Raw genomic sequence first — 71,609 nt, 5'->3', positions numbered from 1 at the left:
TTTTTGGTATTTCCCTATCTTAGTAAAAACTTTTTGTTGTCTGGATCGCTTATCCTGTGGGTTTTTGGATATTCCAAGTCACCTACTTCATGTTGTTGCACTACAATCTTGAGAGAGTGATCGTGATTATCATAAAAGATATCAGAAAAGCAACTTTTGACAAAGCGAGGGGTCAGAGTCAGCAAAGTAGAAAAACCAGTGATGTGCAGATGGATGCCGGTTTGTTCTTGGTTATGTATTGAATATGATATAAATTCATGCAAAAACTGGTTTAGGAGTCCCTATAACAATAATAAGTTTCGGCAATAACCTTTTTGTCATATGCCTCAGCAAGAACAATTTCATCAAACAAGCTGAGGCAACTTCCAAAAGGACTGATGAAGCGAGTTTGTTACAAATTTGTGTACCATAAGAAATTCTTGTGGGGCATTAGAACATGTACATTCAATACCACATCATGTCTGGGGTAAATGTTTTATCCATATTTAAGCCTAAGTTTGCTTGCTTTGTCACATCTCATGCTATTTATAGAGAATTCTATATTGACAAGTTCTTCAGGTTAGGAGCTTCTATGGTTTTTTTTTTATTACCCTTTTACTTTTCCACATATTATGATTCTTTCATCCATCTCTCAAGAAACACAACTTTGGTTTTGAAACACAAGGTTTTTTATTCAGTTTCATGTCTTGTGTTAGAAGGCATTCTTGTGGCATGGAACAGGAAACGAGTGGCTGTAAATTGACAAATTTTAGCTAGCTTTCTCTGGTAAAATATAAAGTGTTGTTTATGTTGATGTTTAGATTTTCAACCATGGCTATTGCAATCAGCAAAATTTACAGCCTATTATTTTGTAGATCGGAGAGTTAGTTATTCAGGACTTGATTTTTTTTTTGTGCCTTTTCCTTTGAGCTATTACCTGCCTATGAACAAATGGTTGAAGTTGCAGAGTTCATCTCTCTTTCTACCCCTTGCAATCCTGTCAACGAGGAACTATGTGATTTGCTTGCAGTTTGATTTCTGAAATATAGGCCTAATGTTAATTTTTATGGCTTGCAGAAACACAAAAATCCCATGAGAACGTGAGATTTACTTCGTCGTGAATTCCGTACATACTATGTTAGTCTCTCATGCGTGATGCATATTTTTTGCATCAGCTATTTATGAACTTTGTAAATAAGGATTTTCCATCCTCTGAAATCAGTTGTTCCAATAAAACCTCCCCCACTCTCTCTCTCTCTCTCTATCACCACATACACATGCATGCAGTCAAACATGCAGGCAAAACCTTTTTTCTTCTTTAAAAAGTACAGAAAGCAGGCCTCTATTGGATTGTTACTTGTGGAGGAGTGGTGGTCTTTCATGGTTTGCATGGGTGGCGCACAGTTGAAGGTCTCTTTGGAAAATGAAGGAGACTGTAGTGAAGGCCAAACCCGCTCTAGAATCTCGAAGGAAGAATTTGTGAATGTAAATACATCTCTCTCTCTCTCTCTCCATATTTTGCAGTTGGCATTGAGCCTCTTATCTCAAGGCATATCTTGCAGTTGGTACTGAGCCACTTATCTCGAGGCATGTAAGTTAAGCAGTCGTGTACTAAACCCATTTAAAATGGCATGGACATTTGCGAACACAAATGAAAGCTACTGCTTTTTTCAGTGCCCAGAAGTTGCCAGTTCGACTTGAAACTGCCTGAGTCAAATTGGAACGGCTACACACCTGGTCCGACCCTCCCTGAACTGGGACTCAGGACCCAGGGTATATAAACATCATAAATTATTGTAATAAAAATAATATTTTTAGGGCTTGAGGTTTAAACCTTGTTTATACACTTGAACTCTTGTTATTTTTTTATTTGATTTATTTGTTAGATTTTGTTTGGTTGAATAGACCAAGCCAATTTGCCGACTTGGTTTGTTAACGTGGGTGGCCTGTTCAACCCATTAATCAGAGTTTATAAACAATGGACTTTTAAGTATGGGTAAACTTTTCATGGACATTCAGTTATCTCAAGTGTTAATTTGTGACTGAGTGTATTGGTCTTTACAAAATTTAAAAGAATTTAGAATCTTGTAATGAGGTAGGCCTTAAAGATATGCTCCTTGGCTAAGCAGTTTTCTACTGCATTTCTGTGTAAACATCATAGAATAATATTACTAAACTTATGGGGATGTCTTTGACTAGTAGGTGTTAAACCCATTGCCCAAACTTCGTCTTGTGCATTATTTTAACTAGTAATTTTTTATTCACCTGGTGCCCAATTTCTCCCAAAAAAAAAAAAAAAAAAGAAAGAAATAAAAGAACACTAATTCTGATTCTTAAAACCAGTCTTTTAAAAAATTTATCTGCCGATCCAAAAAAATTATAAAGTAAAAGCAAAAAAAAAAAAACAGTATTTAAACTGAGAAATATTGAAATCAATTTTATTTTTTTAGTTCAAAAACAGATTTAGATGTGCTTAAATTTTAAACGATAGTTTATCTGATAAATTATATTCAAAATCGATTATTTATATTCAAATTTTAACACGGGCAGTCCCTTAATAGAAACGCCTGGTTCTTTGATAAAGTATTATATCAGGATGATTTTGAAAATCAGGCCATATGATATATATCAGGCTGATAGAATCGGCTTGCTTACCTATTGCTCCGATTTCAACGGCGGATTCCATAGATCCAAATTGGTGATTTTTCAAAAAAAAAAAACTTTAAAATTTTAGATATAGATATTGTTCGATTGACGGTAGAGTGGCTATAGATTGGTATTTTATCTCAATTTCTTTTGAGAATGACATGGGCGTTGATGAACATGATTTGAGAACTTTAGTGTTCGAAACAGTTCCCTATGGTTCGTCAATGTGTAATTGTGTATAGAAAACATGGACAATAAAATTTTTGCTATAATTATATTTCAATGCGGTGTTTATATTTCAGTAGTGTGTATTACGGGGTATGTTCCAACAAACTAAGTTTTTGTGTGCCGGTGATGCAATTCCATGGAAAAAGTTTATACAAGGATGCTACCTTATAATATATAACTACGGATGCCCGCCAAAAATCTATTCGAAAAGGTAGGTCATCTCAACATCGAGATGTATATGAAAAGATTTTAAGTCTCAGAAATAGTGCATTTTACAACATATTATCTACGCCGTCTATTGTCACGATTTTCATATGTTTATAGATCTATTTGATTTTAACCATTATTTATTAACAATAGTGGACAATGACATATTCCGTGGGTGACATCGCCCTCAAGATGCATTAATTCTTTTATAACTACTAGTAAAATGTCACTATTTTTTTTTATAAAAATATCCATTATACTCTTTTAAATGACCAAAAATGCCTCTAGACACAAAGTTACTACACTATAGGATAAGTGTATCCAAGTGTCAAAAAATGTTGACGACTGTAAAGATATGCACCATCCGGCCTAAAAAAACTATATAAATATAAATATATAATATAATATAAAATATTTATATATAATATAATAAAAAAGTATTTATAATATAATAATATAAATATTTTATATATTATATTATAATATATATTAAAAATTAAATATTTATATTTATTTTATAATTTATTTGATATTATATAGCATATATTAGTTATATATTACATGTAATATATAATATTACTATATATTTATATTATATATAATATTATGTTATAGTAAAATTAGATTATATTATATCATATTAATAATATTCTTATTATTTATTTATATTATGCATAGTAAATAGTGGTCAACAAAAAAGTTATGAAAGATTAAATTCCTACCCGCTAAGAATTTATTCTTTCACTTTTTAACAAATGAATGAAAACTTTTGTTTAAAAATTAGTTTCTGAACTTTAGATATAAAATGTGAAACAAATGTGGAACTTTTTAAAAATCTGAAAAAATATTTTCTAAAAAAATACTATCAGAAAAACAAACACGTCCTTAGGGAAGTAGAGATTGAGAGAGATATTAAATATAGATGGATGAGTGGGTGGGAAAGAAATAAGAGAGATTACATGAGAGATTTAATATAAAGAGGTGAACTAGAGAAGAGATTTAAAGAGCTAGAAACAGTTGACTTTGTAACTTTTTGAAAAGAGATAAAGGTTGAGTAAAAATGGATTTTTATAAAGATAGATAGAGTAGACTTTGAAAAGAGATATACTTTGTTATCTATCTATCTATAATATAGTAAGCGAGAAGAACACTCATCTTATTATCCCGCCACATGTCTTTTTCATTCAATTCTTATCCATTTCTTTTTCCCACGAGAGTAACACCCCTCTTATTATCGCGCCATGTGTTCTTTTTAATTCAATTCTTATCCCTCTCTCTCCCACATTTTTACACATGAGAGTAACACCCCTCTTATTATCGTACGATGTGTTCTTTTTAATTCAATTCTTATCCCTCTCTCCCACATTTTTACACACACTTTCTTTTATTTTTTTTAATTTATTCTTTTCCCGTTTCTCCATTATCTATCTCTCTACATCCTACACATACAAATATTAAAAATAGGTAACTCTTGTGTGATGGCAACTCATCTTCTCTCTATCTCTCCCACGTTTCTATATTAGCTCTCTCTCTTCGTCCTACATGAAACTACATACAGATAGGTAATTCTTTTGTGTAATGACACTTCATATTCTCTCTCTCAATTAAAAAAATTTTAATTTACTTATCTTTTCATCTCTCCCAGTTTCTATGTTCTCATTCTCTCTTTCTCCCTACATGTATCCAAAGGCAAAAAAATAAGTAACTCTTTTTTACGATGACACCTCATTTTCTAGGTAACTCTTTTTTCTTTTAATGTGGTGACCTTGTATCTTCATTTTTTCCCAATTTAAATAAATTCCTTTATCCCCCCAATTTAAATAAATTCATCTCTATCTCTTCATGATTTCTCTCACCCCCTCCCACATTTATCGTCCCTTCCCACATTTCTTTCTCCTTTATTTCTCTTCCAGTCCCACCTATCTCTCTCCCACATATCTCTCTCATTTTTCTCCTTCCTACTTTTTATCTCCCCCTCTCACAATTATCTTTACCCACGTTATTTTCTTACAATTCTCTCTCTCTCTCAACTTTTTAACCTGTGCTTCACACACAACACTTGTGACTATGCTAATACTCTCCAGGGCAATCATATATTTTTTTCTCTACACAGTTATGTTGATTTTCATTTTCTTTTGATATTATATATTTTCTTGATTTCTGTTTTTTTTTTTGGGTTTTCTTTTCCAAGAACCCTGAAGCCCATCTGCACGCAATGGAAGAAGCAAGAAAGATGAATATAAGAACCTTGGCTACTTTAAGAGAGAACCTTGACGAGTATTCAACTGGTTGCTCATTGTATATTAGAGTTCTTCAGCATTACTTTTGCTTAGAAGTGTGTCTAGTGTTTAATATAAGAACTAAATAGTTTTAATTGTTATCGGTTGTACTTCTATATGTTCAATGAAATTATGTAAGGCACTCATATATTTTTTTCTCTACATTATGTTGATTTCTATTTTCTTTTGATATTGTATATTGTCTGTACTTCTTGTTCTTTTCTTTTTTTCTTTTTAGGAACCCATAGATGAAGCCCACCTACGCTCCATAGAAAAAACAAAAAAGATGTATCTAGCCGCCTTAACTACTTTGAGAGAGAACCTAGATCAGCCTTGGCTGCCCATTGGATATTAGAGTTGTTTGATATTATTTTTGCTTAGAATTAATATAAAAACTAAAACATTTTAATTGGTTATCAGTTGTACTTTTATATATGTGCAATGAAATTATGCTCATAGATGATAAAATACACCCATATAAAATGTATTAGTTGTCATGCTTGGACCTATGCAACATTTTCATGAAGATGAGTGAATGATTTATCATCATCTTTGTTTCATTTTTTATGTGATACTCATTGTTTAATGGGTGTGGTTTCTATAAGGTTGCAACCTTAAACAATCTAATTAAGGTGCACCTCTAAATTTTATCATAATATTGTAATATGTAATGTTTGTGTAAAAAATAATTAAGATTGTCTTAAAATCCATTTTCATATATAATATAAAATTTTAAACTAAAAAATGATTAAAATCAAGTAGATCTATAAACCTATGAAAATCTTGAAAATGGATGGTCTAAATAATGTGCTGCAAGATGCACTATTTTTGGACTCAAATTAGAGGTTAACTGCCACACCCCGAGATGTGACAGATAAAACATATATACATCTATTGATAGGACAAATTTACAGTGGCGAGGTCTTATAAAGTAACAAAAGAAAGTTTAAGCAAAACTACAATATCTTCCCAAAGTTGATCTTGACGAGGACACAAATGAAACCGCAGTTATCCTGAAAAATGTTTACCATAGTTTGATGAGTTTCGCCACTCAGTAAGTGATCATCATAATCCTAAAAATAATCATGGTTGAAGGATATCAATATTTTCCAAAAAGAAGATTTATTAACAGAAATGCATCAACAGTTTCACTTTCAATAAATGCATAATTAAGTATAATCCGAATAATTGAAATGCGCATAACACTTTAACGCGTCAATGCATAATTCAAAGGATTTCACAAAATACCCTACTGGCGTCCCAAGTAGGTCACCTATATACCCCATCAGCGTCCTGATAGGTCCACTTAATCCCTATCGGCGTCCCAGATAGGTCCACTTAATCCCTGCAGGTCCACTTATACCTCACCGGCGAACCGGATGAGTCCACTTAATCCCTACCGACGTCCCGGATAGGTCCACTTATACCTCACTGGCGAACCGGATGAGTCCACTTGCATACTTAAATTATTTCAAAATCTCTTTAAACATTCGAAAGCAGCAAATATCATGTACTCAACATATCACTGAAATCACTAATATGAATTTCACTAAAACCATTAATAACAGTCACTTTCAATAACATTTCAACCAATCAAACATTTTGGGCTCAAATTTAGAAAGATAGCAATTCGTAAAGACATTCTAGCATAATTGCCAATCTAATATGTATAGGAAAACTCTTATAGAAATTCAAGAATACGGAATTATCACAATTTATGGGATGTTAATTTGCAAATAAACATTTTACAACAATACTATAATCAATTACAAAAATGTCAATTTTTAAATAATAAGGCAGTCATTTGCACATGAATTTTACAATATCTAAATATTCAAAAGCAGTAGAAGGAAATATCACTATTTATTAAAAACAGACTATTTTTCAGGAAGATGATGTCACTTACCCACAAATACTTGAGAAGGAGCTTCCGATAAAAATTCGGCTAGAGAGAGGAGTTCATTGTGTTTCGACCAGAGAGAAAAATCTCATAAGTTTTCTAAGGTAGGAGTCCTCATCTCTCTGAATTTAAATTCTACTAATATATTATTTTATTCTTTTATTACGTTACAGGTGTGAGCGTTAGCTTACGCTTTAAACGACTAAAGCCCACCACGTCCTTTAGTGGACGTGGCAAGAGCAAAGAAGCAACAAAGCTTTTAAACGAAAAGCTTTGAAAAGTAGAGATGGTCCCTAAGGACCATCATGTTCAAACGAATCATCATGTATTAAAAGTTTATTTTCTTCTTCTTTTTTTTCTTTTTTTTTATCAAAAGTTTAGGATTGTTACATTCTTCCCCCCTTAAAGAAATTTAGTCCTCTAAATTTGTGTACCTGATTATTGAAAAATATTTTTAAATTTCCTAAAAATCTTAAACTTATTGCTCTGATACCAATAATTGTCACACCCCGAGATGTGACAGACAAAACATATATACATCTATTGATAGGACAAATTTACAGTGGCGAGGTCTTACAAAGTAACAAAAGAAAGTTTAAGCAAAACTACAATATCTTCCCAAAGTTGATCTTGACGAGGACACAAATGAAACCGCAGTTATCCTGAAAAATGTTTACCATAGTTTGATGAGTTTCGCCACTCAGTAAGTGATCATCATAATCTTAAAAATAATCATGGTTGAAAGATATCAATATTTTCCAAAAAGAAGATCTATTAACAGAAATGCATCAACAGTTTCACTTTCAATACATACATAATTAAGTATAATCCGAATAATTGAAATGCACATAACACTTTAACGCGTCAATGCATAATTCAAAGGATTTCACAAAATACCCTACTGGCGTCCCAAGTAGGTCACCTATATACCCCATCAGCGTCCTGATAGGTCCACTTAATCCCTATCGGCGTCCCAGATAGGTCCACTTAATCCTTGCAGGTCCACTTATACCTCACCGGCGAACCGGATGAGTCCACTTAATCCCTACCGGCGTCCCGGATAGGTCCACTTATACCTCACCGGCGAACCGGATGAGTCCACTTGCATACTTAAATTATTTCAAAATCTCTTTAAACATTCGAAAGCAGCAAATATCATGTACTCAACATATCACTGAAATCACTAATATGAATTTCACTAAAACCATTAATAACAGTCACTTTCAATAACATTTCAGCCAATCAAACATTTTGGGCTCAAATTTAGAAAGGTAGCAATTCGTAAAGACATTCTAGCATAATTGCCATTCTAATATGTATAGGAAAACTCTTATAGAAATTCAAGAATACGGAATTATCACAATTTATGGGATGTTAATTTGTAAATAAACATTTCACAACAATACTTTAATCAATTACAAAAAATGTCAATTTTTAAATAATAAGGCAGTCATTTGCACATGAATTTGACAATATCTAAATATTCAAAAGCAGTAGAAGGAAATATCACTATTTATTAAAAACAGACTATTTTTCAGGAAGATGATGTCACTTACCCACAAATACTTGAGAAGGAGCTTCCGATAAAAATACGGCTAGAGAGAGGTGTTCACTGTGTTTCGACCAGAGAGAAAAATCTCATAAGTTTTCTAAGGTAGGAGTCCTCATCTCTCTGAATTTAAATTCTACTAATATATTATTTTATTCTTTTATTACGTTACAGGTGTGAGCGTTAGCTTACGCTTTAAACGACTAAAGCCCACGTCCTTTAGTGGACGTGGCAAGAGCAAAGAAGCAACAAAGCTTTTAAACGAAAAGCTTTGAAAAGTAGAGATGGTCCCTAAGGACCATCATGTTCAAACGAATCATCATGTATTAAAAGTTTATTTTCTTCTTCTTTTGTTTTTTTTTTTTTTTTTCAAAAGTTTAGGATTGTTACATTCTTTCCCCCTTAAAGAAATTTAGTCCTCTAAATTTGTGTACCTGATTATTGAAAAATATTTTTAAATTTCCTAAAAATCTTAAACCTATTGCTCTGATACCAATAATTGTCACACCCCGAGATGTGACAGACAAAACATATATACATCTATTGATAGGACAAATTTATAGTGGCGAGGTCTTACAAAGTAACAAAAGAAAGTTTAAGCAAAACTACAATACATTCTCAAAGTTGATCTTGACGAGGACACAAATGAAACCGTAGTTATCCTGAAAAATGTTTACCATAGTTTGATGAGTTTGGCCACTCAGTAAGTGATCATCATAATCCTAAAAATAATCATGGTTGAAGGATATCAATATTTTCCAAAACGAAGATCTATTAACAGAAATGCATCAACAGTTTCACTTTCAATAAATGCATAATTAAGTATAATTCGAATAATTGAAATGTACATAACACTTTAACGCGTCAATGCATAATTCAAAGGATTTCACAAAATACCCTACTGGCGTCCCAAGTAGGTCACCTATATACCCCATCAGCGTCCTGATAGGTCCACTTAATCCCTATCGGCGTCCCAGATAGGTCCACTTAATCCCTGCAGGTCCACTTATACCTCACCGACGAACCGGATGAGTCCACTTAATCCCTACCGGCGTCCCGGATAGATTCACTTATACCTCACCGGCGAACCGGATGAGTCCACTTGCATACTTAAATTATTTCAAAATCTCTTTAAACATTCGAAAGTAGTAAATATCATGTACTCAACATATCACTGAAATCACTAATATGAATTTCACTAAAACCATTAATAGCAGTCACTTTCAATAACATTTCAGCCAATCAAACATTTTGGGCTCAAATTTAGAAAAGTAGCAATTCGTAAAGACATTCTAGCATAATTGCCAATCTAATATGTATAGGAAAACTCTTATAGAAATTTAAGAATACGGAATTATCACAATTTATGGGATGTTAATTGCAAATAAACATTTCACAACAATACTATAATCAATTACAAAAATGTCAATTTTTAAATAATAAGGCAGTCATTTGCACATGAATTTTACAATATCTAAATATTCAAAAGCAGTAGAATGAAATATCACTATTTATTAAAAACAGACTATTTTTCAGGAAGATGATGTCACTTACCCACAAATACTTGAGAAGGAGCTTCCGATAAAAATTCGGCTAGAGAGAGGAGTTCACTGTGTTTCGACCAGAGAAAAAAATCTCATAAGTTTTCTAAGGTAGGAGTCCTCATCTCTCTGAATTTAAATTCTACTAATATATTATTTTATTCTTTTATTACGTTCCAGGTGTGAGCGTTAGCTTACGCTTTAAACGATTAAAGCCCACGTCCTTTAGTGGACGTGGCAAAAGCAAAGAAGCAACAAAGCTTTTAAACGAAAAGCTTTGAAAAGTAGAGATGGTCCCGAAGGACCATCATGTTCAAACGAATCATTATGTATTAAAAGTTTATTTTCTTCTTCTTTTTTTTTTTTTTTTTTTTCAAAAGTTTAGGATTGTTACATTAACATTAAAACAACATTTTCTGATTGATTTTTGAGGTGCAAATGTAATTCTACATTTTCAGGTTGCAACCTCATATAAACTTTTTCCTTGTTTAATTGCAGCAAATTTTTTTTTTGATATATGAATCATACAAGTATAGTATATTTTTAGGAAAATAATAATCTCACGGTAGTAAATATATTTAATACTACAAATTGTAACTATTTGGTTATAAATACTGATAGTAACACAAATAAATTAGTTTTATTATAATTTTCAATAATGATTATTGAATTAGTATAAAATATATACTAATATAATACTACAATTGTCCCACGTTTCTCTCTCTATTCTCTCTCTTCACCGATATTCTTATGTACCTACTCTCACTCCTAATAAATCAACTTTCCTAAAATTTCTCTCTTAATAAATCTCTGTACCCTTACTATTTTCTTTATTTTCTCTATCCTTATTAATATTCTCACGTACCCCATTCTCTCTTTTTTCTAATAAATCAACTTTACACACTCTCTCTCTTTCTTAATAAATAAATTTTTCTAAAATTTATTTACCTCTCTCCCCCCATGTTTCAAAACTTTTCTATGTTATAACTTCCAATTACCTATATTATACCTTATTTTCTTTCATATTTCAATAAAAAAAAATTATGTTTAGTGAGCATTTGAATATATACTTTATTTTCTTTCATATTTCAATAAAAAAAAATTATGTTTAGTGAGCATTTGAATATATGATATAAAATGTAGCTTTCTATTTCATGTAAATTTCTTTCATATATTGGAAATCATTAATGTTATTGTTTTCAATTTTAAATAAATTTTTTATATTTTGTGTAAAAATTATTTAATTTATGTCAAGAATGATATAAATGTAAATGCAAAAAATAGAAAAAATATAATTATAGTTAATCATGAATACAAATTATAGAGGTACTAACATAAATGAAATTATTTTGTAGAAATAACTATCTTAAAATCAAATCACATCAGTAAATAAAAAATTAGAAAATTAAGGTATCATTATGATTAGTAATTACAAAAAAGAAAGAAAAACAACAACTCTTCCAATTTGCTTTCTTCATTTCTTTTTTTCTTCTTCTATTTCTTTCATTCTCTATCTTCATTTTTTTTTATAATTTTTCAAATTCAAAATAAAATAAAATAAAAGAAGAAAATTGTTACTATCATAAAAGGAAGAAAAATAAACAATACCAACACTATGATTAGTTTTATTGCAATAGATACCGGTTTATTATAATTTTATTGCATCATGTGACATATTTTTGTACTTTCATGTTTTCTAATTTTTTTAATTATTTTTACTTATAAGTGAATAATATATGTACTTTTGTAATTAAAAATAAAATTAATTATATTAAAAATAATATAACCGAAAATATAAAAATCGAAAAATAATTACTAGCAATACAAATTATATAAGTTAAAATAGTAAAACTTATTGCTAAATGAAAAAAAGAAAAAGATAGTTTTTTTATTGTTTTTCTTTTTTTGTATTTTTAGTTTTGTTAATTTATCAAAATAATACTAACTTATAAATAAATAATATATATTAATATAAGTAAAACTAATTTAGTGAATGATATAATTAAAATTTAAAAAACATAATAAGGAAATTTTTGGGCTTTGTTTGACCTATAAATATGCAGAATGCATTAAATTAGAATAAAAGAAAAATATTTTCTTATTTTTGTATTCACTGTATTGTTTTTCAATTATTTTTATCTAAAGCCAGTAAGGTAGGTCTATCTTCTATCTCTATAATTATATAATTATGTGAAGATGGATCTATTAGAAGCTCTTTTTATATAATCCAAAGTCCTTTCAAAACATTATTTTAAACTAAAAATATATTTTTATAATTAAATTAATTTTACGTAAAACACACATGCATATATCCAGTTAAAATAATGTGGGCATAATCGAAAGTTCTTTTAAAATATTATTTTAAACTAAAAATAAATTTTCATAATTAAATTAATTTCACGTAAAATGCACGTACATATCCCTAGTTAAAATAATGCGGGTATAGACACTCACTCTCATAGTATACAATCCCGAAAATCGTCATCCAAAGTTCCCCTCAAGGCTCACATTTGACCCTGTGAATGCTACTCCAAAGGATTATATGGAAACCACAAACCTTAGTCTGATCACCATCCATTTCAACAATGCAGAGTTCCAGGAGACCCAATTAGCTTGACCACCGTCCATCTTATTTTAACAATGAACGATTCCAAGGGACCCAGAGTTTTGTATCGTGGGTCTCCCTCTCTATCCATCATCATCTGTCCCATCAACAACGGTGATGACCTTAGGACTACCCTACACTCTTTCCATACTCCTCCGTACTATGATTGAGTATACTTCACCGCTATAACCGACTGTATCAGGTGGTGGTTTTTATATTATCTATCTGGCACGCAGTCATGGCCACCTCTCTATTCTATGATTTAATAAATGTGGATTCATAGAACCAAGCGCCATGAAATGGGGCTCGTGCTCGAGCTCTCTAGTTGGGGTTTCGCTTTCTTTAACACCAGGCTTTTGGGTCGATTCTCTATTCAAATCCATGTTTCTTTTGTCTCTAAACACGACCAGACACTTCTTCAACTGGATTTTGCAGTACCGCCAAATACAGCAGAGGTACCATCAAATACAATTATGGTTTCAATCTATGGCCAAAACCACCCTATGTGACGAGCTTTCAGTATCTACTTTTTTGGGGCCATGGGCCTGCATGATAACTTTGTTCAGAGTTGGGTGAACTGAAAAATATAGCGGAAATTGCTTGATTTAGAGGTAACTGTGGAAACTCTTACTGAATTAACATATTGGGTTTTGCATTTTCCCTTCTCTTTGTTGATTGGTTCGATTTGGAAGTCCACTAAATTTAGTGGAAACCTCCCAATATTGCAATAAAGAGGAGGAAAATTTGCCAAAACCGATGAAGAAGCTTTGTTTCGGTTTCTGATGGGTTGGTTATTTTGGGCATGTTTTATTTGGGTTTTGCTTCCAAAAATTACTTTAAAGGAGGCTGTACGGAATAAACGCTTTCAAGGAAGTTAAAGGCCCAATTTTCCAGGCAGTATGGTGTAGTTACAGAGAGGTAAGTGATGATCCAGACACGAATAATAAAAAAAAGTGATATCACCCAGACACGAATGAGAATAAAAAAAAAATGGTATCCTTTTTTAATGGATCCTGTAATTAATGTTTCTTGAAGTTGATGTATTTTATTACATTTGGGATGTGTGGTTCTTTTCTTAATAGAACTGTGTTTGAGAGCTTGGAGACAGAGGAGTCCTAATATTTAAGATTTTCAGATAGTGGGTAGTTCTTCAGATGAATCATCTGTAGTATCAGTCAAGGGGAGCTGGAGAGGAGAAAAAGGAGACTTAAAGGTATGAAGAATGTTCCTTTCTTACTATTTTCAGAAACAATGTCCTTGTTAAGAGAAGAAACATATTGAAGGAAAGTTCATTCGGGGTATTTGCTTCTTGCCAATTTGAGTTATCTATATTTTCCCAGTGCTGAAAACATAGCCTGGCTGGAAGCAATTGGGGTGTAAGGTTTGTGTATCCTATTTATTAGAGCTCTTCTTACGGTATCAGTGCTGGAAAATAGAGTGGACTCAGAAGTTACTCTTGTGTCTAAAAGGTTATGGTCTTCTGACCATTTATTTTATCACTGGTTCATCTTTGATAACGACAAGTATTTTCGAGCATTTACCTGCTGTTTCCTGTGGAAGATAATTCCTGTTGCCTAAAACTTGCGTGGGAGAAATTGGGTTTGGTTTTGTGGCCTTCTTGTTATCTACTCTGGTAAAAAATGTCTACTACTAGGCCCACCCAATCTTCAAGCAGTTCTAGCAGGTCCAAGCAAAGTGAAAGAATTATTGCACAAACCACTGTAGATGCAAAGCTTCATGCTGAATATGAGGAGTCAGGTAGCTCCTTTGATTACTCCCGATCAGTGGTAGTGAGCAAGGATGCAGCAGTGGATTGTCCTGGTTCTGAGAAGGTAATGGCTTACCTTAAACACATACAAAAGGGTAAGCTGATCCAGCCATTTGGGTGCCTTCTGGCTTTAGATGAGAATACTTTCAGGGTCATAGCATATAGCCAAAATGCACCCGAGATGCTCACTATGGTTAGCCATGCAGTTCCTAGTGTTGGGGAACAACCCACTTTAGGCATCGGCACTGATGCTCGGACCATTTTCACAGCACCAAGTGCTGCTGCACTTCAAAAAGCAGTTGGTTTCGGAGAAATCAGCCTTTTAAACCCCATATTGGTCCACTGTAAAAGCTCAGGTAAACCCTTCTATGCCATTGTTCATAGAGTAACTGCTGGTTTAATCATAGATTTCGAGCCTGTTAGGCCCTCTGAAGTTCCCATGACAGCGGCTGGGGCTTTACAGTCTTATAAGCTTGCAGCCAAGGCCATTTCTAGGCTTCAATCTCTACCAAGTGGCAACATAGATAGGTTATGTCATACTGTGGTCCAAGAGGTTCATGAATTGACTGGTTATGACCGAACCATGGCTTACAAATTTCATGAAGACGATCATGGTGAGGTTATTTCAGAGATTACGAAAGAGGGTCTTGAGCCTTATTTAGGTCTTCATTATCCAGCCACTGATATACCCCAAGCTGCCAGGTTTCTATTCATGAAGAACGGGGTTAGGATGATTTGTGATTGTCGAGCTCGACATGTTAGGGTTTTCCAAGATGAGAAATTGGCATCTGACTTGACCTTATGTGGCTCGACTTTGCGAGCCCCACACAGTTGCCATTTGCAGTATATGGAGAACATGGATTCAATAGCTTCATTGGTCATGGCGGTCGTTGTGAATGAAGATGAAGAAGAGAACATTGCAGATGGTCCCAAGAGAAAGAGGCTCTGGGGCTTAGTGGTTTGCCATAACACTAGCCCAAGGTTTGTTCCTTTTCCTCTTCGATATGCCTGTGAGTTTCTTATGCAAGTTTTCGCTATCCATGTGAACAAGGAGGTGGAATTGGAAGCTCTAGTGAGGGAGAAGAACATCTTACGCACTCAAACCATGCTATGTGACATGCTTCTAAGAGATGCTCCTCTTGGGATTGTGACAAAAAACCCAAATGTCATGGATCTTGTTAAGTGTGATGGAGCTACTCTTCTATATGAGAACAAGCTATGGAGATTGGGTGTAACTCCAAGCGAGGTTCATATACGTGATTTAGCTCGGTGGCTCTCTGAGTATCACACTGATTCCACTGGCCTAAGTACTGATAGTCTTGTTGAGGCTGGTTATCCTGATGGTGTCTCTCTAGGGGACTTAGTTTGTGGAATGGCAGCTGTAAAAATAACTGAGACAGACATGCTTTTTTGGTTTAGGTCTCACACTGCGAGTGAAATTAGGTGGGGTGGTGCAAAACATGACCCAAATGATAAAGATGATAAAAGGAGAATGCATCCAAGGTCTTCGTTTAAGGCTTTCTTGGAAGTTGTCAAGACCAGGAGTTTTCCGTGGAAGGATTATGAGATGGATGCAATCCATTCTTTACAATTGATACTTAGAGGATCATCTAAGGATATGGCAAATTGCAAGAATACACAAACCGTGATTGATGCGAAGCTGAATGATCTTAAACTTGAAGGTATAAATGAGTTGAATGCGGTAACGAGTGAGATGGTGCGACTGATAGAAACAGCTAATGTGCCAATTTTTGCAGTGGATTCTGATGGCCATATTAATGGTTGGAACACAAAAATTGCTGAATCAACGGGATTTTCTGTGGAGACTGTCCTTGGGAAGAATTTACTCACACTTGTTGAAGATGATGCGGTGGACACTGTTACGGAAATGCTTCGCAAGGCCTTGCTGGGTAAAGTTTCAATCCATAACTGTCTTTTTGTTTCTCCTTATGGATATGTAGTTTATTAGTTTATTCAGTTTTCAACCCATTGCTGGCATATGACCTTTTACCTCCTTAATGGATTTGGTTATTAATGGTTTTAGACCGTGTATTACTTGGGAAAAAGGGACCGTTGTTTATGCACTTACAATTCTTCCAATTTTTGATCTCTATTATGACTGATATTATAGATACTTATGTTCAAAAGACCAAAATGAGATCATAACTACAATGTTTCTTCTTGATACCTCCCTCTCTCTCTCTCTCTCTCTCTCTCTCTCTCTCTCTCACACACACACACACACACACACACACACACACACATACACACACAAACTCACACACACACACACAGTGCACAACATGAACAACTTCCACTCTCTCTTGGATTAAAAATAAATTCTGGAACCTCTTCATGTTTATGCGATGCACTTGTCATCCTCTGCTTTTAAATTTTACCATATGTTGCAATGGATTGAACAGGCGAGGAAGAGCAGGGTGTGGAGTTTCAGATGAAATCCAACACTTCCCATAAAGACAATGGTTCCCTTGTCTTGATCGCAAATGCTTGCTCAAGTCGTGACTTCCAAGACAACATTGTGGGTGTGTGTTTCATTGCTCAAGACATAACGGGACACAAGATGGTTATGGACAAGTTTACTCGAATTCAAGGGGATTACAAAGCAATAGTTCAAAATCTAAATCCTCTTATCCCCCCAATATTTGGCACCGATGAATTTGGTTGGTGCTCAGAGTGGAACCAGGCCATGACCAAGCTCTCTGGTTGGGAACGGGAGGAAGTTATGGACAAGATGTTACTGGGTGAAGTCTTTGGAGTCCATGGTGCTTCTTGTCGAATAAAGAACCAAGATGCCTATACAACCCTTGGAATAGTGTTAAATAATGCATTCTCAGGCCAAGATACTGAGAAGGTTTCTTTTGGTTTCTTTGCCCGTAATGGGAAATTTGTAGATTGCTTGCTATCAGTGAGCAAGAAACTTAATGGTGAGGGGAATGTGACGGGGGTTTTCTGCTTTTTGCAAATTGCGAGTCCTGAACTCCAACAAGCATTGCATGTTCAGAGATTATCAGAACAAACAGCTGCAAGAAGGCTAACAGCATTGGCTTATATAAGGCAGGAGATAAGAAATCCCCTTAGTGGTATTATGTATGCTAAAAAATTGTTGAAGGAGACTGACCTTAATGATGAACAGAAACAATTCATCTATAACAGCCAACTCTGCCAACGCCAGATTTCTCTTATTCTTGGTGACTTGGATCTCCAAAGCATTATTGATGGGTATGTGTGTGTGTGTGTGTACGCCCGTGAGAGAGAGAGAGAGAGAGAGAGAGAGAGAGAGAGAGAGAGAGTAGTCTTCTGTGTGTGGGGTAAAAGCCTTACTTTTTTTGTTCTATATGTTTCTTCCAACATGTCTATTCCATGTAAAAAGTGTTATTAGTATCACAACATCATCGTCATCCAAGCCTTATTGCAACTATTTGGAGATGGCAACAGGAATCCTGCTATCAGCATCACATATTAATGGTAAAAAATAACAGAAATGAATGGCTTTCATTTTCCCAAAGCATAAAAAACCATAAAAGGGGGTACTGATACATGAGCACTGGGTATATAGCTGATAAGTATTCTGATTGAAACTTCTAAACGAGCAATTTAGCCTCTTTTTATTTAACTGATGGCCAATAACCATGTTATATTTTAATTTCGGTCCCTTTGTTTTTTTTGGAAGTAATAACCAGGGTTAACTCGAGTCCCAAAAATTAACCAATAAAAAATGTTACTATCAAAAGAATATATGCACACCAAGTCTGTTTTCGAAAATTTCATTCTTTGTGAGTAATGGTTGGGATTCCAATGAAATATGGTTTAATTTTTGTGGGAGTAGTTAACTGGTGTTTAAATTTATTGCGATGCAGATATGCGGAGCTGGATACTGTGGAATTCACCTTTGGAGAGGTGCTAATTGTGGCCATGAGCCAAGTCATGATAGCAAGCAGAGAGAAGGGGATTCAGATAGTAAACAGTTCTCCAGAAAAAATGATGTCCGAATGCCTTTATGGAGATAATCTGAGGCTTCAACAAATAGTTAGCAATTATCTACATAACGCTGTAAGGTTCACACCATCACGAGGCGTCATTGAGGTTACCTCGAGTCTAACCAAAAGTCCTTTAGGAGAAAGTGTTCATCTCGTGAATCTTGAGATCAGGTGAGGCTAATGATTTGATTATATCTGAGCATGTGCTTTTCGTTCTATTTTTCTTTTCTAAATATGGATTGATTATTGTGTGATTACTTAGTTGCATAGCCTTACTGCTTGTTTTGCATGTAACTGAATATTTCATGGGTTCGATATGGAATGATATCCTAACTTAGGGTTGAAGCTAATATTGTGATCCTTCCATGTCATGTCAAATGGTTTCATCCATTTACGGACATATATATGCATGCGTCAATACATACATCTACAAACACATAATATACATGTACATGTATACTGATTAATTGTGTAGATTTTTCATGTCATGATTGTTGAATTGAAATTAACATTGAACGATTAGCAAGGCCTAATCCTGTTGTTTGGTGTTAGTCACAAAAGTTATTTTCTTGAGTATGGTGCTAAATGAATAGTTTCTTGTGGATAGGATTGAATTGTGGAGATGTCTGATTAGTGTAATCTTCTGATTGTGACTCTGATTATCTATTGTGTGTTTGTTTGAGACATTTCTTGTTTTTCCCCATCAATCTACAATATTGTACACAAACATATACTTTGAACTGTTCTTTAGAAGATGAACCACTCAAAGGATGAAAAAGGGTACATAAATTCCTTCATTTGGATCACGGTCGTCCATTGAAAAGATGGAGAGTGAACCTACGAGAACATGACAAGACTTGTAATGTTATCTCCCAAAATCTCATTGGATGGTGATGGCTCCTATGAACTATGCAAAAATATACTATGCTGAATCACTATGATATATCACATGCATAATATTAACACTTACTTTTTTTTGTTTCTCTCTTATATTATGATAAAAAAGGATAACTCATACTGGTCATGGGATACCGGAGGAATTGCTGAGGCAAATGTTTGAGATCGAGCAAGAGACAGGGGAGGAGGGTGTTGGTTTACTTGTTTGTCGCAAGCTCCTTAAGCTTATGAACGGCAACGTTCGCTATCTTCGAGAGGCTGGGAGGTCATCATTTATCCTGTCAGTTGAGCTCGCATCGGCACAGAAGTCACCCCAAGCTGTGCAGTTCATGTGAGTAGTTCAAAAAAATTTCAGGAGGTCTCCCAGAGAGAGGATTTGGGGGCTTTTGTGCTTGGGTCAATAGGTAAGTTTACCACGTCTTTTAGTCTTTTTCTGTTTCTTTTTGTCTCTGCAAATTTGGAATTTAAGTGGTTGTGTATGGATGTGGTGTGCACTCTTTTGAGATGGTTGTCAAAAGTTTGAAGTTTTATGGCATAAGGTGATGCAGTTGCTGATTATCTCTAGCGTGTATGCTCCTGGCATGGGCATTGCATCGTACATTGTTTCTTTTATTTTGAAAAATGAATGTGTGAGAGAGTTCTCTTTTATTCTGAAAAATGAATGAGAGAGAGAGAGATTATCCCTTTTATCCATGCATGCACAGGCAACATTAGGAGGGCTGGCAACTGGCCGAGCCAGTCCAAGCTCTAGACCGGCCAGAGAGCAGAAGAGATAATAAAAAATAAGGGCCCGGCCAAGCCTGTCTTGGCCTGACTCTTGGGCCACATTTTTCTAGGCCAAGCCCTAGTTTTTTAGGGTCTAGTCTTTGATGCTAATCGGTAAATATGTGACATTTTATTTTACCGGTATGATGTTGCCTCCAGTAACTTGGCGTCTACTGGCCGCTCTCGTAATTTGGTGAGTATCGGCAATTGCATGACATGTTTTAGGACCCGAAAAGGCACGTAAAATTGTCACTGTTGGTTATCGAGTTGCATATCGATTGCAATTGATAAACCGTTTTGAAGGTTAATAATTAAGGCTCGAATGGTTATTAATCTTCATCCATCCAACAAGTACATTGAACATTCGCATTGGGTGAAACTGAAAAGGCATTTTTCTCTATAAATTAGAATTGGTTCTTTTTTTAGTACGAAGTTTTCTACCGTGCTAAAGTGTTTTTGAGAATTTTATCTCTAGAAAAAAAAAAAAAAAAAGAAAGGGCAACTCCACGGTGCAGATCTTGCACTACTCGTGCTCTTGTATTGGTGAGTATGCACAATCTTATGTTATCTTGTTTCTGGAGGATAGATTTGTTCGGAGAATTTAGTTGTATGTCGATTCATGTAAGTAAGGGACAAATATTGTCATGTGTTGATAGCAATTTGTTGGAGCCTAAAAACATAATGAGTAACAAAAGCTCATTTCTTTTACCCCAATTGCCCCACCAATTTCCAGCAGTCATAACTATAATGTGATGAACAGGTTTAAGTAGAGGGATGCCAAGTGGGGTGGGCCCAGGCCACTGGGCTTAGCTTCGGGCTGGGTTTGGGCCATATTTTAAGACTAGTGGTGAGGATTTGGGCCTAGGCATGCCATTGGTCGAAGATTTTACGATGCCATATTAGAAGGGGAATCGCAACGATTGCATATTAATTTTTAAATTTTAATTGTTAATTTTTAATTTTTTTTAGTGCCTTGACGACTTGAAATTTGGGTTGTTTACTCATCTCAATTGGTTGAACCTAAAAGAAAACAAGAATCGGGTAAAAATACAAAAAATTTAGTGGAAATATACTTACATTTATCAAAAGTTTAGAAATATCCCACTTTTTTAGTATTTTATGCATATACCGTTTTCCGTGAAATTTTACTTTTTCACAATATCCTCTAATTGAAACTAGGATTATTTTTCTTGCCCAAATAATAGTTTAGAACCGATAGTTTTGTGCTTATATCTCTAACTTGACTAGTTCGGATTTGGTAATCGACAAGCACCAGCTTAGAATTAGTTGTGCTTAGTGTTTACAAAATTGAACCGGAACGGTTAACGGAACATGAGTCTGGAAGCGGTTTAATCAGTTTAACCGGTGAACTGATTGATTCGACTGCTATAACCGGACAAGTCTTGGGCAGTTAAAAAAGTATTAAAAAAATAAAAAAGATACAAAAAAATTACTAAAATATGAAAAGCATATAAAGAATGATTAAAACAAAACATATTCAAATGAAGTTGAAAGTGAATGAAAAAAATAGATTTTAACCTATTTTATATTTCTCAATAACTATTTTTAAAAAAATTTAAAAAAATATGGGAAAATATAAAAGTGAGTATTAATGATCAAAATAATTTTTAATTTTTACCATAATGTAAAAAATATTTAAAAATGCATTACAAATCAAATTCCCTATTTTTGAGAATTTATATACATTTTTTTGATTTTTTTTTTTAAATACCAGTTGATCACCTAACCGTCCAAAGCAGAAATCGATCTAACCGAGTGGTTAGCGGTTAGATCAAGCGATTTTACGAACAATGGTTTTGCTTCACTGCAAACCGGTTTATAGTTACAAACCGTATTCGATTTTCAAACACAAAATAGTTTTCAACATCTAGATATCCTCATCGGCAAGGACTTCAGTAGGGTTCTGGAAATTACTGTAGGAGAACAAACTTTAGATGGTGTTTGAAAATCAAGCATAACCGGAACTAAAAACCGAACTGCTTTGTAACGCCCTTTCCGAGAGGCGAACATGGCTGCTGATTGCCCGGCAAAAAGTGCTGCAACTATGGCTCAAGCTATAGTTGCCTTATCCCGCAAATTTGGTAATTATTTTCATTTTGTAACGTTGTGAATGCCCCTCTCGAAAGGGTCGTGTAGTGCTTGTATTAATAAAAAGTAAAAAAAAGTAGAAGCTCGTCATCCCCACTGATTTATCCAAAAAAAAAAACGTGTGCGGTACAATTAGGGATAAAGCTATCTCGAAATGGTCAGTACTGAACTGCTATTTAGCTAAAAAAAAGGAATCCCCAATTCGAACTTAGGATATTTCGGAAAATAAAAATTCCATGAAAAACACATGTAAAATAAAAAATTGTGGGATATTTTTATAATTCTTATAAATATAAGGCATATTAGGGTTAGAATCTCAAAACTTTATTATAAATATATCTGAAGCCTTTACCCTTTTGAGTTATAAACTTATAGGGTTGTATATCATGAGACCATTTATTTTTGGTGCAAGATCACAATTAATTTTAGCTGTCAAATATAAGTCTAACAATTTAAGTTATATCACAAAGTTTTTTTTTTAAAAAAAAAATCGAGTTTTTAATAATTGTCAATGACATATCTCCAACCACCTGATTTCACGTCCAGCAATAAAAAATAATTGTGACCCTTGTATAAAAAATAAAAAATGTTGATGTAAAATTTTCCCTAAATTTACAATAACATCACCTTATCCTTCTTTCTTTTTTACGTGGGTCCCGTACTCATGGTAATCACCAAATTTTACATCCAACAATAGAAAGTAAATTGTGACCATATTGTACCAAAAATAAATATATTGTTGTAAGTTTTTTAAAAATTTATACCCTTTCGTTTTTGTGGGTAATTTAGTGAGGAAAGTATTCTCACCTATTAAAAATGATTTGTTCCACCTGCATCGTGTCTTACCTTTACTCCACCGGGTAAAACCCGCTTGCGTGAATAGGCTACGCGGAATTGACCGCATATGTTGACCATTCCCAATTAAATCCTTTTCTCTCTATTTTTGCCTATAGCCAAAAGATTTTCCCTTGTGGGAGTATACTATCTATCCCTTTCTTTGGTAAAATTTATATTAGTAATATTCTCTAGATCCCCAATTTTCGGGTATGATATGTAGAGTCAAGCCATCGATCTCAAAAAAAAAAAAAAAAAAAAGCTCATTTTTTATAATGCCCGAAAGAAATAACATCTCAAGATTGCACAAAAACCCTCAGATTTTTTGGAAAAAAAGTCTATATATTCAAAAAAAAAAAACTGAAAGAATAATTTTATTGAGTATGCTCCATATTTGGGGCTTCTCGCTCTCTCCTCTCTTTTTCTAAAGGGCAATAAGGCATCAATCTTAAACAATCAAAAGGTGTACCTTTAGATTATTATGAAAGATGTAGTTTTATCGCTGAATAGCCATATAATAACATGAAAATCTACTGTAGAATTTAACTTTTAAAAGATGGTTAAGAATAAGTAGATCTATAAACAACTAAAATCTTGAAAATAAACAATCCTCTATGTATAATATTTTTAAAATTTTAAATTCTTATTTATTAATAGTTATATTTATCGATGTTAAAACAATATATTAAAAAAATTTCTAGCGTCGAAATAAATTTTTGAGATACACCTCACGTATTACTCTTTTAAAGAATATGAATGATGCCTAGCATAAACCTTTTTTTTTCCCTTATGGAAATCCTCAAATGCTCTCTCTAAAATTTTGCTTAAATAAACTTTTTCCCTCTCTAAAAATCCTCTCTCTCTCTACCCTTGTTCCACTCTCTCTCTCTCTCTCTCTCTCTCTCTCTCTCTCGCTGGCTTCCTCGGATGTATTATAATGAATCAGGGCATTTGAGTCATTTGGCTTGGATCCTCTCTTTTCCGCGTCTGCTCCACCAAAGTCCATTTTTTCCTTCCAAATATAAACTCTGATTTCGCAGAGAAGAAGGAGAAGCAATGGAGATGATTTCTCTACAGTACTCTTCTGATAACCCCCCTCTCTCTGTTTTAGTCGCCGCTTCAATTTCAGGTGTCCCTCTCTCTCCTGATCCTTGCCTTCCTGCTGGTTCCTCTCCTGTATTCGCCTTTGAATCCGGGTAAGTAGTTTGAATCTGTAAGTTTTGAATTGATTTTATGGTTTTTTTTAATCGATTTTACGGTTTCTCCAATGTTTTTTTTCTTTGTTTGGGTTCACTGTGTTGAGTTGTGGAACACTAGAAGTTTCTTAAATCTGGTTAACGTTTGATTTAGGTCATGTTTTAGAACAAATTTTATAGTTTTAGTTTCAGGTTGGAGTTATATATTTGCTTGCTTGAAGGATTCAGTGATACTGGGCTATTTTTTGTAAATGTATTTGTGCATTACTTCTCATGCATCTATAGGTGAGAAACAATTTGTGAAAAAAAAGTGTGAAAAAACAGGTGTGAAACATATTATAAAGTTCTTTTCCCTGATGATTAATGATGACATTGAGAGTTTTTGTTTTAAAGAGTTAACTGTTAATGATGAAATTGAGAGTTATTTTCATGTCAGTTTGACGATCTCACTGTTGTTCTATGTTTTAACCATAACAAATTTATAACACCTTCCTTTATGTAGAATCAATAATTGAATTGCTCTCTTTCTCTCTCCCCGTTTCTCTCTCTTTCTCCCTTTTCTTTTCTTTTGGAATTTTTTTGCTTCTTGCTGGAATTTGTGGAAATTGATTGGATGAATTACTTACAAACAAAAATGAAACGAAATTTTTAAATTATATCGATTTAAAGAGTGTAGTGCAAAACAAATTACTGAGTGAGTGCCTAGGAAGAAAAAACTGATAAAGGAAAAAATATGGTTTCATCTCCGACGACAGCTGGAATGTAATATCTGGAATCAGTGCTGGACTCTAAGATTTCACCCCAACTCTGGCTCCATGTCTCGGCACAAGTAAAAGAGCCTTTCAAATTGACTAGCAGAAGAACCATTATTGGACATGTTCACTTTTTACTTTTGTAGTTGATGAAATAGTATAAGCCCAATGGCTCAGATTCAATCCGGCCGATCTGATGGTCCGGACTATATTTCGGTAATATAATTTTAATATTTTTATATAAATCCAAATAATATGAAATTTGGAGAATCAATTCTTCTCATCAAGGTGCACTTAATAAAAATATTTTAAAAAAAAATTGTATAAAATAAATTGATCAAAATACTCCTAAAACTTTTCAAGGGTATTTTGATCAATTTATTTTATGTGAGTTATTTTTTTGATATTTTTATTAGATTCCATTATTTTTGAAGAATATACACTCCAAATTTCAAGAGATATAGATTTGTAGAAAAAAAAATTAAAATTCAATTACGACATACAACCGTGATCATTGGATCGACCCAGATTCAATATAAGCTATTGGGCTTACACTGTTCTGTCAGCCCTTGGGCTGACGGCCTTAGCTAGCCTACAAAACTCAAAGAATATATGGTATAGATGCTAAGGCTCATCCAAGTTACAACTTAAAACGGAGTTGGCATCTTGCACCAAGCTATGACACTCTCACAACCACCCAATTTCAAATTTGACAGACAATAGTAGTGTGACCTATTTGTACAAAAAGTAAATGGTCTCTTTCTATACTTTTCCTTTATATATTTTCTATGTTTTATTATGGGTAGTTCTGAACTTCTATATTCTTTTTTCTAATATATTTTGGCCTGCATTTTTCTTATTTGTATGCTATCATAGAGAATACTTTAGTTGTTGGAGACATCCAACATAACTAAATTTTTGTATTGTGCTGATTATTTCACCAGATTGAAATTGCATGGGACCGCTGTGCTTTTGCGTTTTGTTGGGCGAGCAGGGAGCCTTCCCAAATTTTATGAACGTGATGCATTTGAATCTGGACAGGTGCTTCTTCACATCTTGTACTTTTCTTTGATTTTTTTAAGGTTAATCTCTAAGTTCTATTTTGATGCGTGCATCTTTACAGCTGGGTCTACTCTGTTTCATTTTAGTGTTTTTGAAGAATTAATGCATTTAACTGAAATGCTCAAGGAGACCAAGTACTAACAGGTTTTAATTATAAAAGTTGGCATTCAGATTGATGAATGGCTCGAATATGCACCTACCCTTTCGTCTGGGGCTGAATTTGAGGTAGCATCTAGCTACATCGATGTGTTCCTCTCCCTCCGTACATTCTTGGTGGGTCACATTCTATCCATCGCCGACATTGCAATCTGGTCTGGCCTTGCAGGTAACTCTGGACTATTTTAGACATTCTTTTTGGGTGAGTAACTATTTTAGACATTTATGCATGTAATATTGCATATGTTTTCATTGAAATGGTTATCATATTTTACTGTTTCTGACATATTCAGGTTTTATTTTTCTAAGTTAAGTTTAGGTAGACGTATCAGGATATCATCCTTGTCAACTTCTGGAATGAATTGGTGAAATGCTTCTAATTTTCTTAGCAGCAGCCACCTTTTTATCTAGTTTTGCAGTGTACTTTGTGCTCTTCTAATTGCAAATCTCACTTTTGCAGGCACTGGACAAAGATGGGAAAGTTTGAGGAAATCAAATAAATATCCAAATCTCGTAAGGTGGTTTAATTCGTTAGCGATGGAATACCCTGCACTTCTAAACGAGGTTACAGAGAAATTTGTGGGTAAAAGAGGAGTAGGCAAGCCTCGAGCTATGAAACCAAAGGAAAGAGATGAGAGCTTGTCAAAAGGAGAGAGTAATGAGAAGGAAAAGGCTAGTGGTACAACGTTTGAAGTTGACCTGCCTCATGCCGAAGTAGGAAAAGTATGCCTTCGGTTCGCTCCAGAGCCAAGTGGGTACCTTCATATCGGGCATGCCAAGGCTGCACTTTTGAACAGGTATTTTGCCGAGCGATACAAAGGCAGGTTAATTGTGCGTTTTGATGATACAAATCCTTCAAAAGAAAGTAATGAGTTTGTAGAGAATTTATTGATTGATATAGCAAGTTTGGGTATCAAATGGGACGCTATCACTTACACATCTAGCTACTTTGATGAATTAATGGGGATGGCTAAAAAATTGATTGAAGAGGGGAAAGCCTATGTTGATGATACCCCACGAGAGCAAATGCAGAAAGAGAGAATGGATGGAATTGAATCAAAGTGTAGAAATAATAGTGTTGAACAGAATCTGGCATTATGGAAAGACATGATTGGTGGAACTGAGAGGGGCCTTCAATGTTGTGTTCGTGGAAAACTTGATATGCAAGCCTTGAATAAGACTCTTAGGGATCCTGTTTACTATCGATGCAACCCGGTCGCCCATCATCGTGTTGGTTCAAACTATAAGGTCTACCCAACTTATGACTTTGCATGCCCATATGTCGATAGCATTGAGGGGATAACAAATGCTCTTCGAGCAAGCGAGTATCATGATAGGAATGAGCAGTACCATAGGATTTTGGATGATATGAATTTGCGACAGGTGCACATATACGAATTCAGCCGGTTGAATCTTGTGTACACTCTCTTGAGCAAGCGTAAACTTAAATGGTTTGTAGAGAGTGGGAAAGTCGAGGGATGGGATGATCCTCGTTTCCCAACTGTGCAGGGAATAATACGTAGAGGGCTGATGGTGGATGCATTAGTGCAGTTTATTCTCTCACAGGTAAGAGCTGTTATGAAATATAAGCTCACTCACTCACTGAAAGTGCTGACTTTTCTATGTTCGTTTTTGAATTTTTTTTATTATACCCTTAATGTGAATTTCTCCTCTCTATTATTTTGTTCTTTTTCAACGATACATTGAATGAGTTAGTCCATATTCCAAGTCAGCAAATCATTATGGATTCTGTTATCTCACAAATGCAGGATTCAATGCTTGATGTAGGAAGTTGGCTAGTGGAGCCTTCCTTGTGTCTGTTTATATTTGAATTGTTTCCATGGATGGCTAGTCCAGATCACAATGGCAGCTCCCCATAAACAAGTTTTGTAACATCTCCGATTTATAGAATGGTTTGCTTTGTTTTTTCTATCGGTTTCAGTTATTGTAGTCTTTTTGCCTTTTTGTGACAAACCATTCAATATGATCCCATTTTATGTGAGGCAACAAAAATTCAACACACATGCACACATTTCCATAAAGAGTTATGTTTGATTGCCTTTGTTTTTACTTTGTTGTTTCAGGGGGCATCTAAGAATCTCAATCTCATGGAATGGGACAAGCTGTGGACCATCAACAAGAAAATCATTGACCCAGTATGCCCAAGGCATACCGCTGTCCTTGAGGAAGGACGAGTAACACTGGTTCTCTCTGATGGGCCAAGGACCCCGTTTGTGCAAATCGTACCTAGGCATAAGAAATATGATGGTGCAGGGAAAAAAGCCACCACTTACATGAAGAGGATTTTGATTGATGGTGCTGATGCATCTGCTATTTCAGAAGGGGAGGAGGTAACATTAATGGATTGGGGAAATGCCATAATCAAAGAAATTCAGAAGGATGAAAATGGGAATATTACACTTTTAACTGGAGTTCTTCACCTAGAAGGGTCTGTTAAAACAACAAAATTGAAGCTCACATGGTTGCCTGAAACACCTGAGTTGGTCAGTCTTTCGTTAGTTGAGCTGGACTACCTCATCACGAAAAAGAAGGTATGCACTAAATACCTTATTAAGGCCCAAAGTCTTTCACTTCTGGTTGTTTTTCTTTAAATTATGTATGCCCTGGTTTGGAACCTTGTATTAATTGTTTTATCCCTAGTTTAAAAGTAATGATGATTCTGGTCGAAATATTGGTTTGGACCCTTTCTGTCACAAAGATGCATGTTGGGGCTAACACATATGTATCGCCAGTTATGCTCATAGGTTTGGTTCAGTTCAAATGGAGTTTGGTAGGGCAGTGTGTGGGTTCCTTTCGTGTAAATCTGCTCATCTGAGTTCCAATTATGGGACATTATGTTTATTACTAAGAGATAATAGCAGCTGCTTTTTTGTGGATTTAGAACATTTTTCTTTCTTTAATAAGATTGATGGCACAGAATTCAAGCTGAAAGTGAAAGTTTTGCTTTTCATTTTCGACAAAATTGTGGTAAAACCAGTGATGGGTCATAAATTTTTGTCACTTACGAGTCGGTCATAAAGCAGAATTGTGCCCATTTCTGTAGCAACTGTCAAGTGATTTAATGAATTTTATCTAAAAACTGTCAAGTGATGCAATAATTTCTTCTGTTGTATTTTGTTAATCTGATTGAAATCTTCTTTTGGCATGGCACAGCTTGATGAAGATGAAGATTTTCTCGACGCTCTTAACCCTTGCACGAAGTGGGAGTTACCAGCCCTTGGTGATTCAAACATGCGCAACCTTAAACGTGGTGAGATATTGCAGCTGGAAAGGAAAGGTTATTACAGGTGTGATGTCCCTTTCCTTAAACCCTCAAAGCCCATGGTTCTAATTGCAATACCTGATGGTAGGCAGCAACCAGTACCAAGGCGGCCCTGCTAAATTTCTCACTTTTGTTTAGGGTTTCTCTTCTTTTCTTCAACATGTTCCATTAAAAGTTCGAAAACATTTGACCCGGGAATGTCTATATGATGGTTAAATTGAGGGGCATCTTTTTTTATTGTGGTTAGTTTTATAGTGGTGAGCTTGTAACAAGATATGTTGTTTGGTTATTTTGAGGAATTGGTGGTCTCGCTTTCACCGCAGAGCACTTGTTTTTGTTGAATGAGAGGTTCTTGGAGGTCACACACGACTTGATGATAACATTGGGTTGATTTTTTTTGTTTTATTTTTGCAAAACCCTATGTTTCATTGGGGCAGTTTTAATGGCAATGGAATAACAAGGGATGTTGAAGTATAAGATTATTTGATGTCTGAATTGAAGTGGCCCCGAATTTGATTTGGTTGGAGTGAAATATTGGAGGCCATGTCTTTCCTGGTGTTTCCTTCTCCAAAAGAATGCATGGTTAAACTTTATCAGATTTGTTCTTAAGGGATGTATTTTAACAAGTTTCCAAATCTTGATTAGTTTCGAAGGAAAATGGGGAAAAGAAAAACAAACCGAAGAATTGGAAATACCTAGCATATTTCGAGGTCTTTGATTATTCTAAGAAAAAGGAGAATTGACATTCGCAAATTCCTGACTCATATTTTTTTTTTTTGGTAGTTTAGTGGTAGGAGTCGAACTTGAGATGCAGTGTTGCTAATCACTAATCCGATTCCTAGTCTCTGGCTCGTTATTGATCGACAGTGTAGACTTTGGGGCGTATTTAAATCTCTCTTCCCCCCTCCCCTCCTCCTCCTCCTCCTCCTCCTCCTCGAGTCTTGGCACTGATGCAATGAAACACACAGTGTGCCAGATTGCATCCCAACCATATGTTGTCGACACCGAGTAAGATGGACCTTTTTCCCTTAAGTACTGTCAATACTACTTAAGCCGAGAAACGGTCCCTCTTAGCTCTTGGTTGTACTCTCTCTCTCAAGGTATTTAGTTTTTTTGTGTTTTTAGGCTGTTTAATTAAGTACAAATATTTTAATTTTCTGGTTGGGCAGTTTGGAGTTGGGTTCCGACAATGGAGGCAATATGGGAATAAAAGTAAAAAACCCGATAGTGTAGAACATCACCATCCCAAAATATGGGCCCTTTTAAATCTGAAAATTGTTTTAGGCCCATCTATAAATTTCCCTTTTATTCAAATTGGAACCATTGTTGGTTTTTTTTTTACTATTTATTAGGATTGTCAAGGCATAAATGGCTTTGATTTTATAATGGGAGAAGTTTATATAGGGCCGAGCCGAGGCTTTAAACAATAAAATTAGAACCCACTTCAAAATTTTCACTAGAAGAGATTGTTTTAATGTCCAAATATCATCAAATTGATCATCTCGGCATCAAGATGTATGGACATGAGAAGAAAATCGATTTGAAGTTTTGGAAATAATGCATCTTGTAATGCATTTTGAACCGTAAATTTTTAAATTTTTCAAGTTTTCATAGAAATGCTCGATCTACACTATTTTAAAAGTTAATTTTATAATTAAAGATAAAAATATATTTTAAGACGATCACAAAGATTTCCAATATTGAAACCACATTTCTTGACACTATTTTGAAAGTGAACTCCAATTTGATTGTTAAGAGCCTCGGCTCTATAGAAACTATACCTTTTTATAATAGATATAGTCAGATTCGTTTTTGAAAAAGGAAAAAGTTGAAAATGTTTATACAAGGTTGCAACTTTAAAATGTAGAATTAAAGATGCACCTCAAAAATCCACCGTTTGAATGTTGAACAACCCTTTAATTAATCATCTTGATATCCAGATGTATTAATATGAAAAGAGAAAAATATTTTTAGTCTGCAAAATAGTGTATCTTGCAACACATTATCTGGATTGTTCATTTTCAAGATTTTCATGTGGATATAGATCTACTCGATTTGAACTATTTTTAGAGTTTAAAATTTTATGATTAGAGATGAAAATAGATTCTCAAGCCATCTTAAAAAAAATTTATATCAAAATTACATTTATGATAAAAATTTAGAGGTGCGCTTTAATTGATTTGTCAAAGGTTGCAACATTACACAAATCACACCCGAAAAGAAAATTAGTGTGGCAAGGTTTTAAACCCCATTTTTCACAAGTATAAAATATGTGAGAAGTGATATAAACCCTCAAATTACTGATATTTAACCATATGTGAACCCATTTAACCTTTAAATTCCAATAAAAACACTTCAAAGTTTTCTTAAATTAATTGAACAAATCATCATAAAACGGTCACATTATCATTTGTGCTGCCATCAAATTACTTATCTTTTTATTAGAAACGAAGAATCAAACTAATGGAAGAAGTAGAACGGAATCAAAATATACACCTGGGGTATTTGATTTCTATTGGAAATAGCGTCTTCCAATAGTGTAGCACTTCCCTATTTGATAATGGGGGAAGTGCTATACCAAGTGTATACTTCGATATAAGGTTAAAAAGTGGATAACTCAAGTTTTTTAGATGACTATAGAACTCACGATATCCACTTTTTTGAAAGACACGGTTTTCAAAACCGTTTGTTCTACAGATCAAGCATGCCCTAAGGAGACCATCATATGCAAGTAATGAGTTCCCCATTGTCAATCACCTAAGATATATCCTTTTTTCACTCTTCAAACTTCACAAATATCTTGAGCCATACCTCCAGGAATGAGCTTGAAAAGCCTTGGAAAACATAAAAATATAGACAGGAAAATACCCCATATAACTACAACCTCCAAAGTTGAAGCTCAACTAGCAAAACAAGAGGATTATCCATGACTAGTAAATTGAATATTAGTAAGGCTGTGAAGATCTGCACCACAACTTTCATATAAAATACCGAGTGCTAAATCAGTTTTTGAGCAAGGGGAAATTTCATCATTTGCCAAGAGAAAAAGAAAAACAAGGAAAGCATAGCCATGTATTGGGCTAACACCATATTGGGCCTTCACAACAAATGCTTGTATTCCCTATACAAGTACCCCTTGATTGATAGGTAATATTGGTTAATATTGAACAATGAAAGTACCATGCCTAAACAATGACTTGCAACAGAGGGCTTGTACAGATTAGCTCCAACAATTCCACAAGAGCTTAACAAAAATAAGTTTGAAGCACCTACAAACACCAACCAATGGTGTCATCTCCCAAACCTCTCAAGCCGCCTTTGCCTCAACTCTTCAAGAGAAGGTTCCCTATTCCGACGTACTGGGCCTTGCCCTGTACTCACCTGTCCACCATCTCTCAGCATGTCACACATTGCGCACCTATTCAAAACGCTCGAGTTGTCAAAAGTACAAACTGAGCACCTCCAAACTTGCCCAGTTCTTGAACCTGACCCCTGCTCTCCTCCACCAACTCTTCCCCTACCAAAAGTTTGCCCCTGACGTCTACGAAAATAATCTCGAACATGCTTCACAGGCCAACCCAATATGTCAATTACCCTACGCAACATTATTGACATAGGGTCCCTTCTAGTGCCTGAACCCCTTAATCTAAGGTACAAAATCCCCGCTAGTATTCCCCCCAAATGTCCTAGAAATGAGACACCAGGCACAAAGAGTTGGATGAGAACGAGTTCAACCCACGCTGCATGGCGAGCAGGGACTACAAGGCCATGGACATAGGCAAAATCTTCTGATCGTGCATTTAAGACCACTTTCATGGCGAACAGGACACCAGAGAAGCCAACTGCATATTCATTGTAGTAAGAGGTTTCATAGTCAAAGAAGACGTCGAGGAGTTTTGCAAGGAGGAGTGTGATGCCTTGTGACATTCCCAAGAGGGAGGCAATCATGACTGCAAAATCAGTGCTCCCCATGGCCAGCTCAAGCTGAACCCCCTTCCATAAGAGAGACATCATGTTGTATACGAGGTGGGATTCACCCATGTGATAGAAGGCAGAGAGGACGAAACGCTTGATGTCTCGGTTCTGTGACAAATAAAAGATGGCCATGTGGGTTTTAAAGAATTTATGAGGTGAATCTATAGAGATAGTAATAAAAACAAGAACTCTGAAATAAAAATCGGACATTTTGTATTCATATTTTTATTGTCGTGCATAATCTGTAGGACATGTTATATAATAAGAAACTTTAGGCACCTCTCTCTCTCTCTAGCACACACACATGCGCATGTCGTGTGAAAAAACACACACTAAAATGCACGCACGCACACACAAGTATTCACTGTAGTATGCGCAAGGATATGGAGTTCTTCCACCAGCATAGGGATACAATGCTCCCATTTTCCCCCAAGCTATTATGCCTTATCCAATAAAAGAACTGGCTTCAAGATATCAATTCCTTGACTCGGTCTCGGGACTTGACCCCTTGCTGAGCCAAGTAGCTCCGGTGTATCTGTGTCAACTTGCCTGAGCCGAAAAAGAGGGTGAAAAACAATCTGAAAAATAGAAAAATACTAAAAATTCAACAAAAAAAATAAATCAGAAAATGTTATAAAAAACAAGGAATAAGAAAAGCCTTTGATGTTATTGGCTTGACAAAAAAAAAAAAAATCAGAAAAAAGAAAAATTAGAAAAAGCGAAATAAATCATAAAATTAAAAAGTACATACAAATGAGTTATAAATCAACAATAAATGATTCAGTAAAAAAAAATCAATTTTATTAAATTTCAAGTCCGATCCCCCCATCATTGTGCATGGTGCATCAATGGCTCAAATCCTTCTCAAAGCTTCCTCACAAAACCCCAACCGAAACTCCCAAAGTAGTTTTGAGTTTCACGTTCAGATTAAGGAGATCTGAGCTCTTGAAAAAATTGGTGAAAATTTTCAAATTCTGATTTTTTTTGTGTTTTTGTTTAAAACAAGCCTATGGTTAGATAAAGAATACAAAAATAGGCTGAGGAATCAATTCCATTGAAGAATGACCATTGAGTGCAGACATAAAAACTTGGCCGGATTTTTCAATCTAAAAGATCTATCAAATCACTTGCTTTTTCTTAAATCTAATGTTTATAATAGATAGATGAGGCTAAAATCATACCAAGGACTCAATTTCACCACAAATCGCTAACCCTAGGGCTCAAAAAGAAAGGATTTCTGCCCCCTTTTCTAACTGAGACTTGTACAGTACTCAGGAGAGTATTGTAGCGACTTGCCAGAGTGCTGTACAAACTTGGGCGAGTCATAGCAAGTTTGTACAGTAAGGCGAGTTTGTACAGTGTTCGACCAAGTACCGTACAAGATACATATATATAGCCTATTGCGGGTCCGGCAGCTTGCCAAGCCCGCGTAACTTGCATGTGTCTGAGACAGCATGGATAAGATTTCAAAACAAACAATTCTCATCATGAGAATCTTATCATCTACATGTCAACAAACTTTGGCTATTTATAATAAAAAGTTGATCAAAAGCACCTTCATACTGTCTTTACATGCATAACTTTGGGAAAAATACCATCATTATTTTCCTACAAAAATGTTGATCAGCTTGTGTCAGATATTCAGAGAAATTTGCAAATTTAAATCACAAAGTCAATATCGCTCTAGAAGAAGACATCATAATATAAACATCATGCACGGGTACTTTTTACACAAAGGAGCAAAGTATGACAGTCAAACTGTAATAGCACATAGGATGGTATCACACTTCTAGATTTCTATGTATCCTTGTGCGGGGACCATGCTAATCTTCCCTGCATTTTTCCAACTTTATCAGATGTCTCCAAAGAGACTTAAATATTTTGTGGTGAGTGTGGGTGAAGTAGATCCTGAGCAGACTTTGATGTCATTTCCAGCTTTGAAATAGGAAAGAGAGGTGTTGACTCAGACGGACAAAGTGGCCCTAAGATTGAAATATTCATATTATTAAAGAAAGAACCAGGGAAATGAGTTGAAATCCATAACCTCAGTATCCAAGAAGCTCTCTTATGATACGAAAACATAGTGTCCAATCCAGGGTCCAGGTTATCGAAAATAGTGAAAACCCCAACATCAAATGAGGGGGGATAATGGGCAATCTCAAGTTATTGGGAAGGTGAAGCCAAAGCATATACTATGCTCATCTCACACACAGATCAATGAAGCGTGAAAACTATTCACGAACTCAAAATTCTTTTCTTTCAGATATAGATCTGACCCTAAAAGTTAAAGATGCGTATGGCAATTTATTCCATGCCCTCCAACTCAATCTCTCACAGCTAATATATATTTTTTTTAGGGAAATTATAGAATGAGACCATGTACCTTTGATACAAGGTGGTCACATTAATCTTGACCATTGGATGTGAAATTGGGTGGCTACAATTATTCCATTGACCAAACTCACACTTCAAAACAAAATTCTCGAACTTTGTGACACATCCAAAAATTTCACATCAAATGGTTTTAAGCAATTGGGACCACCTTGTCTCAAAGGTAAATGGTCCCATTGTATGCAATCCCTTTTTTTTAATCAAGCAACTGTGAGCCATTTTAAGCCTTCAAGAAAATTATGACAAACAAATTTCAGGATTATTACTACAAGCTTTTGAAATACCTTAATCTTGTCCACAGTTATATTATACAAGCATAATATCATAACCAGTTACCTCCCATTCTCAATAAGAACAATGGAGATGAACCATAGTTCTGAATCACCACCTTCCCCAAGGTAATGCAGAGAAAAGGGCAGTAGGAAGATTGAGTCATGACTCATGAAGATTAAGAAACTCCCACGAGATAATCAATGGTAAATTAGGAGACACAGGGAACAAATGTAGAACAAAATGTGTGGAAATGTCAGATAAACACAAATGAAACATGAGCTGAAGGCATAAAGGATGTATTCTGTTATCTCCATTTTCTTTACTTCACTTCATTAAAGAATTGTAGCAGCACTACACTAAAAAATTGTTCCACATCAAGAATTAAGCTAAATATATTGCCAATATTAAAGTCAATTTTAATAAAGTGAGAAAAATAAAACTCAAACAGAAAAAACAGAGCAAGAAAATAAGAAAAAAAAGAATAATTATTTCTCGACATACCCCAAATCATTATTGATAACCTATGTTCAACAAATTCACATTATTGAACCATACAACATGCACCCGAAAAAAGAAAACAAAGGCACAAAGTAAAGGAACAGATCAAAACCTATCCAATTATTATCCAGAATTGCAATAACCAGTAGCTCATCCATTTGAGAACAAACAAATAATATCACACGAAAAGCAATTCTGGGGTATAGAATTTTGGACTCACCTTGACAGTGAGATGAGGGTTGAACCATACTTGATCAATGGTCGGGAGGATGGAGTCTAGAGGACCAGGCCTAAGATAAATCAAGGTATTGGTGAGAAGAAGACCAGCAGTTACAGGAGGCTTCCTCTCAAGCCTGTAATACTCATTCACTACGTGCAAGGCTAGCAGGGGAAGCATTCCCCTGGGAACCCTTCTCCCTGGCCTGTTCATTTCCTCTTCTTATAGAGAGAGGTTCACAGGAGGATGTGGGTTTTGGCTCAGTTCAAAAACCCAGCCGAATTGAAGTTTAGGGGTCTTGCAGAGAGGGAGATTATGGAGCACACGGATGGGGATTTAGGTTTGAGAGACAGAGGAAGGCGTGTTATCGCTACCGGACGTTGCTTCGTTGATGTGTTTGAATCAGTGCTTTAAAAAGCTGGTTATTTGTGTGGAATTAGTCAGGAAACGGTATTTGCCGTGGTATGGGTCCCGGTATTATTTCCCCTTAGAATTCCCTTATATATTATTTTTCTTTTTTAAGTTTATTTAATTTTTTAATAAAAATAAAAGTTTATATAAAGTTGCAACCTTAAAATGTAGAATCACTTATGCACCTCAAAAATATATTAAAAATATTGTTTTAATGTTGAATAAACCCTCTAATCGATCATCTCGATGATCAACATTGAGATGTATGAATATGAAAGAAAAAAAGTTTTTAAGTCCCTAAAAGAGTGCATCTTGCAACACATTACTAGACCGTCAATTTTCAAGATTTTCATATATTTATAAGTCTACTTGATTTTAACCACTTTTAGAATTTAAAATTTTCTAATTAGATATGAAAATAGATTTTAAGACAATACTAAAAAAAAAATTTATAACAAAATTACATGATAAAATTTTATGGTGCACCTTAATTGGATTGTTTAAGGTTGCATCTTTATGGAAGCAGCACCCTTCTATAAATCTCTATCCCTTTAGTATCTACTTTAATTATTTATTTTATTTGTTATTTAATAATTTTTTAGGTGACCGATCCAAACTGATATGCATTGTTAGTCCGGTGCACGAACATGGACCTGAGGGTAAACGGTTCGCATTACTAATTCAAGTTTTGAAACACCGATTTAAATTTTTTAGTCTCAAAACAATATTAGTGAGTCAGATCATTCACCTACAATATGTGTTGGGTCGTTGGATTGTCGTGAATCGGTGATTCAGAAAATATTAAACAAATAGGTAAATTAAAATAAAGTTATATGGGGTGGAGATTTAAGGGACCTAATAAAACATCACATAAATATTAGAAAAAATATAAAAGTACAAATTTGTATTGGGTTATTGAATCGCCGATCTAGTTCGGCATCAATCGGTGATCTAAAAAATATTAAACAAATAAGTAAAATGAAATAAAAATTGAAATAAAGTTATTTGGGATGGAGATTTAAGGAGATCTATATAAAAGAGGTGTTTACGGGTGGAGCGGGAGTGTTTAGGGAGAACCATCAAATAAATACTAAAAATAAATAAAATTGATAGGGCTACAACCCTTATCAAAATAAATAAAGCATCACCTCAAAACTCATTAAAAATTGCCGTTGGTGTCAAAAAAAACCTTTAAATTGCTATTGATGGGAATCAATGAACTAGTTATTGGATGAGATGAGCCTAGGATTTATAAAAACAAAGAAAAGCCTCACTTTAAATCCTCGTCAGAAAAGCAGTTGAACCTCAGAATTTTCATGATGGCTCTAAAATCAATTTTCAACACCAATTATAAAATTTGAAGCTAAAAAAATAATACAAGTCTTGCAGATTTATGAACACTTATTTTTAGGGTGAAATAGACACTTTAGATAAGATATTATAATATACACTATTATTAAAGTTTGAGATTTAAAACACTCACTTAAAACTTCAAGGTAATAAATGAAGAAAAGAGGAAAAAGAAATAAGAGAGCGAAAGAGATGTTGGCTTGGAGTTGGAGGCTGCTTTTTTTTTTTTGGGTCCGACAGATGTTATGGCTTGGACATGGTGAGAAAAAAGTATGTGTAGGGTAGGAATATGTAATTTGCTTAAGGCACAAGGTATTCCACTAATCTATTTCCCACTATCTTCTCATGAAATCTTTTCCATTTAAGTCCGCGTGCTCTAAATTCCAACACCCACGAATCTAGTTCTTGCATATGGAAGGCTTAGTTTTAGGGCGAAATAGACTCGTCTAGATAATTTGTTACAATATATATTTTTAAAATTTTAAATTTTAAATTTTTTCATGATGCTCAAGTGGAGATGATTAATGTAAAGGTTTTTCAAAAGTGAAGCTTTATTTATTTTGATAGGGTATATATATATATATATATATGAAGAAACTTTTATAAAGACCAAGTTTTATGAAAATAAAATAAAACCTCTCCTCAAATCTTCATCCAAATACTTTGTGCAAAGAAGATCTACTAAATGTTGGTGTATATCTGTTAATCAAAAATATTTGGGTTTGGGGTTTGGCTTAGAGATGGTCATATGGGCTTAGAGGGCGATCGCATATTCTGACCTTAAAATTTTGTATCAAAGTCAAAACAATGAAGAGGGGCAGCAATAGGGGACAAAAATATTTCTGATAAATTTTTTATTTAACCAAAAATATTTTTTAAAAATAAAATAAGATATATGTTTTCCCCTTAAACTAGGGTGTAAGGTACCTAAAGAATCTATCAAAAATGGTTGTTTTAACACTAGAAAATCATCCCGTTGATTCTCTCAACCTTCAAATTTATTGATATGAAAAAAGGAAAAAACAATTCAAGCCCTAAAAATAGTGTAGCACAACAACCAACAGTCAATTCTTGAAGTTTTCACTTGCAAATCTGCAATCATCTACGTCATTTTCAAAATTTTAAAATTTATCATTACTAGTGGAAATAGAATTTCAAGTCCTTATAAAATTTCCAGAATTGAAACTATATCTTTTGACCAATTTTCAAGATGCAACTCGCATTGATTGTTTAAGGGGACACCTTATATAAACCTCACCATTATTTATTTGCCAACGATTTATTTAAGATGGCAACTTATTTGTAGAAGGCTGCGACGTTTGATACTATCTATTTTAGTTAGAGAGTATAGATTTGGCAAGGCTTTTAAGAAGATATTAAAAAGTGATATCTTTTAAAATATTTTCATACCTAAAAGCTACAACATCCAAATAAAATATAGATAAAATATAGACAATGTAGCTTACTATAACTTTGCTTTAATAAATAAGATCTCGAACTAATATAAATATTTTTTGAGATAATTTGGGAGCTCCCAATTTGAAAACATTTTGCGCACCAGAAAAAAGTTTCTCCTTAGCTGACATTAATAAATAAAAGAGAATTGAGAGTCATGGGCTCAAGGGATCAAATTAATGCCTGGGATATGATATTTCGGCCATGGACCAAACATACAATATGGGTCGACGGTACGACCTATATTTTCCCACCAACAAGGAAACCCAGTTCTGATACGTGGTCGGTGTTTGACTCCTAACGGTGCTATCAAGCTGACGTGGCCGCACGACAATTCGAGTACACACGTATAAGAGATTAAGTGAATCTCTTATAAACTTGTGAACAAACCATCAAAGCTGCCTGCGCAGCACCATGGCCTCTTCTCTCACATCACCTAGCTTTCATGGCCCCTTACTGCAAAAATCACATTTCATAGGCAAAAATCTTCCTTTGCAGCCTCCAATTCTCACTTCTACTACTCCAAAACCCTGCAAATTCTCAGTACAATCAGCTTCAAAATTCAATCTATGGGAGCTCATGGGTGGAAGAGGCCTTTGTGGAGGAGAAGAAAGCCTTGAAAAAGAGCTCAAAAAAGGCATTTCTGACCCAATTTCAGCTCAAAATCACCAAGATAGAGAAACCCAACAAGAAGGTCTTGATGTTTCTCACTCCTCTTTCACTATAAAGGAAGAGGCTTTCGAAAAAGAGCTCTTGGGTCTCACAGGTGGCTTTCCAGGAGGTGAGAAAGGCTTGCAACTCTTTCTTAAGAGAAACCCACCTCCCAAAAAGACAGGGTCTAATGGGGCTAATTTGAATTTCGGGGCTTCAAAGCCGAAAGCTCCTGAATTACCAGTTTTGATGCCTGGTATGATAGCTATAGTGAAGAACCCAAATAACCCATATTATATGTATTCTGGTATTATTCAGAGGATTACAGATGGAAAGGCCGGAGTACTATTTGAAGGTGGGAATTGGGATAAGCTTCTCACTTTTCCTCTTAGTGATCTTGAGAGGAGAGAGAAAGGCCCCCCAATGGTCAGTCCCAAGTCTGCTGTACTTGAGTCTATGGATGAACAGTAAACATCTCACTATAATTGATTGATTTAATTCGTCAATTGGAACTTATCGTGCTTTGTTTTGGTTTCCTCAAGCTGACTTGTTGATCAATGCATTTTAGTGAGTTCCGAATGATTTGAATCATCTAAGAGTTATGTCTTTTTTTTTGGGTAAATAAGAGTTGCGTATTTATTTTCTACATTCTGTAATTATTGGCTATATAACAATTGAAGGATGTTGTATTCTATATTAGAAAGCTCTCTTATCTGGAATTGTAGCATGCGATAGACTTCCATGTGGTGAGTCCAGCTTTGATTTGCTTCCTTAACGGTATTACGGTTTGGATGTTCTCGTAAGAGTTTGTAACTATAGTGCTATTAGCACTTCTTTTTCAATTCTGTGACTAAACACTGAATCTGCACATGGCCTGCCATGAAGAAATCAGGTTATTTTGGAGTTCACCTCTGATCAACCTAACTAATGTACTATGACTGGCAAAGTGGTTACTTAACGAATAGGGAGCGAAATAAACTAGACGCTAGTATTTAGACACCTATGCATTTATCTTATTCTTTGTCACACAATACTTGTGTTTTTTCTCTCCCTGATCCTCACCTAACTGGCTTTTGCATAGCTGTTTATTCATTTAAGGTCAAAGGACATTTTAAGGTCAAAGGACTTCAGCAGTTGAAAGTTTGATACAAAATTGGCTTTACTAATTTTATGCAGGGTGGTAGAGATGCATATGACTTGATTCAAGTAAAGATGGGATCTACTCAGTTCAAAGTTAGGTTTTAAATTGTTCAATTAACTGCTACCTACTCATGAAGAAATTAGCTTGAACGTCAACCAACCCTCGATAAATGTTAAAAATATATATATGCCGAGTCTTTTGCTATACCAAGATTTTTTTGCTGGCTGCATATGTATCGAGAATTTCTCATGATTAAATATCTTAGTTCTTGTGACTATGAAATTAGTCATAAGTTCTACAACGAGAAAATTCATCGATTGAAAGAATTCAAAGTCTCCTAGCTGGCTGTGAAGGCTCTGGAGATATTTCTTGATGCTTAATCACTGTGGAATTCAGATCTGTTCTCTGTAGTTCAGTACATCATGAAAGTCATTTATCCATCATTTCACTTGCTGAACTCAATGAAATCATACCTGTAGACCTCTCTAATGTTAAACAAAGATCTCCCATATTGATATAATATATTTGATTTCCATGCCTATGTATACTTAAGATTCATTTTAGTATTGGATAGTTAATGACCATGTCCATAGCTCGACAGGCCATATTATCTTTTTGGGAAATTTATGCCTTTTCTAACCGAACTATAAACTGTATTCATCACTTTATAGTACATAAATATTGTTTCACAACAAATTTTAGCATACGAAATAAATAAACATAAATGAAGGGAAAACTAGGTTGAGTGTCTACGTGAAGGAGTCTTACAGTGTCTACGTGAAGGAGTCTTACTTTTGGTCAGTATTGTTAGAATTCAAGGACCCTGCTGAAACAGGAGCCCTAATATCAGGATCCCATTAGGATCGTGTACTTAACCAAATAGGAACAAAATACGAGTACAAACCATGATATAAGCATTGGAAATAAAACATAACACAAATACACAATAATAACAAAAAGAATTACGTGGCTCACCCAAAGGGTTATATCCACGGGCATGATAAACCGAAATCCACTCTATTGATAAGAATTATATCACATGTTTATTTTGGGATACAAAGTTCCTCTCTAACCCTCAACAAAATCTAGTCTGGCAACCCTTTTAGACCAGCTCTCTTGACGAACATCACTCGCTTGTATCCTATCTACATTCCACAACTACTGTCAAGGAAGAGAACCTTTAGAGCAACTAAAACTCTCTCATTAAAAGAGATACAATCCAAATCTCCATGGTAACCACTTCTGTATAAGAAATCAACCTCTCCTTTTGTAGGAGGCCCATTGTAGCGTTTCTTTCTCTAAGAAGCCCACTTCTCTCTGTGCAGAGGCCTTTCCCCTCTCTGTAGGAAGCGCCTACCTCTCTTTCTTTAGAGGAAGCCACATTACCCATATGGTGATCCCAAATAGGGCACATGAGTTCTTTCTTTCTCATTCCACTGATATATATATATTAGGAATCCATGCCAAATAGGAGACTTCAATGGATTTTAACTAATTTAGTAGACCTTAACCATATCAATTCCTTTTGACATGAGATTCCTTATGCTGATGATTTTGGATATCACCATATGTAACAAATATTTATTTGAAGAAACTTTGGTTTTAAATGAATCACCAACGCAAAACCTTGAACATGTAAAGCACTTCAAAATCATATCTAAATATATCACATAATTCTTCAGTAATACACATTTGTGACACCTCCTTATATCTAATTGTTCTTTTTCCAGTTTTATAAAGTAAAATAAACAGGTTAAATCAACTGATTTTGACCCTAAGGGCCATCATCTAGTCCAGATGACCCTAAGCACATGACACATGTTTCCTGTTGAACTGTTTTTTTTTTTTGGGTAAGTGCCTGTTGAACTGGTTGAACATGTAAAGTTACTCTTTTTCCTGTACTTTTGCTCAATTCTTTTACCAGCCAGTGGTCAGTTGTTGAACTGGTTTGCTCTGGTCCTGCCCCTTCTATGATTCAATGGTCGGGTCCTTATAAAGTTGACTTAAACTACCCTACAGTCTAATATACAACCATCAAAACTTATTGAGCTTGATTATTTGATTATTCACCCTTTCTAGATAGATCACCACAAGTATATATGTTCATGCACGACAATAGCATCAGACTCCGTTCATTTATAGCTTAATTGGTAAGTAAAGTCTCATCACATCATGTATCTTAGTTCCCAAAACCTTGTCCAAATTTTTGAGCAAGTCTGTGTCTATCAATACATAATATGGCTCAACCTTCAAGCTTGATTACACACCAGGCCGCCGCAAAACACCTGGAAAAACATTATATGATCCATGCATTCATAGTAACAACCATGGCCATTTTATTTGCCACTTGGTTTGATGGTGATGGAGATAATGTACAGTCCTACCACTACTTGAATCTACAGTGGGAACCAGTCCCTTCCATCATTGCCCAGCCTATTGATGGGTCGTGATAACCTCATGGTAAGGGTGTTACTACCATGAGGTTATAATGACCATATAGATTGTCTAGTATGGATTCAAGACAAGATACTGGGTATTGCACCAGTAGCTTGTACTTGTAACCGATCTAGCATCACCTCTCATACTTGAAAATTAGACAAAATTGATACTTCAGAAAAAGTATACCATACGCCATTTGTATGTTAGTTTCAATTTAAAAACTATTGGTTCACAAAATGAAAAGGCAGAGGAAAAAAAAAAAAGAAAAAAAAAAAAAAAAAGGTTGATAAATATATCTAAGAAGGAAATACCTATGAATAAACTGGAAAAGTTTAAAGAACAAGCAAAAATTTCTCTAAAAAATTGCGAAGGGGCTTAAATTTGTGTGTGTTATCAAGAAATAGGAGAATCAAGACTACACTTTACTAGAATGAATTTTGTATCCGACTTCTAGAAATTTTGAAAATGACTTCTTTATACTTTTCTTTATCAAATTTCTTTACATTGCTTACCTCAGGGACAGGTTATTACTTGAGTATGAGTAGCTGCCAGTTTTGTTAATTTTTAGAGCAAAGATCCAGTTGTAAAATCATATAGTTTTAATAGTCAAAGCTATCCAAGATATTTGCATCTCCTGCATGGTCAGAGGTCATCCGGTCTGCTTCAATATTTTTTTAATCTCATTTGCCCATACCCTCCCCAAATGGCACCCAAACTTAAAAAGTCGTATTTTTTTAAAAAAAATTAATTCTTACTCTTGAGACATGAGAAGAATGCAAACAACTCCGATAAAATTCAGTAGCATTCATATAAATATTGTTTTTGTCAAATTTTGAGCCCAAAATCACGAAGGATTAAGAGAAGATATACTTATCAATGCATGTGATGGCTAATGCTTCATTATCATCATTATTATTATCATGTTATTGTTGTCACTTCTGTTACAATTATTATTGTTGTCATTGTTATTTTGCCATTGGTTAAGGTCACATTCAAAACCCAAATCCTGGTGTTTAGGAAATGCCGGCTTCCTTAACTTATTAAAGAAAAGTTAAATAGCTTTATTTTCTTTAAGTGATTTGTGTATAGTAAAACCTTATTACTATAACAGCATGTACATGCATCATCCTAGGGTGACATATATAATGCATAATTCTACTAGTCTAACATATTTACCATGCTCTCTGCTCTTGTTTCTACAGTAAGGCCGAAAAGTGACAATATTTTAAAGGGAAGAGTCTGAGCTTTTCTGACAATCGCCCATTACTGCTCTTATAAGCGTGAAATTTGAAAGATGGATATGTCTGGCTTTTTCAGACTTCTTTTGGGGAACATTTAAAATGCGACATTATTTCTTGTCTTTGATTTATTTTTCCTTTTCTGGTTTTTAATTAGGCCACTTCTCTATTTTTTGCAAAAGAAAATGAAGGATGATAGAATTATACTGTAATAGTTTGGAATTTACTCATGTGTTAACCGCAATTAACCCCACAATCGGCATGCTGCCTGGGAAAACATCACGGATCACAGAGGCATCTCTTTCTTTCTTCTCAAGTTCTTATTCTTCTTCTTTTTTTGAATCGACAACTGAATTTTAGTAAGTTAACATGATATACTGTGAGCTTTGTATCTCTGCCTTCGCAAAATTGAGCCTCATATACAAAGTCGATCTGTGCAAAAAGCAACTACAGAGATATCTATTTTTCTGTACCCGTTACCTAACCCCAAGCTGAAGGAAAAGAGCGAGAGACATGGAGAAGAATCTCTTAGACAGTGTTAGGTTTTTCATTTTCTAACAATTCCAGCCCAGCCGAAAGATGTTTGTACAATGTTTGTTCCTTAGATTTTTTAACTGATCCAATTTCTGAGAGAGAGAGACATGGCATCTTTCCTGAGAGAGATATGACATCTTTCCTAACACAACTAAGGCACAATATAATAATCAAACACATCTTTCCAAACACAACTCACTAAGGCACAATATAATAATCAAACACATTTTCTCATGGGGGACCACAGTCCCCCAGACTAGGCTTGGAAGGGACCCAATCCCCTTCTGGAAAAAGGCTTTGAGGCTTTCGACAATCAATTGGTGGTCCAAGGAGTTCACCAACTTATCACACAAAATCCAATAAGGAAGAGTAGACAAAAAACCAGTCCAAGAGGAAGAGGAACAGTAATTAAAAGTCGGTTACAGTGGAGCAAGCTCTTCCCTCTAATACTTGACAGTAAAAAATACACCCATCTTACGAACTTTATGGCAAGATCACATGTTCATCTCCTTGTCTTATTGTTCTTGCCATTCCCTGAGCCATTTATAACCTTTAACTTTTAAAGTAATACACAACCTTGAAGTTTACAAAGATTCCCCTTGTATTTTCAAAAATTATTTTCAGAGGATAGGTTAACATGAAGCCTAGGCTTTACACTAAAAAGTAAAAACCCAACTAAAAGGCACAGGTTACTCGGCTCTTACAATATATTTTTGCCCTATTATAAATTTTTAAGCTCCAAATATGATACAGATCTGCAATATGTACACACTTAAAAATAGAGTGCAGATAAGATGGTATAAGATGCACTATTTTTAGGTTTCGAAATCCTTTCTTATTCATAACTATAATTATTGAGGGCCAGATGACCAATTTAAGGGTTTTCTTATACCCAAAACTGCATTTTCCATTAAGGATTTGAATTATGGTTCTACTTTTTATTACAAATCCGAGGCCTTATGCAAGGTTTTCCTTTTTCAAAAATAAAGAAAAATAAAGTATTTTAAGTTATAAAGAGCACGCAGAGCATAGCATGCTATTGTTGGAGAGCACACATCTACTCACCCCTAACTAGGGTTTTACCAAGAGAGTGAATGTAGGATATGGTCCGCCTGGTGCATAACATTTTGTTACAAAACTAAAAGGTCGCGATGCCCTTTAAAACTACCACACGTTTGAAATGAATAATAGCATAATACAATAATTGTGTAAGCATATTGAACTTGGGTACCAATAAACGAACAGAGTAGCCAACAGGTTATATGCTACTGCAGCTGTACGATATCTAAGTAGAGTGAACTTGCCTATCCCGTATCGACAAATGAACAGCCAAGGTTATATGCTCCCGCGGGAGCACTTCGTCCTCGGATAGTAGTGACTTGGCATATAACTAATGAGTGTGTTCTTGTGAATACAAAGGGCATTACGTCCCTTTTGTTGCATATTAGCCGGTGGATGTTCACTTCTTTCTCGCCAAAATATTTTATGCTCCCTCGGGAGTCTTGCTGCCCATTCACTCCCTTGGGTAAAACCTACTCTAGGATTAATTTTAAGACTCCAAATTCTGGTGATATAATATCTTCAATCAAGAGAGTAACCTCAATAAAAAAAATTCATGGTTGTACTCCTATGCATTTGAAAAAATATCCCAAGCAAAAATCATCCAGTTTTTAAATAATGAGATCTAAAATTCAAAATTCAACTTTTCTTTTGATAATAAGTATCTAGAGATTTCTAATTGGATCCCTACATTTCATATTGAAAAGGTCCCTCCAATGTAAGTCTCCTTATCGAGGGAATATATGAACACTACGTTCCTGCAGAAACACAATACGCATGCTCTTCTTTGCTGGTTGGATCTTGTCAAACTCCATGGACCCAACGTCGTGAGAGTACCCCTTTGTGGTACGATTTAGTCACTTTTTCTTCATAATTAGAGGGGTATGTTTCTGTTCTAAGATCACTCTTTTTGTCGCAAGATTGAGTCACTTTTCCTACATAATTTGATTCGAAGTTACAACCTTTTTGCTTTCACGAAAATAAAACGACGAAGCTTCTATAAGACCCCGGCTTTATGAAAACAATATAAAGCAGGAATCTCTTTTCGGAAAGCACTTTAGACAACGGAAATCAATTTTTAACATCAATTATGAAATTTACGATTTAAAAAATAATATAGATCTTGCTTATCCATTACCACTTACTTTTAAGATAAAATAAATGATCCAGATAATAGCTATAACATACGTGTTTTTTTAAGGCTTGAAATCCTTTTTTCCTCCGCAACCATAATGTTGGAGAATAAAGTGATCAATTTGAAGATTATCCAATGCCATAATTACTATTTTTGATGAGTTCTAAGGCGATACTTATTTTGGTACGATTGTAGCCCTATAAGACCATTTTCTTTTACTAAAATATGAAATTAAGATGGGTGGCCTGCCTAAAAAATCCAACCTAAAAATGTGACTTCCCATCTAGATCGCCGAATTTTTAATTTCATGTAAACGAAAAAACATCATAATAAATCATTATAGGCCTAGCCCGACGTGGCATCCGATTCTAACACAAAACCGGCTCTTGCGGTCACATTTACAAACACGGTAACACAAGTAGAACAGCACAAAACCGGCTCTTGCGGTCACGTCTACATACACGGTAACACAAGTAGAACAACGGGCGGACCTCCAACCAGTTATCATGTTATGGCAAACCCAAATAAACCAGAATTAGAACCCAAGTAACAATAATTATAAAGAGAGACCCATCACCATAATGATACAACAATTGAATGAATGGATAGCATGACATCCAATCAAATTATTCCCTCGCACACAACAAGAGAAAAAAAGCCGGAAAACCAAATACTCCTGCCAGCACTTGCCGGCAAACCCAACTGTCCGGCCACAAAAAAATCCAGCATTAATTCTTCTTAGGAGCAAGCCTAGCCTTTATCTTCTCCACCTCTTTAGTCCCCACTTGAAAAGCCTTAGCCAAGACATCATCGGGCACCGGAGGCATCGCCGTGAACAAATTCAGGGCAATCGACACAGTCCCGGGAAACTGGCTGTTAAATGCTGCAATGACCGCTGCCGGGACCTCGCCGTTATTCCTTTGAAAGTGCACAAGGCCTCTCGGGAACACGAAGATTTCACCTTTCGTTATAGTCTTCGACACGAAAACTTCAGTCGAAGTGATGAATCCAACGTCAAGGGCGCCTTGGAGGACAAAGACGATTTCGGTGGCGCGGGGATGGGTGTGAGGGGGGTTCTGGCCACCCGGGGCGTAGTCAATGCGAGCCATGGACACGCCGAGCGTGTTGAGGCCTGGGATTTGATTGACATTGGCAGGGGTCACAAGTGAGCCCTGTGTGTTGTTGGTGAGCCCGGGATTCTTGAGGCCGGCGAAGAAGAAGTCGGCCGCATTCGGCTTTGCAGAGTCCTTGCAGACGAAGCCGTTCACTTTTACGGCTGCAGGCGAAATGCCACTCCAATTTGTTAGAAATTAAATTTGATTTATTTGGGATTCCCTTGATTTTTTTGGGAGATCTATCGTGAGAAGAGATGATTTCTCTTGGAAATTAAGCTTTATTTTTTTGGGATTTTTGTTTGTTATGATTAGTTGTGATTTGAACCAACTTACCTACTCCTAAAAAAATGGTATTAGACATTCTCATGAAAACCCCATTTTGTGTGCTTAAATGATCTCATTTGGAAATCATTATTTTTCAAGAATAATTGAACTCTTTTAAGAGAGTCATTTTTACGTAAAGGCAGCTTCTACCGTGTTTTCTTAATTCAAAGCACCATGATTTTACAAACTGAAAAAATTATAGTAAGATAATATCAAAGCACGAAATTTGGAATCAGAGCCAAAATTGGATGGAGGAGAGAAATGACCAAAATGCCCCATTCAAATTTTTTTTTTTTTGTTAAGTGCCATTCAGCAATACTAACTAGAGTCTAGGAGAGGGAAAGACTCCACCTAGAATATCAAATACCAGGCTCCAACTAAAATACTAAAGGAGTTAAAGCAGCAGACGTGATTAGAAGTCAAAATTGGACGCAACAGAGAAATGACCAAAATGCCCCGTTCAGCAATTCTAGAGAGAGGGAGAGAGAGATTCAACAATACTAGAGAGAGAGAATCATTGACCTGCCTGGTTGAGCCATGTCCTTTTATTAAAACCATGGCAGAAAAGTTGATAGAAGATGGTTGCATCTAAATATGCCCTCATCAATCACGTTTCCCATAGAGAGAATCACTAATTACTAGAGAGAGAGAGAGAGAGAGGCAGCAACAACAATATTAGGAATTAAGCAGTCACGCCCCTGTAGAAAGGCCTTAAATATAGAGAGAGAGAGAGACACACACACTATTAAAACGATATTAAGAGAGTGTGTGTGAAGGCCCTGTATGCAGGCCCAAAATTTACACAGAGAGAGAGAGAGAAAGAGAGGGGTTCGTATCTCTGTTCAATCAAATGGTCCAGATCACAAGCAAATTGCTATTTCTAACAATTTGGTCCCTTGATCCTAACCGCCAACAGCCAAAACAAAGCAGAGCATCAGAAAAACAACCAAAATAAGATTACCTGACTTCAAATCAGCGATGCAAAGGTCCTGAAGCATATCAGGATCTGAAGCGAAGACGCCCAAACTTAGAGAGAGAAAGAGAAATAAAGTCCTGAAAAATAAGGGCACAGCCATTGAAGCTTCAACCTCTCTCTCTACCAAAAAAACACAGTACAGAAAGGAGGAGGAGGAGGAGGAGGAGGAGGTCTGTCTTTTTCTCCGTACTTTGTCTCTCTCGCCACTGTGTGCTCGTGTTAAACATCGGTGGAATGTAGTGTATTTATAGGTACCAAGGGTGTCATCGTTGGTTGCAGCACGTGTGAGCCTTAAGCACGGTGCCGAAGGTGGACATTCCCACGGCTCGACAATGAGGTTCTGCCTATCTTAAATGGACGGCCAGGATTCCATGGATGTGTGGTCCACCGTAATATCCGATGGCCGTGAATAGAAGGTGCAGCTGTCCGTTGCTTGTAGGTCCAATGCCACGTGTACGGCAACGGATTAGGCTTCTATATGGAGAGATGCTTGTGAAATTGGAGTCCACTACATAGGCTGATAATTTTTCTCAAAAGATATTGTACTCCACTAGGAGTATACTATATATTTACTTCCCTAGAGTAAACCCATTTAGGATTGATTTTTGGATCCTAATTTTGTGGATGTAACCTTTTCAACCCATAGATTAGCTCAATAAAAACATTTCTAATTACACCTTCTATGCATTTGGAAAAAAATATTTTTTTAAGATTGAATAGAGACCATCTAATTTTTAGAGATTGAGATCTAGAAAACTCAAATTTTATTTTATTATGTTGAGAATAATTATCCAGTTATTCTTTGGGTGGTTTCCAAAATTTAAGATTAGAAAAAAGGATAATTATCCTGTCCACAAAATGGTTGAGATTTTACAAAGTCATATCCAACAGCAAAAAAATTAGTCTCTTAATTTTTAATTTTTATTTAAATAATATTTTTATCCTGACTTTAGGGTCTGGTGTATTTTTATAAATATAACTAAATAAAACTGATAAAAATTATATTTTAAATAAAAAATAACTAAAATATCCCTAAACTTATTTTGATCAATATTTCTCATTAAAAAAAATTATTTATTTTTATTCAACTTTAATTATCAATATGAAGCTATAGCCCAATTTTTATATTAATATCAATTTTAAATAAAAAAACAGAAAACCTCAATTTTAGCCCTCAAATGACAATGGTTCAATTTGAACCATTAAAAGGTGCACAAGTGCTAGTGTGCCTTGTAAGTGTCGGACGAATCACCCTTTAAGCAGGTCTTCTAACTGATGGAGTAGATACACACTATATGTTCTAGCAGGAGCACAATACAGTTTCTCTGATTTTTTGTTGGGGAAATACTCTGCCTTTGATATTTATGCTTGCGATGTCATCCTCTGCTCAAAAGGCGAATAACAATTTTAAATATGGGAAAAGTTTATATACAGCCGAGGCTCTAAACAATCGAATTTGAGCCTACCTCAAAAATTTCCTTAGAAGAGGTTGTTTAGATGCTCAAATATCTTCAAATTAATCATCTCGACATCAAGATGCATGGATATGAGAAAAAAATAGATTGCAAGTTTTGGAAATAATGTATTTTGTAACGCTTTTTTGGACCGTCAATTTTCAAGATTTTCAAGCTTTCATAGATATTCCGATCTACATTATTTTTTAAACTTTAAACTTTATAAATAAATATAAAAATATACTTTAAGGCTATCACAAATATTTCCAATATTGAAACCGCATTTTTCGACATTATTTGAACGTAGGCTCTAATTTGATTGTTTAGAACCTAGGCTTTACACGAACCGTACCCTTTAAATATTCATGCAAAGGGTGAAATGTGTATTGGAAGTATATCACTGAGAATGTTTATCTTTTGCTACAAGAAGATCACAGTTACTGTTAGCCGTTAGATGGGAATCTGATGGTTAAGAATACGACAAAGTTTAAGAATATTTTTTCTTTGGATTTTAAACTAATTTTTTTTCTTTGGACTTTAAACTAAGAATGATTGTGACATTCTCGTACCAAATTATAAACGCTTCCATGTGTACTCTAGGAGCGAGAATTAAAATGTGGAATACATAGGGCTTGAATTGTTGAATGCTGGGGAAAAGAAGTTAAAAGGCATATTAAATTTCATAATCTAATGGGCATTATGGGAAAATGGGTTTGCAGTATATAACTACTATCACATTAATTAGGGCAAATATAGAAAACTTGCCCTTTTTACTATTTAGGATTTTGCGAAAAGGAAATCATAACCATGAGGGTGTTTCCGTAGCCTAGTGGTTTCTCTCCCTTTAAGCGATAGCACTTGGGGAACTACCACCCATTTTTGTCAATTTGTTGCAAATATTTGAAAAGTACATATATATATTTTTTATATTGTAGTAGTGTAAGGAGAGTTTTAAGGGAAGTGAAATGACTTCATGCTCTTGAAGGAGTATGCGTTCTATTTGCTCAGTCTTGGAGTACAAGGGCATGAACGTAATAAAGCAAAAGAAATCAAATGGCACACTCTATCTGCTTGAAAACGGCTATGTATCATACTGATCAAGATAAGACTATTTTAGAGGATTGAATAAAAATATAAAAGAACTTGAGGCTTAAATTTTTCATGAAAATAATCATTATCTGATTCTTAAATGAATCCAAAAATTTTAGATTAAAAAAATAAAAAAAATTCTGAGGTTAATCTTTTTTTCTGAGGGAGTAATTCTACAGTATGATCCTGCTATAGACGCAACCGGAGGATGGAAGGCGTAAATTATTGACACGTTTGGTTGCGAATATAAAATTTGGGGTGAAGGGCCCCTCTCCTTCTGCGTGTGGTCCTCTCTTCGCTCTGCTTTTACTATTTTTGTTTTTCTTTTATAAAAGATTCCTTAGACTAACGAGAAATAGAAACAGCAGCAAACAAAAAAAAGCAAGCGAATGTGTGCATCATGCAAGAAAATGAATAGGAAAGGGATAGATAAAAACCGGCCTTATGATTGAATAAATATTATTAAAAATAAATTGAGTTGCCACAAGATTAGGTTTAGCGCTCAAACCCTAGCTTTTACTACCTAAATTGATCAAATAAAATAAAAATAATTTAATATATGATAAAAAATAAAATAGAAAAAAGGTCGATGATTCGTGCTTGTAACTTCCCTGGCTAAGTTCGGATGGAACTATGGATTATCAGATGTTCTTGATGTCCCTAAAATTTTAAATTTTAGGTAAGATTCCATTGAAGTGTTAGGTAACCCAGTTGAGTTAATTAAATCAAAGTATTAATATGGTCCTCTGGTTATTTAATCTAGGAATATCCATTAGCAAGATGTCTGGCCATTTTATAACAAAGTATTGGTGCTAGCCCTAAACTCAAGCAATGGTACAAGGGGAATATAACAGTCAAAAGTACGTGTTCAAGAAGTTGGACTCGGGCTCTAGCGCACCCGAGCCCTATTATATGACTCGGGCGAGTCTTTTTTTTTTTTTTTTCCTTTTTCTTTTTTAAATTTTAACCCAGAGTAATTTAGCTCTTGATTCGGGGGAAATCCTGGGTCGACAGGGCAATTTTTAGGTTTGGGTTGGGGAGACTCCATTTTATGTGAACTCCATACATGCAAATTGCACATATATCGTATGGACCATAATCATATCGGTAAACTATGTTATGATATAATTATTGTTGGCTAGGGGTTTATCCTTGATCAAGTTTGATGGATGGGAGGTTAGACTTCACTTCTTTTTTTTTTTATCTCATCCTTTCACATACAATAATATTTCCCATGTGAGGTCCTCTTTCACTTAGGGCTTCACCTCCAGGCAATTAATCCCTTAAAAAAAAATTGGTAATCTTGGTTAAGCTCAACCCTAGATCTATCTAGACGCTCACTAAGGTTCAATGATGGGTGGTGATAATTACCCTTCCAGTCCATCTCAATCAAATCCATAATGAAGATTCCTCTCTCACACCCACACATACACACTTTTAAGTCAGATTGGACCGGGAGGTTGTCAATTTTAGGTTATAAAACTCTAGAAGAGCCCAAATTTACCGATTTTCTCACTTTTCTTCAAGAATTTCACAAGTCCGACCAAGAAATCAAATATGTCGAATTTGAGGTTGGTTCCATTTTTTTCAAAATACTGACCTCTATGCTATTATCCTAACTTTTTTACCGTGGGAGAAATATGTTATTAGTAAACTCATTTCCGATTCAATTTTGATGCTCCTTTAAGAGAAATATGGGCTCGAAGCGGTAGTACCCACCGGATCCCCACCCCATTCAAAGGTCTCAACCTCTTTTCTCACTGACATTCAAAGAGAGAAAGAGGGCTTAGGAGTACACATGGGTACACAAATAAATACAATCGACTCAAAGGTTTTAACCTCTTTTCTCACTTACATTCTATCTTAACATCTTTTCTCACTGACATTCAACCAGAAAGAGGAGTACACAAATAAATGCAATCGTGCGAATGAGCTACGAATTTGAGAGGGAGAGAGAGAGATGTAGATCTGCTGTGACGGTGGGAAAGGCGTAGGTATAAAGAAATCTGTCTAACTGCTTCCCTCGCAAGTGACAAGCCACCACTAGTCAACCATGAACGACCATTATTTTCAGGTAAAGGCTAACCATCTCTCTACTACTATTCACATCATTCTAATCTAATATTCCTTTCTCATTAGACTATCTATAAAATAATTTATTGACTTTCATTTGATGTCTTGCCTCGAGCCCCAAGGTGCGCAACTTGCTCGACTATGTTAAAGAATCGAAATAAGGTGCTTCTCCAAATTGCGTTGAAAGACGTCTAATATTAAAAATAACTTCAAAAGGTTATTTTTACTTTTAATTATGAAACTAAAAGCTCAAAAAAAATAGTGCAAATCAAGTATATTTATAAACAATTGGAAATTTAAATAATAGGCGGCTTAGATAATGATTTACTATATTTTTAAGAGTATAAACCAGCGTTTTAAAAAACGCCGAGTCGAACCGGACTCGCCCGGTTCAACTCGGAAATCGTGAAACGGGGACCGGATCGCCTAAAAATCGGAAATCGTCCGGTTCTAGAGAGAACTGGACGATTCTGTACAGTGAATCGCCGATTCACTGTACGGAATCGGCGAGTCCGAACAGTGAATCGGCGAGTCCGTACGGGTTTTTTTTTTTTTTTTTTTTTTTTTTTTTTTTTTTTTTTTTTTTTTTTTTTTTTTTTGTAATCCATGATAGATTTTTTTGTAATACTTGATCGATTTTTTTGTAATCCATGATCAAATTGTTTTTGTTTTTTTGTAATCCATGATCGAATTTTTTGGTTTTTTGTAACCCATAATAGAATTTTTTGTAATCCATGATCGAAATGTTTGTTTTCTTTTCTTGTAATCCATGATCGATTTTTTTGTTTTTTTTTTTTTTTTTGTAACCCATGATAGAATTTTTTGTAATCCATGATCGAATGTTTTGTAATACATGATCGAAATGTTTGTTTTTTTTTTGTAATCCATGAGCGAAATGTTTGTTTTTTTTTTTGTAATCCATGATTGAATTTTTTGTAATCCATGATCGAACTGTTTTTTTCTTTTTTTGTAATCCACGATTGAATTTTTTGTTTTTTTTTGTTTGTTTTTTTTTGTTTGTTTTTTTTTGTAATCCATGATTGAATTTTATGTAATCCATGATTGAATTTTTTGAAAATTTGTGATTTTTTTTTTTTAATCCATGATCGAATTTTTTTTTGTAATCCATGATAGAATTTTTTGAAAATTTGTGATTTTTTTTTTAATCCATGATCGATTTTTTTGAAAATTTGTTTTTTTTTTTTTTTTAATCCATATTATTCAAAGAGAAAATGAGAGAGATGATGATTCTGAGGCCACCCTATCCCAGCCATATTATTCACATATCGAGTCCCAACAGCAATAGTGTAGGGATGAGTACGAAATACTGTAAATTAAATGCTGAATGGCGGTTCATGCAGGGAAAGAACATATCAATATTCGCATATTCATTCAAAAACATGAAAATTCTTAATGGAGTACCCTCATTTTTTATTGAATTCCTAAAACACGATATTTATAATGAATTTTAATAATTTTTTCGAATTTTTTTTAAGCTTTATTCTGACCGATTCACCCGATTCCCGATCCGAATCGCCGATTCGTCGATCCGGATTGGTTTTTTGGAAGCTCGATCCGGATCACCGATCCGTTTTTTAAACCATTGGTATAAACTATTTGTTCATATCTATGCATCTCAAGGCTGGCTGAGATATGATCAATTTGAAGCTCTTCTAACATTGGAACGAACTTTTCCGTTTGTGTTTCTTGGTGTACCTTGCTTCTATGGCATAAGGTTACCCTAAATGGCACATCATGTTCACCGTTTATACTCTCTTATAAAAAAAGAATCGTTTTAGACTTTTCCTTTAAAATTCCTTTCACAACCTCTTTGGTCGGATCTAAAGGATACTCATGCATAATTTAAGCCTGAAAAATAAAAAAAATTTGAGGCTCTCAAAAATGGGCAAGCTTCCTATGCTTCCCCTACGGCATAAAACTTATATGCTTCTCTTTTTTTGACCTTCCATTTTGAATGGACGATTAAGATGGTCTCAATCACAATGTAACACTACACCAAATTTTGGGCATACAATCCTCTCATAAACTCGCCCTTGTAAAAAATATAAAAAAAATATTATTAATAAAATAAAATGACAAAAATACGTCTGAAAGTTTCAAGGGATATTTTGATCATTAAATTTTATCGACAAAAAACTTTAATATTTTTTTTAAGTGCACAATGATAAGATGACACGTATCAAATTTCAGATTCATACAATTTGTATAAAACAAACTAAAAATAAAATACTATGACGCTTCATATCTAGATTAAACAGTGATTGGCTCACTTGATCAAAATTGGACGGCTGGATGAGAGGGGAAGCATATGTCTTCTATGCTATAAGGGAAGTATAGAAACCTTTTCCCTTAAAATATAGGGCACACACTGCCGAGTCTTTTTTCCGTATTTAAATGGGAAATTATACTACACTTTCATTAGATATGGAAAAATTAGTATTTAGATCTCACCATCCAATCCATGGATGGATGAAGAATAGGACCTAGTGGAGCACGCAAAATCCAATAGTGGGTCCTACTGTCTCCATGACCATCCATGTATTGATTAGATAGTGATGACCCAACACGGGTTCTATGTGGCCAGCCCGCATATTGTAGAAATACGGGCTTGGCAAAAAATACATTTTTAAATATAAATTGATCTTAATTTTTAAATAATATATAATCTTTAACATGGAGATCATGAATATGAAAAAATAAATAAAATTTGAAAACTAAAAATAATATTTATATCAAGAAAACATTTGGACCGTTAGTTACAATTCTCTTTTAGATGGACTACCTATTTACATCCATCTTTAAGATGGATGCTTTATACCTTTATACCCCCTATTGTAGAAATGCTTTACTTATATGTGAAAATTACAAAGAATGTTAGTCAACCCAATTTTTTTTTCAAAATTGCGCTTTGGTCAACTTGAATTTTGATTTTTTTTGTTTTGATTTTTTCGTTAGTAGGGCAGTGCCTTAAAAGCGTGGGGCACTATCCTACTAACGAAAAAACTAAAAAAAACTAAAATTCGAGTTGTCCAAGGGGCAATTTTGAAAAAAAAAAAGGGGCGGGTTGACCAATGTTCTTTGCAATTTTTGCATATAAGTGGAAATTTTACGTAAAATTTTAGGGTCTGTACGTAAATCACTCTGAAATTAATTATTAATAAATCAAAAAAAAAAAAGAAACTGTCATTTTGAGTTCTAAGAAGTCAGGAACTATATATCCATCAAACGGATGACCTGCATTCACTTTTGAGAATGAGAGTTCTAAACAACCATTTTTTGAAGTGCATTTTATTCTTTGTGGAGATGTTTGTTGGATTGAGGAAAGGATTTGTATAGATTTTAGGGTACAACGAATGCTCCTGTTATATATTTTGTTTTATTTTTATTTGGAGGCAGTTTGAGCTACTACCTCAAACAGTCGAAGTAAGACAAACGTCCAACTTGAAAATATGTTTCCAACCTTAATTATGAAATATGAAGCTCCAAAGTAATACAAATTGAACAAATCTATAGATGCTTGAAAATTTTGAAAATAGACAGACTACTACAAGTGCATTAATTTTAAGATTTAAAATTTTTTTTAGCCTTTTTCGTATCATACAGATCAAGATCAAAATAATCAATAAGAGTGGTTTCCAGCATCGAAACAACTTTTTGCAATGAGACAACTTTGCAGTAGTTTTCATTTTGCAATAGGTGACATAGAAAATCAATCAAGAACCTATCAAAATCATTTCCCTTCATTACAAACACAAATTATTGTTGGGTTTATGTGGCCTTTAAAGGCCTTATGAGTGTGTATTGATATACTTTTATTATAGTGAAACATAAATTCAGGGGGAGTGTGGTCCCTCGAAGACTATATTAAGCGAATGCTGTTTGCTTATACCGGACTGTACTTATCAATCTAGGCCAGTCGGTTAGAAAACCCTAAGTACCTCGGTATAAAGAAATAACCGATGAGGGTTTTGGGTTAGACCTTGATGAGATCGAAGCTTATGCCTAGATGAGTGAGCCGAGGGACAGTGTGACCCTTGTGTGTGATGGTAGGCCTACTGAGACGGGGGTTAAAACTTCATTCATGTTTCATCAGACGGCATGCATATCGATAGATTGCTCGGGAAAGACAGATATCCACCTTTAGGTGAAGCATATGGTTGTGCGAGAGATACCCCTATACGTCATAGAGTTGTGATCGCATCAGATCGTAGTGATATTGACGTGTCTTTAAAGGAGGACCTATAATCACAGACTGGGATTGCGACTCCTTGATTCATCGACCTAACTTTGGTGACCCGCTAATGAGCCCCTACTTGGGCTGTGGGTCATGGGAAACACTAGGTCAGTTTGATAAAACTAGTGTCGTCTATAATCCACAGTTGAAGGTGGAGTACCCTATATTTACAGATTGAATTCTTAAAACCATATGGATCATTTTCCCATCATATTAATTTAATTGTGTTCATTTTATTATTGAAATGATTTTAGTTTTATGATTTGAATTTTTATGTATCTCTCAATATTTTATTTATGTTTTTTTTTTACTAATAAAAATACAATTATAAATTTTACAAAGTTGTAAAAATTCAAATATATATATATTAATTAGTTTTATTTTAAAACTTTTTATAAAATTCCATGGGGGCCCAAAGTGCACACGGGCCCACTATGTGGCATGTGGGTGGGGGCCCGCATGTGCCACAAAAGGGTGGCACACCCCATGCTTTGGAATCTTTGTTTGCTTTATGTTCAAATCTTTAAGTTACGGTAAGTTTGATATGCGGCATGTGGTCAAATCTTGTAAGAGAAGTATTGACCATGGCTTTATTTGTTTTATAGCAAGTTTGCTTTAAAAAGATATGGTCAATTTGAATAGATACTAAATATTGACCTTATCTTATTTATATTTGGTAGTATCTATTTACTTATAGTATTTGACATATCCTTATGGAAACATATGACATGGATCATGCAATTTTATGGAACACATGATATAAATATATTGATGGAAAAATGGTTTAAGGAAAGGGGAGTAATGGTCCAAGCACTTTCAATAATGTTGATGGCCCATTTATGGAATGGATGGCTCAGATCTATCATCCCACAAGTCATCTTGATCAGCGGTCTAAATTTAATCTCATGAAAGAGACAAACTATGTAAAAACCCTAAGAAACCCTAAACCTAAATATTCACTATAAATAGGGGTGCTCTCCCCCAATCTCTACACAACCTCTCTCTCTCCCATAACTTCTCTATCTCTCCTAGAGGGGCACGCCCCACTCTCTCTCCCTCGTATTTCTCTCTCTCCAAAAAGTTACGTAGTACTCTCTCTCTCATCTCTAGACCTAAGTTACTTTTAAGGGTTGGAAAAATTAGAGGAGGCCTAAGTTAATTTTGGGGGTTAAGGTTTAGTAGAGATTTTAAGGGGTGGTTATCTAGTTTGACATAAATCAGCTATCCCGTTTCGTGATTGAAGCTAGACTACAGATCCCACGCTATCGGTGTGGTGACTCAGTGTGGGGTGTAAAAAGCCCGGTTGAGGTAATCTTTGGCATATTTTCTTTTATTTGTTTGTTCTTTCATTTTATATTCTCAAGCATAATATTAGGTTGTATGAATGGCATCGAGTAGTTGAGATTTATTTTATTGATGTGTTATTTATTTTGGAATTTTTATTGTTTGTAATAAGACCATCTGTAAGTAATCTTGTTGCTAAAAATATAAGGGGTTATTATTAACCATCTGTGAGTGAAATTGTTGCTAAAAATATAAAGAGCTATTATTATTAAAAAAAAAATTTGTATTTTTCCAACAAAAGATCACATAGGTCTTTCTTTCAATTATTCCCTTCCCAAAATCATTTTGTACAATTTCTTAAGTATGGGTCACTTGCTCGAATGGAGATGGGAAATAGAGGAGAGAGGACCCAATTTCTCAAATGTTTTTTCTTCTTAATTTTGGGAATAAGTAACCTCCTTAATAATGAGTTTTTTCGAATTGGATTACATATTTAAAGTTCAATGGATAACTAAGTTAGAAGATAACTTAAAACAAAGGATTTTATGTGTGTTGACTTAACCACTTGAACCACTAACATACATCTCATGCTCCATTGCATTTGTAGTTGTACACAAGTTCCTTTTAATTAAGATAGAAGTTTGGAAGTTGGAACTGCTCCTAACAAACGAGGAAAACGACTGTTTGTCGGGATGCATTTGACCAACAAAACTGCAGTATGTTAAGAGAATTCATCCTAGTGGGAGCACATATTGCTGTCTATTCAAGGTTCCAAACTATGGGAAACTATGTATGACAAGTTTTTGGAACATTTTTTGTTGTGGAAGCCAAAAGCTCCAGGTTTTTATAGTATTTCCCTGTTTGATAATCGGAGGTGCTAAAATACGAGGCCTGGGAACTTCAAATTTCCATTAAAAATGGAGATGGTCGGTCCCATTCTCCCCATGGACAACCACAGTTTAGATATGGCTGATGGATTGCAGCGTCATTTTATAAATTTGGTTCCTATATGTTTTCTATTTTTATATTATTTGTCCTAAAATTCAGATTTAAATGACTCTGGCGGAGTTGTGTGGCTCACTAGAGGGGATCTCTAAATATAAAAAAAAACAGAAATGATTCTATAGGACTCTCTCCCACTCTTGTGTGTAGGACCCAAGAGGATCACTATTAAATTTGACACAGATCTTTAAAAAAATCAAATCTCGTATACAGGGTGGGGGAGAGTCTTATAGGAACATTACTCAAAAAAAAAAATGATGCTAGCAAATTAAAGTGACCAAACTACCTCTCAAAATCTTAGGGTTATGTTGGCAATTTCATTTTTAAATAATTTAATTCATAGTTTTTAGAGGTGCTTGAGGAGTGGAAAATGGGCGCCCAAATTTTTAGCATATTCTCATGCATATAAATAATAATAATAATTCAAATACTTTGACATGCTATCAATTGTCTGGTCTTGAGATTTATAGCCTCTTAATTGAAATGCAATATAGACTATTTGGTTATTTTGAAAATTTTGGTCTCATTTTAATCTATTTTTACTTTTTTTCCTAATATTAGGTCAAGGTGAAATATGAAGTCTGTATGTGGCTCATTTGGGCGTATCCGTAAAAAATTTAAAAATAATTTAAATAAATAAAATGATTAAATACCCTTAAAATTTAAGGGTATTTTAGCCATTTTATTTTTTGAAATACTTTTAAAATTTTCTACATGTACATAAGTGCAAGAAGTATTTATGCCTAAAATTTCAATTCAATATCATGTATAGAAAATAAAATGAAATCAAATATGCTCTTAGCCATTTATTTAGGGGTGACCTATAACAACATTATTTTTTCTTTCATGTGATCTAGATTATCCAATTAGTTAGAGATACTGTGGATGAGCTAGGATTTTAAAATCTCTTTCACTTAACATACCTCACACTAATATATTAATTTATGGATCTCAAGACCTCAAGACCTCTATAATTCTTGGTTCATCCAAACACAAGCTCTCAAACTTCTTAAAATTTCATACAAGTTCCCAAACTTCTTAGAATTCTACATAAGTTATCAAACATAGTATTAGCCAGTTCCAGATATTTAGTATCCAACTTCTAGAAGTTTAAAACATCATGTTCCTAAGGTTCTTCTAGTTTCCAATTATTAGACATACTATAAAGCTAGTAAGCTGGTAGCTGAATATACACACAGACACATGCAGATGTGTTTGATAGGGATTTTGTACTTTGCAACAATTTAGTGCAGGCTTATAACAAGTGTTATCAAAATCAGACGAACAACCGAATCTATGAGAGGTCTAATCTAGTTAAGTAGTCATACTGTTAGTCGAATAGATCTATCCTTTTACAAACTAATGGTTTAAAGTTTAAATATATGCAATAGTCTACAAATATTTTTTGAAAACATGACTAGTTCAAACCTGCTGGTCTAACTAGATAAAATTTGAAATTAAGCTAATTGTGATCAGCTTTAAACTAAGCTCAATTTTTATCACATAGCAGACCAGCCATTGTTGATAATCCAAACATTGGGCTGTCGTGTCCTGTCCGGCCCAAATATGTGTATGGGAGTGAGTAAATGAACAAGTTAGAGCATGAGTACTATCGTCTCCCAGATGTATAGTTTACTTCTGCTCCGTCGTTCACATGACCTATTTAGAGATTTTTTCTAATATGATACTCTGGGAACCACTTAAAAATTATTAGTTCATTATTTTCTAAAAGGAAAACATAATAAACTTGAGTTTTCTAACACTTTTATCTCACTATCTAAAAATTGAATAGTCTTTATTTAATCTGGAGATTTTTTTTTTTATGAGTAATGATATTATGAGACCCTCTTGTACCCATGTAGGACTCCAAACGATTATCATTAAATTTTGACACTCCAAAATATTATCATTACATTTTGATACATATCTCTAAAAAAGTTATCAATAAACCTATTTACCAAAATCCCACCCAAAATGGGATAGAGATTTGTGTCAAAATTTAATAGTGATCCTTTGGGTCCTACTCACATGGATGTGGAATGGTCTCATAGTGTTATTACTCTTTTTTTATATATAGAAGATACAATTAGGATTTTTTTTGTATTGAAGCTGATTCATGGGTTCAAGAAGTTATAATTTTGAGTATGTAAAATTAATTGTATGTGGGATTTTACCTGAGGCAATAAATGGACAGTATACTCCCGTGGGAATAATATCATTTGGCTAAAAGTTTATATTTGTGTCCTCAATGGATTTTGGCACAGTTCGAGCAATGGTAGCGGCAATCAATGATTTAGAGTTTTGAGCTCTGTAAATTTCTTGTCGTTTTACAGGCAGCAAGTAACGGACGACATCTTCATTCTCATGTAAGGTTTTACAGGCAGCAAGTAACAGACATCTCCATTCTCATGTAAGGTTTTCGTCTTCTTGGTTATTGTTTTTCTATGGGATTTTATATGTGTTCTCTATTCAAAGCCCTCTGATCCAAACCATTTTTTAATCAAGAGCAAGATCCATTAATTCTATTATGAGGCCAACATTTTCTGTTTCGAGGGTTTCAAAGAATTTAGGGTTTTCTATTGTTTAGTTCTGTTTGTTGTACTGATTTTATCAAAAGAAATGCCATTCTGTGGTGTCTTCTGATAATTTACAGCTACCTGGTATCGTTTGGATTCTATACTTTTAATTTAGTTTTATTTATTTTTATTTATTTTTATTTTTATGTTTTCATTGATAATAGCAGAAGAAGGCTCGTTTCTGTAGAGTTTTGATGCCAGATACATGCTCATTGTGATGTTTCTCTACATGTAATATTAAACTTCAAAGTTGTTGGGAATTGATAGTTTACATGGTTTTTATTGAGGCTATTTTGAGCAGAAGAAAGCTCATTCCAGGTTTTGTCATGATAAACTGTGGCGTCCTGATATTACGTCTTCTGCTTTATCCATTTCCTGTTGGTTTCTGCAGATGATGGGCTCCTTTTGGTGGAATATTGATGCCAGATAGAGGTTCATTGTAGGGCTTTTCTAAATTTACAAGATATCTAATAGAAGTTCTAGTTTTTTTGTTCACAAATTTTCTGAGTGTTTTGAATTCTTGGGTTTTCATGATTTGGGCTTTGTCTTGTAATTGGGATTTTTGAATTCGAAATCAAGTTCAGTATCAAATGGGGAAAGAGATCAATCACCCCGGTTACTCAAACAGCAGAGTGTAACCATTAATGGGCCCATTAGAAGATTAAATCTACAATGAAAACAAGTTCCGGGAATGAAGAGACGGCATAAATTACTGGGGCCTAGCATGTGTATTAGCAAAGGTTATCTGGTACTGAGTTGGATCCTGGATTTAAATGGGTCTGATTTCCTTTGCAGTTAAAACTTTTGTGCAATGACAAAGTTTCCAAGGAATGACACTGCCTTTTTTGTGGCCATTGGACTCCATGTTTAGATGTATACTCGAGTCTATGATATAAAATAAGAAAAGTCTAGTTTGATACTAAATCATCGTTTAATTCTGTTAACCACTCTTTGTAGTTATATTTGTCAAAAATATTTAGGAACTCGGCTCAGCTCAGGCTTGGAACTGGGGACCTGCCCAAGCTGAGTAACTTAGGTGAGTGGACTCGCCTGAGTAGTGTAATGGCAAAAAACCCTTCAAAACTAAGAAAAATAAAAAATGTTAAAATTAACAAAATAGTAAAAATCAAAGTAAATTAGAAACATCATTTAAAGTCCAAATAAGATAGAAAAAAATAGATAAAACAGGTATTTAGAAAAATCGATTTGAAGCTGGAGACATTCCAAAAAAGATCGAAAAAAAGTGGAAAATATCAAAGTAGGCAATATGCTAAGAAACACTAAAAAATCATCGTCATAAGCATTAAAGTTACATATAAAATATTTATAAATCATCAAAAACCTAAAGTTACATATAAAATATTTATAAATGTATTTTACGATTTATCATAATTTTTATATCCCTATATTTTATATAACTCCCATTTTTACATAAGTACTCGGCTCAGCAAGGAAGCAAGTCCGAGTAACTTGGCCTAGTCCGAGTTGACTTGACCAAGTCCCTGAACACTGCTTGACAGACATCCTAGAACTGTTGGTTCCCCTATATGCTTGAAAATGCTGACTAGTGCTAAAGAACACATCTATCTCCTTTGAACCAACCCAGGTATATTAATTTCTTAATGCTCCATCCGCCCAAGTGTTATGCACTGCAATGAAGTTGAAGAAACCCTATTCCATGAAGGAGAGCCTACAAACTTTGATTGATACGGATAGCCTGCAAATTTACAAGCTCAAAATGTGTTGTGTGCGAACATTTGGGTCCATTGTTCTTTCTTTAATGCTGTATGACTTGTTATGCACTTTGGACTGTTGTTTTCATTTTTTTATTTGTTTTATTTTGAAAAGTAACTTACAAAAGCAAAGATATTTTTTTGTTTCCCCTAGTATGGGCAGAATCTTGGAAACTTATATGATAGAAGGAGCTTTTCTTAAAGAATTAGTATGCATATTCACTACATAATATTGGGCATGTATGTGTGTGGTTTCCACATACTTTGGTTGGAGTTCCTATTCTGAGTAGCAGTTTAAGTGACTTTAACAGTCATATCTTATGAATCGAGAAAAAGAGGAACGCAGGCAGGCATCAGCATGAATATATTAAGGAAAAAGAAAAAAAACTAAGGTGCAGATATTTGAGGCTGAATTCTCTATCTGTGGCACAAATGCTCTTCCTTTTCCTGCTTTGAAGAAGCCTCCATTTTTTCTTTTCCCAATTTCTATTTACTTTTACAATTTTCTCTGTTAATTCTACTTCAATGTGACAATATTAAATTATTCTAAGAATCCTTTTCTACAGGCTTGATCATTACTCTCGTTTGTTTTACTAGCTTAATTTGAAGACTGGACTTCTTGGAACTTGGAACTATCCTTTAATATCAGCACCTCATGTTTCAATATATAATGTGTTACCTTCCTTTGGCAGGGAATTCTTGTGTGAAGACATCATTCCAGGATTGCCAGATGACTTAGCTTTGAGGTGCTTGGCAAAGATACCACATGGATATCATGGAATTTTGGAAACTGTGTGTAAAAAATGGAGGCACATTTTAAGGAGTTCGGAATACTCTCTTGTAAAATCTGAGGAAGGTTATTGTGGTAACTGGTTGTTTGTTTCCACAGAAAATGGATTTTGTTCTCAGTGGATTGCGTATGATCCAGATGCTAATAAATGGCATCCTATGCCCGAATTACCTGGGGAGGTTTTTGGTGCAATCCGCCATGGGTTTTCATGTGTTAGTATATCCAAGAGATTCTTAGTGATTGGTGGATATTTTCAATCCCTCCTATCTATTGCTTCAAAATTTTCTGCAATGAATGATGTAATAAAATTTGACCCATTCAAGAAGCAGTGGAGTAGGGCAGCATCTATGCGAACGGCAAGGAGCAACTTTGCATGTGCTGTCATTGGTGGAAACGTTTATGTGGTTGGAGGGTGTAGTTCGTCTGAAACTGGCTGCCTAGCTTTAGCTGAAGTCTATGATCCTTTAGAGGACAGGTAAATATCTATTTATTTATAATTAGAGTCTATGGTTTGTAACAATGATGTTTTGTTTTTCTTGTGGTATCTCTTTGGTATTTAGGGTTCTCTATCCTTGTATGAGATAACCTGCATGATGCCCAATGCCCCTGTCTGGAGTTTGTTTACTTTTAGTTATATGAGAAGAGGAATTTGATCGTGGTAATGTTGCTTTAATAGTTCAAAGCTTTATTGGGCCCTTCAGTCTTAAGTATTCTTCTCTAGCTAATAATTATCTAGCATATGCTTAAGCATGAAAACATTTTTTGAATAGCCAATTGTACACTCTTATTGTTAATTTACATATTCCTTTAGATGCCAACCCCCCATAGTTGGGATAGGGCTCAGATGATACTGACATGTTCTTTAGATCGTTTTGTTGTGTGAGATGAAAGTAATGAAACAAATATTTTTCGGAACCATGTTAGAATCAGATAAGGCATCAAAATGGTTTGCTGGACAATCCAACATGAAATCCAATGTGATATGAAATCTGTTAAAATTGACACTTGTTCTGAATGTATCGAAAGTGTATGAATTTGATAAAATATTTGAAGTAATTTAGGAAGGCAAAAAACTTGCAAGATAAAAATACAATAGAAGAAATCTTTACTCTGTGTTTAATATAGGATTGGAAATGTATTTTCTTCTACCCCTTCCAATATAATCTATGGACCAGGAAATGATGTGGTTTTTCATGTAGGCAATCAATTGGTTTGATGGAATATAAGATATGGTGCCTTTTTTTAAAAAGCTTGACACCTAGTTGAGTTTGGGAAGCCTTAGATTCTTTTGTATGCTGATTGTGGAGCATGCTATTACTAAATATTAGGAAACACAGCTCAAGACAGATCAGAAACATATTTTTTGTCTTTTTGATGATTCATTTTGACATTACCCTGCAATTTTTTTTCCATTTGACTTATTCAACTCAATGCTGATATCATGTTCCCAATTGACATTATCATAGGTAGGCATCCGTTCCTGAATAAGCTGAATTTTAAAATCAACTAAAGTTCATTTTGATATAGGAGCCTGATTTCCCAACAAGTATACTTGCTATGCATTATCTCTCAGCATCCATAGTTACCATGCTCCTAGCAGACAGACAGGAGCCACAAATGTGTGGGATGAAGCAAATTTAGCTAGGAAATGCATTGGTTGGTGCCCAAAGCCTACCCTCCCACACAATTTAGACTATAAACTCCCGGGTCTTTTAGTCTGTCTCTATGCCAATTCTCTGTGGGAAACCACACATCACAGCGGTGTGTGGATATTGTGAACATCTAGGGCATGCACTGACCATTTGCAAGATAGGCAGTGGCGATGAGTTGTTGTTCCCATGACAGACCTTCAACCAAGAGCAACATCTCGTCTTCATTGTCCATCTTGAGAACGCATGGTGGTTGCCCCAGCTGTGTAATGTCTACCACGCGTAGGATGTGTGCACTAGTCCTTCCCATTCTACATTTCTATGATGATGTGAATTATATACTTTGAATGCTACTTAGTGAAGCTCCTGATTATCTAATTCCAAAACTTTGGCCTTCACAGGTGGGAGGACATACCTCCGATGCCAACACCACGCTGGAAGTGCATTGGCTTGTCACTCAAAGGCCTGCTTTACGTAATTGATGGTGAGGATGAAAATCACTTGCCCCAATGTGAGGTTGAGATCTACGACCCAGTCAAAAAGACTTGGCACCATGGTCATGATTCTTGGCTCCATTCTCGGCCTATGATACCTCCTCTTTTTGTATTGGGAGATTGCATCCTCAACTTAAATGATCGACATCTGAACTACATAATGATCCGAGAAGCCGAGGTCAGCAAAGATGCCACGAATGGCAGCTGGCGTGTGGTTGGTTGTGTTCCCAAAGTGTTGGTTCATGGCCATGATCGTGAACTTGTGCCATTCAAATTTAGGGTGGCCAAACTAGGGCAGGAAATGTATGTTGTGGGGGGGCATGCTCTCAAGTATTTGCAGCTCATGAGGTTCCAGATTGTGAAGCTGAATACGGTGAGAGCATTCACTATTGGAGTGGACAAGAGGGTGGAGTGGAAAGAAGTGGCGCCCATGTGTTTGTCACAGGTATCTGTTATTAATTGTGGGGCTCTAGAGGAATGAATGACAGGTATAACAATCCAGAGTTTTAAAACTCAGACTCGGCCGCCAACTCGGTGGGATCGGATCTTTAAGCTATCATCTTGGTAAAACATATTGGGGAAGAATTTTCATAGTGGCGAGACCACCCAAAAAAAAAAATGAAAAAAAAAAAAAAAACAGCGTTGGGGATAACAACATGGTTTAAGAAGTATTTTATATATATATATATATATATATATATATATATATATTTTTTTTTTTTTTTTTTTTTTTTCAGGGGGGTTTGGGAATTCGATAGTTGGAGTGCCAAACTAACCTTAGGAAAAAAAAAAAACAATTATTACACATTTGGTTTTGAGCGGCATTTCTATCCAAAATCACTAAAAAGCTCACCCAGGGGCATTAATGTAAAAGAAAACAATAAGTGTGTATCGGGCGTTAACAACATTGGGTTGGGGTCCTACGTGTAGAAAGTTTTAATGCAAGGGGCTTTATATGCAATTTTTCCTTTAATATATTTTAAGAAAATTGATTTGGACCTCCATAATATGCAAACTCATCAACCTGCATTTGAATGCGAGATTTGAAGCATCTTAGGTACATCAAATATTATTTAGAGGACACTGATTTGGAGTTGATTTACAGCTTGCTGTTGCTTCTTCTTCTTCTTTTTATTTTTTTGGTCTTCAAGAAACTCAATTGCATGGTTTTCCACCAAATTTTCTTTCCAACCATTGTTGAATTTGAATGACTTCAAGCAAAGGGCATCTTCATGTGTTTGAGTATTTGTTAATTGCCTTTTCATACTGATTAAGGCCTAAGAGTAACTTCGTTAAATAGAATGGGGAGTAGTTGAATTAAAGAGTGTTTGGAAATTGTTCACAACCGTCTTAAGCATCCCCCATAAATTCTTGATCTCAATACTTCAAGATTGTCTCCTCTTCATAAAGACTAAAAAGAATTGGATTGTCGCTTCTTCATAAAGATAAAATGAATTATTAGAACTTAGGACGAGCCAGCCTTTACTTTATATAACACGCACCACTTACCAAAATTATTGGAAGCTCCCAATCGATTTATACCTATGTGAAATATTATCTCATTGATTTCAGGGTTATTATTTTGGAGCCTTTCTTAATAATGATATTATTGCTTTTCATCTTTACGATGGGATCAGGCTAGAGAAATTGATGACTTATTTCATGACGGGTGTAGCAGCATAAGGCCATGCTTTCTGACAGAAAATAAAGCACTACCTCAAAATCGTGTCTCTGAAAATGCAATTACAGCACTGGAAAACCCTTATGATGGCAAAAATTTATTTGAAACCCTCATTATGCAATATGAATTTCAAAAATGGTGCAGATCTTGTGGATTTGTGAAACCTTGAAAATAGAAGATGTACTATTCTCTAGGGCTTGATTTTTATTTTTGTGGTTCATAAATATTGGGGTTGAAATCATAAGTTTGAAGGACTTTTTTTTGTCCCCGCATGGAACAACTTTTGTGGAGAGAATGGAGCCTCATTCTCTATGCATTGATTAAGGTGCTTTTTTTTTTTGGGAACCCAAAATATATTACGGCAATTTACCATGTAGATCTTATATCAGTTCCATGAATAAGGTGCTAGTTTGCGCGCTCACATTTTTATTATCGAGAAAGTATACAAGAAGACAATTTATCATTGGTGAAACAATGCATGGTTACCTTTAGCCGTTATATGAAATTGGATGACCGAGTTTGTACTAATCATTTTGCACTTGGAATATACAAAAAGTTCTCCTCAGAATGTACATCGAGCCGCCCAATTTTAC

The 71,609-nt window shown here is 34.8% G+C and overlaps 7 protein-coding genes and 1 non-coding gene across 12 annotated transcripts in view; 5 read left to right on the top strand and 3 right to left on the bottom strand.

Moving 5' to 3' along the window:
* The window catches only part of LOC18430188 (microtubule-associated protein 70-1), a 9,019-nt gene extending 7,207 nt beyond the window's left edge, over positions 1 to 1,812 (top strand). For both annotated transcript variants that reach the window (XM_020664833.2, XM_006840347.4), the window contains exon 11: positions 1,057 to 1,812. In XM_020664833.2, the coding sequence (XP_020520492.1) occupies positions 1,057 to 1,075 (19 nt within the window). In that variant the 3' untranslated portion in view covers positions 1,076 to 1,812. The remainder of the gene's footprint in view (positions 1 to 1,056) is intronic.
* Positions 1,813 to 13,135: 11,323 nt separating this feature from the next.
* On the top strand, positions 13,136 to 20,155 carry PHYA (phytochrome A). Of its 4 annotated transcripts, XM_088859619.1 has the most exons (6): positions 13,719 to 13,852; positions 14,070 to 14,147; positions 14,275 to 16,612; positions 17,126 to 17,942; positions 18,581 to 18,871; positions 19,707 to 20,155. In XM_088859619.1, exons 3-6 carry the CDS (start codon positions 14,575 to 14,577, stop codon positions 19,930 to 19,932), a joined length of 3,372 nt encoding a protein of 1,123 aa, XP_088715745.1. In that variant the 5' UTR covers positions 13,719 to 13,852; positions 14,070 to 14,147; positions 14,275 to 14,574; the 3' UTR covers positions 19,933 to 20,155. The 4 variants fall into 4 exon arrangements, with proteins under 4 accessions (XP_088715744.1, XP_020520478.1, XP_020520476.1 ...); XM_020664819.2 differs by having other exon boundaries at positions 13,164 to 16,384; positions 16,460 to 16,612; XM_020664817.2 differs by having other exon boundaries at positions 13,226 to 14,147.
* Positions 20,156 to 24,285: 4,130 nt separating this feature from the next.
* On the top strand, positions 24,286 to 30,116 carry LOC18430190 (glutamate--tRNA ligase, cytoplasmic). Its single transcript, XM_006840349.4, has 6 exons — positions 24,286 to 24,501; positions 26,198 to 26,294; positions 26,487 to 26,640; positions 26,932 to 28,037; positions 28,556 to 29,023; positions 29,646 to 30,116. Exons 1-6 carry the CDS (start codon positions 24,362 to 24,364, stop codon positions 29,871 to 29,873), a joined length of 2,193 nt encoding a protein of 730 aa, XP_006840412.1. The 5' UTR covers positions 24,286 to 24,361; the 3' UTR covers positions 29,874 to 30,116.
* Positions 30,117 to 32,760: 2,644 nt separating this feature from the next.
* Positions 32,761 to 37,584, bottom strand: RBL14 (RHOMBOID-like protein 14). Its single transcript, XM_006840350.4, has 2 exons — positions 37,112 to 37,584; positions 32,761 to 33,837 (listed from the first exon to the last, which is right to left on the bottom strand). The coding sequence occupies exons 1-2, from the start codon at positions 37,319 to 37,321 to the stop codon at positions 33,046 to 33,048; spliced, it is 1,002 nt and encodes a 333-aa protein (XP_006840413.1). The 5' UTR covers positions 37,322 to 37,584; the 3' UTR covers positions 32,761 to 33,045.
* LOC148783445 (U6 spliceosomal RNA) lies at positions 35,502 to 35,601 on the bottom strand. Its single transcript, XR_016050760.1, has one exon. It is a non-coding gene; the product is annotated as a U6 spliceosomal RNA (small nuclear RNA).
* A 3,144-nt stretch (positions 37,585 to 40,728) lies between the features above and the next one.
* NDHS (NAD(P)H-quinone oxidoreductase subunit S) lies at positions 40,729 to 41,715 on the top strand. Its single transcript, XM_006840351.4, has one exon. It carries the CDS (start codon positions 40,739 to 40,741, stop codon positions 41,444 to 41,446), a length of 708 nt encoding a protein of 235 aa, XP_006840414.1. The 5' UTR covers positions 40,729 to 40,738; the 3' UTR covers positions 41,447 to 41,715.
* A 7,341-nt stretch (positions 41,716 to 49,056) lies between these two features.
* On the bottom strand, positions 49,057 to 51,153 carry LOC18430193 (germin-like protein 5-1). The gene is made up of 2 exons (XM_006840352.4): positions 50,922 to 51,153; positions 49,057 to 49,797 (listed from the first exon to the last, which is right to left on the bottom strand). Exons 1-2 carry the CDS (start codon positions 51,034 to 51,036, stop codon positions 49,250 to 49,252), a joined length of 663 nt encoding a protein of 220 aa, XP_006840415.1. The 5' UTR covers positions 51,037 to 51,153; the 3' UTR covers positions 49,057 to 49,249.
* A 13,126-nt stretch (positions 51,154 to 64,279) lies between these two features.
* On the top strand, positions 64,280 to 69,847 carry LOC18430194 (Galactose oxidase/kelch repeat superfamily protein). The gene is made up of 3 exons (XM_006840353.4): positions 64,280 to 64,503; positions 67,095 to 67,667; positions 69,243 to 69,847. Coding segments are annotated over exons 1-3 (1,149 nt in total). The 5' UTR covers positions 64,280 to 64,501; the 3' UTR covers positions 69,817 to 69,847.
* Positions 69,848 to 71,609: the final 1,762 nt, after the last annotated feature.

Source organism: Amborella trichopoda, chromosome 2 (genome assembly GCF_054954075.1).
Source record: "Amborella trichopoda isolate Santa Cruz 75 chromosome 2, AtrichopodaSantaCruz75HAP2 v2.0, whole genome shotgun sequence".
Taxonomy (NCBI): domain Eukaryota; kingdom Viridiplantae; phylum Streptophyta; class Magnoliopsida; order Amborellales; family Amborellaceae; genus Amborella; species Amborella trichopoda.
The sequence above is the reverse complement of the archived record's forward strand: the minus strand, read 5'-3'. Positions and strand labels throughout refer to the sequence as shown.

Bases quoted from the DNA above. Each gene is read 5' to 3' on its own strand.
- PHYA (XM_088859618.1), top strand. From the start codon at position 14,575: ATGTCTACTACTAGGCCCACCCAATCTTCAAGCAGTTCTAGCAGGTCC. The intron at 16,613-17,125 runs GTAAAGTTTCAA...TGGATTGAACAG, and splicing joins GCTTCGCAAGGCCTTGCTGG to GCGAGGAAGAGCAGGGTGTG. The intron at 18,872-19,706 runs GTGAGGCTAATG...ATGATAAAAAAG, and splicing joins CTCGTGAATCTTGAGATCAG to GATAACTCATACTGGTCATG.
- LOC18430190 (XM_006840349.4), top strand. From the start codon at position 24,362: ATGGAGATGATTTCTCTACAGTACTCTTCTGATAACCCCCCTCTCTCT. The intron at 24,502-26,197 runs GTAAGTAGTTTG...TTATTTCACCAG, and splicing joins GTATTCGCCTTTGAATCCGG to ATTGAAATTGCATGGGACCG. The intron at 29,024-29,645 runs GTATGCACTAAA...GGCATGGCACAG, and splicing joins ACCTCATCACGAAAAAGAAG to CTTGATGAAGATGAAGATTT.
- RBL14 (XM_006840350.4), bottom strand. From the start codon at position 37,321: ATGAACAGGCCAGGGAGAAGGGTTCCCAGGGGAATGCTTCCCCTGCTA. The intron at 33,838-37,111 runs GTGAGTCCAAAA...TATTTGTCACAG, and splicing joins ACCCTCATCTCACTGTCAAG to AACCGAGACATCAAGCGTTT.
- NDHS (XM_006840351.4), top strand. From the start codon at position 40,739: ATGGCCTCTTCTCTCACATCACCTAGCTTTCATGGCCCCTTACTGCAA.
- LOC18430193 (XM_006840352.4), bottom strand. From the start codon at position 51,036: ATGGCTGTGCCCTTATTTTTCAGGACTTTATTTCTCTTTCTCTCTCTA. The intron at 49,798-50,921 runs GTAATCTTATTT...TTTCGCCTGCAG, and splicing joins CATCGCTGATTTGAAGTCAG to CCGTAAAAGTGAACGGCTTC.
- LOC18430194 (XM_006840353.4), top strand. The intron at 67,668-69,242 runs GTAAATATCTAT...TGGCCTTCACAG, and splicing joins TATGATCCTTTAGAGGACAG to GTGGGAGGACATACCTCCGA.